The sequence below is a fragment of the Melospiza georgiana genome, chromosome 15 (assembly GCF_028018845.1).
Source record: "Melospiza georgiana isolate bMelGeo1 chromosome 15, bMelGeo1.pri, whole genome shotgun sequence".
Classification (NCBI taxonomy): Eukaryota; Metazoa; Chordata; class Aves; order Passeriformes; family Passerellidae; genus Melospiza; species Melospiza georgiana.
The window spans coordinates 1964516-2028228 of record NC_080444.1 but is presented as its reverse complement, the minus strand read 5'-3'; the positions used below and the strand labels follow the sequence as shown (position 1 = coordinate 2028228).

Here is a 63713-nt window from a genome sequence, read left to right as displayed (position 1 = left end):
GAGCAGTGGGCATTTCAAATGAAATAAATCCTGCTAATTATTATTGCTCTCAGCTTGGTGCAGGAGATGCTGAGAGCTCCCTGCTCTGCTCAGGGGAAGGTTTATTGCTTTCTCCAGGATGGGACCAACCTGAATCAGGATCAGATCCTGCTGCTCCTCCACCCACTGAGCAGGAATGGAAAAGCAGTGGGGAGGGAGAGGGGTGGTAAAGCCAGGGTTACCCCTAAAGCTCAGCTTTGGTGTTGGGGATGAGCTGCAGCTCTGCTCTGGAGCAGGAGCCTGGCCCAGGATCAGCATTGGGGGTGTCTGGCCCAGGATCAGCATTTGGAGTGTCCCCTGTGGGATTTGGGGAGGGGGGAAGAAGCCCACCATGGATATGGGAGGGATGGGAAAGGAACTGTCAAAGGAGAGTTCCAGGAAGAGCAGAGGGATGGAGCAGCTCTGCTGGGAGAGCTGGGGTTGTTCACCTGGGCAGGAGAAACTTTGGGATGACAATTGTGACCTTCCTGAGAGAGCTGCAGGAAGGATGGAGAGAGAGGATTTACAAGGAGGATTTACAAGGGATGGAGGGACAGGACACTGGGAATGGCTTCCCACTGCCAGAAAGGAGATTTAGATGGGATACTGGGAAGGAATTCTCCCCTGTGATGATGGGCAGGCCCTGGCACAGCTGTGGCTGCCCCTGGATCCCTGGCAGTGCCCAAGGCCAGGCTGGAGCAGCCTGGCACAGTGCAAGGTGTCCCTGCCATGGCTGGGGTGGAGTGAGAAGAGCTTTAAGGTCCTTTCCAGCCCAAACCCCTCCACGAGTCCCTGGCAGCAGCTCTGGAGCCTGGCTGGTGTCAGAGGCTCTCCAGCCCATCCCAAAGCCAGCAGCAGCAGCAGCTGAGGCTCCATGGCAGGAAGCAGCAGCATTCTGGCATTTCCTGGCGCTGGGGGAAGCAGGAGGTCCCGTTTATTGTCTGGATGTGAGCAGGGCTCCGTGTTCCACGTGCTCCTCCCAGGCAGGAAATCAGGATTATGAACAGAGTACCTCCACCTGCTCCAGGAACTGGGGGACATCACCTCACCTGCTCCTCCTTTCTGCTGCCAGCTCCCTGGGTCACTGTTTTTAATAAAAATACAATTAATAATAAGGCAATTCTCCTCTTTGCCCAGAGTCTCCTCTGCAGTTATTTGCTGGAGGTGGCTGTGCCTCAGCCCTGGCAGGTACCAAACCCCTCCTCATCCTCTGGGCAGCTCTGGGCCCTCCCAGCATCTCCTGAAATGAGGAAATGCAAAAATCACCAATTCCTGCTGGTGCTGCCTGGTTCAAAGGCTGTGGAGGCTCCTCCAGCACTGCCCAATCCAGATGTTGTGCATCACCCCAACATCTGCAGCTCATCTCCAGGGCACAGCAGCAGCCAGGGAGGCGCTGGGGGAGCTGGGAGTGCTTGGGATGAGCCCCAGGCCATCAGCTGGACCTGATTCCTCCTGAATCCAAGAGGCTCTTTAAGGTGCCCTCCAACCCACAGCATCCTGTGATTTTATAGAAAGGCTGCATAATTTATAGTTATCTTTAATTTATCCATATTCACCTTTTTTTTAGGGAATATGGCTAAATTAAAGAAAATTATAAATTATTTATATGTTATAAGTATACAGATTAATTATTATATAATAATTTATAATTTTAATTATTTATGTATTATTGAAAATTAAATTTATTTTTTCTTTATTTTAATATTATGCATAAATTAAATTAAATTTTCTTTAATTTACCCATATTCCCTTAAAAAAGGAATATGGATAAATTAAAGAAAAACATAAATTTTCTTTACAAGAAAATTGTAAAGGTGCAAAGCCTTTGCACCTCGTGTTTTATAAATATCTATTAGAAAAAGCAATGTTGATAAATTAAAGACACTATATGAACAAACCCCCATATAAAAGGAATAAAAATTATGTATTTTTACATCTGTAAAGGGAAAATTTCCAGGAAAATCACACCCTTGTTTGTCTGAAACTCAGATCCCAAATTCTACAGTGAAATTAGCTTTATTTCTTGAATTTTACTTAAAAAATGGAAATATTTAGCTGTGCCCTACAAAGAATGATTCCTACTCCTCTGACACCTCTGGTAGTTAATCAAGACTATAAAAGTGCTGACCTGAATTAAGACAAAGTGTCAGGCAATGTAATTACAGGACAATTACCCAGATCCATTATTTTTGTTCAGCAAGGAGCAGATCCCCAGAGCCAGGCACATCTCCAGGCTCTGCATTCTCCACGGATTTCACACCTTGTCTGTGAGATAAAACATTGTCCCACACCCAAATTCACATTAAAACCTCTCCCTTAGGGCTACTGGAGAAAATGGAGAAATTGGAGAATTGCAGCTCCCAGCCAAAAGCCCCACTGAGAAAATTTCAGGAGGAAAAAGAACACTGAGTGTATTTCTTAAGGTGTGGCATGGCCAGAATTATTCTTATTTTTTAAATGCAGGGGGAAAAATATTTTGGTTTGGTTTTGTTAAAAATACAGGAAATTTGCACAGTGTTTCCACTGGAAATTCAGGGTGGTTTGCTCTCAGCAGTAAAAGATCTTGCCTAGGATAAGAAATAATTTATCAGCCTGGAGACAATTTGTGAGGTGTTAATAAAGTACCAGATCAAAACCCACAAAGCACTTTGGAAGTTACCTGGTGCTCAAAGCAGGATAAAATTGGAATTCTGGAATTCTTCCCTGAGCAGTGAGGAGGAAAATATTAAAGAATGTGTTTGACACCAATATTTGATTCTAAAAATGTTCCTGGAAGTTAGAGGGGAAAGGAAGAGCCCCATCCCTGGAGTCCTGGTGCGTCCTGGGGCAATCCCAAAGCAGCAGCAGATCCCAGGAACAGCAGCTCCAACCCCTGTCACAGACACATTTTATGAAAAATCCTTTTTTTAGGATTTTTCCTCCTGAGAAGCTGGGAGGCCTCAGGAACAAAATGCAAACGTTGATTATCTGCTGCTGTGGAATGCAACAGGTGCATCTGGGATTGGTCTCATGGGGTTGTTTCTAATTAATGGCCAATCACAGCCAGCTGGCTCTGGTCAGTCACAAGATTTTATTATCATTCATTCCTTTCTATTCCTTCTGATTAAATCCTTTCTTCTATTCTTTAGTGTAGTTTTAATATATGATTTTCTTTTAATATAATATATATAATAAAACAACAAATCAGCCTTCTGAGACATGGAGTCAATTCTCATCTCTCCCCTCATCCTGAAACCCCTGTGAACAGCACCCCGAACCGCACACACAAACACACTGCAGGGCTCTTACCATAAAAATGAAGGTATTTATTCAAGAAGTACAAATTTGATGGTACCAGCCATCTTTGAAAGCCATTCCCATGAGGCAGAGAGGACACAGAGCCCAGTCCTTGCTCAGAGCACACGGGAGCAAAGTGTCACCAAGTGCCACCAGGTGTCACCAAGTGCCACCGGCGCAGTCCCGGCCGCCGTTGCTCAAATCCACCTCTTTTGAAACATTCCCTGGACTTGAGAGGCACAAATAGGGGTTTTAAGCCAAGACCAGTTTGTTGTTTTCATAAAGCCACCAGCTCCAGTTCCTTTTGTTTTCCATTGCCTTGAGTTGTCCCCGGCCTTTGGAGCGGGTTCCGATTTCCCGACGGAAACAAAAAGGGACCTGGGAGCGAGCAGGTGCAGGAATTTCTGGAGCTCAGGATGAACGAGAGGTTTTAAGGCAGGAGGCAGGATCTGAAGTTGTCTCTTTGCCCCATGGCTCTGGCTGAGTGGTCTTCATGTGGAAAATGTACAAATCCAGAGTTCCCCTGGAACCACCCCCTGCTCCGAGGGTCGGGACAAATCTTCCATGGAAAATCCAGCAGACACGTTGGGTTAAAGTCTCAAAGTCCACTTTAAGGAGCCTTTTGGTTAAAATAATCTCATTTTCCAGCTGCCTGCCTGCTGTAGGCTCAGTGAAGGAGAGCTCCGAGTCCATCCCCACGGGTGGGATTCGGGAGAGGAGAGGCACCCACAGCAATCCCAAACAACTCCTGGGAAGGGAAATCCTGGAGCAGATTTGTGCATCCAAACCACCACAAGTGTTTGTGGCTGCAGAGGGAACAGCAGGACATTCATCATCTGGGCAGGAAACACAAATGTGGATGCTGGGAATTCCATCCCTGAGGCTTCCCAGGGAATCTGCAAGGCAGCCTCACATCCAGGGGGGGTTGGAGCTGGGTTTGCTTCTTTCCAGTGTGGACAAAGCTCATCCCCACAGCCAAGGCAGGGTTTGTTAAAAACACCTTTCTCAAGCACCTCTAATCCCACTCCAGAAAAGTCCAAGCTGTCCCAGAGCTTCCAGCCACAATCCAGGAGGGATTTGATTACAGGGAAGGGCAAAAAAAAAATTAAAAATTAAAAAAAGCCCCTTTTTCTAACAGAGACTACTTTCATTTCAAAGTAACAGGATCTGAGCAGCACAGGGAAAAAGCCAAAAAAAAAGAAAAATTCCTTTTTTTTTTTTTAAATGTAAACATTCTCTGCATAAGGTGCAGGGTCTCAGATGTCTGTACAGGAACATGGAAAAGTTTGGAAAAGAGAGAGCTCCAGAGCCAGAAATGCCCCTTCCATTCTGAAGCATCACAGACATGGAGAAACGTTCAGCATTCACTTTGTCAACACCTACACAGCAAAAATGCTTCCAGAACTCCATGGCTAAAAGCATCCCACCATTGTAACAAAGAGTATTTTTGTAGTTTTAATACTTTCCAAAAAAAAAAAAAAAAAAGATTTTACATTATTTACTAGCAATGGATATATATGCAGAAGCACATCACACTACAGCAATATTTTATCAAGTTATCATTGACCTTCACCAAACATTATGCACATTGCTCCAAAGATTCCCTCTTTCCTTCCCAAACTTTCTGTGGAAGGCAAAGAAAAGCTGGGCTTGGTTCGGTTGCTCCTGGGCTGAGGTTTTTTGGTGTTGTTACACCCCAAATTTAAGGTGTCTATTAAAAACCCAACTCACCACACCACCAATTCATTTCCCAAACTCCTCCCTAGCAAAACTTTCAGAAAATGGATCCCAAGCTGTGTTTTGTGTGGGGAACCCCAAAAACACATTTGGGGGGCTCTGAAGGAGCAGCTGTCACTGGGGTGGGGAAGAAGACCCTGAGCATCCTTCCGCGGTGCCCCACATGGAGCTGCAGCACACCTGGGCCTTTTTGGGGCTCCCTGGCCCGGCAGGCTCAGGGGTTTGTGCCTCTCTGCCCTTCAAGCTCGTCAGGAGTGTGACTTTCACTGGGTCCTCACTTCTGGCTCGGGCAGAAGTGACAAGAAAGAGTAGAAAAATCTGAGCTGTGTCAAACAGAGCTGTCACTGACAGGGTGAAAAAGGCTCTCCTGGCATCAGCTCCCAGCCAGAGCTGAGCAGGAATGGCACAGAGGGCTGAGAGGGGGGATTAAAAACCCCAAATTGACTCCTCCTCGCTTGTGTGGTGTGCGTTAAAATCCTGTCCCAGCATTTACACCCCAGGGCCTGAGTGGGGACAGCACCCAGGGGCCAAAAACAGCCAGGACACGCTGCCAGCACCCTCCTGCTGCAACCCAGGGCTCTCCATCATTTCCTGGGATTCTCCATCCTCTCCTGAGATTTTCCATTCTCTCCTGGAGTTCTCCATCCCCTCCTGGAGTTCTCAATCCCCTCCTGAGATTTTCCATCCTCTCCTGGAGTTCTCCATCCCCTCCTGGGGTTCTCCATCCTCCCCTTGGGTTCTCCACCTTCTCCAGGAGTTCTCCATCCTCTCCTGGGATTCTCCATCCTCCCCTGGGGTTCTCAAACCTCTCCTGTGGTTCTCAATCCTCTCCAGAGGTTCCCCATCCTCTCCTGTGATTCTCCATCCTCTCCCCAGCAGCCCTCACAGTAGAGCCCCTGCTCAGTGCCACTTCAGCCACTCAATAAATTTCCCCCTCTGCCCCAAAACTCACCCCACACTCTCAGCCTTCTCCCCTGCACTGGAATCTGCACCAAAGCCCAACTTTTAGGGCAAACTCAATCATTTGAGACACAGATGTTCTCTGTTGTGTCACAATTTCCAGTTCTATCGGTGGCCCTGTCAGCCATGTGCCTTTAGAGCTTGTTGCTGATATTTTTAACAGATATTTTGAGATTTTGAAGTTCTTTCCTAATAGAAATCCTGTAAAATTGTGTTTCTGCAGGGTGTGTGCTCAGTAGTGCTGCCACTTTATACAGAGAGGGTCAAATTCTTCACTGTCACCTCTAAAAGCATTTCACCATTGAATTCTTTCAGGTTTTGATATGTGATTAAGGAGGGGGAGGCTGTTAAAGAGAATTTTCATGAAAAAAATCTCTGTTCTACTCAGAACCCACTCACAACCCGGCCTTCAGAGCATCACCTTTCCTCCCTGTCACAAAAGCAATGAATATAAACCATGATCCTGTGGAACAGCGACACAAACTGAGCCTTTTCCAGCTCACAGGGGGCAAGGAAGGAGCAATCCCAGCCCCAACAGCTCAAAACCAGCACCTGGTGACAAATTGCCTGAATGAAAATAGAAAAAATAATATTAAAAAAAGGATTCTAGAAAAAATAAAAAATAAAAAGAAAAGTGGTGTTTTAGTGTTCACAGCTCCAGGTTTGCTCCTCCTTAATCCATCAGAATTTCCCCCCCTTTCCAGGAGGGACTGCAGGGAAATGACACCACAAAGAGCATTTATCCAGACATATAAATTATGCCTTATAAGACAAGTAGTGTCTTCCTGGCATGAGCCCATCCTTTGCCCAGAGAAAACCCAAGAGAGATTTTTTTGACTTGTTTATGTAGCAAATATTTCCCCCTCCCCTGGAATGCAAAAGATTTGGCTGCAAAAAACCTCAAGTACAGTAAAGCAAATCTGCTTTAAAAAAACTCCACAATAGAAAACTTGTTCTAGGTTAGTATTGATCAGCTCACTTTCACCTTTAAAAATAAAGGAAAAAAAAAAAAGAAGAAAAAAGAGAAAAACAAAGCAAGTCACTTTGGTGATTATGAGAACAGAGAATTCGTTTTCCTTCCTCCAGCTCTGCATTTCAGGCATCCTGGGCCAAGTGGGGCCAGTGGAGCTGTCAGGAACCCTCAGGTTTGGTACAAAATGAGGACCAAGAAAAGCTGTAGTGGGGTGGGGTGGGAAATGCAAAGAAGATGTGGCTCTGTTTCCCAACCATCAATGAAATTCTGCTTCCATCTGCTGGGATCTCCCTGGTACAAGAACTCCCTTGGAGTTTCTGAGTGCCAGAAATTCGATTTCTATGGAATTACTGAAGGAGCAGAAGTTTAAAATTGTCAAGGGAATCCCCCAGCTTCACTCAATTCACAGAGGGAAGACAGAAACCAGGAAAAAAAATAATCTGCTATTCCCATGTTAAGAGCACATTTGACTTTGGAAGAAGTGATTTCAATGATGGCTTAAACCCCAAGCAAACAGAAAAATGATGATTAAAAGAGCAGGGCCTTGATGTCCAGCAAAGGCAGGGGTGCAGAGCAGCTCCAGTGGGCACAGACTGCACCCCATGAGCCCAGTGTGGTCTGTGAGACTACAGAAGGGTTTGTCACCCGCTGCAGGGCCCCTGGTACATTCTGCAGGGCCAGCACTGCCTGGGGACACTCCCTGTGCTGCTGAGGCCACCAGGCTGTGCTGGAGAGCCCCCCCAGCTCCAGGGCTGGCTCCCAGGGACACCCCAAGAGCTGGGAGCTGTGTGCTGCTGCTGCTTCCCCAGCATCTGCAAGCCCAGAGGCTCCCAGGGGAGCGGCAATCCAGGGACAGCAGGGCCACCTGGCCCAGGTGTGCTGTGATCACAGAGCAGCACTCACCCAGCACAGCCTCTGGCATCTGAGGACAGGAGTTCAGCAGGCACAGACTCAGGTGCCCACGGGGCAGGGGCTGGGGCTGAGCCAGGGCTGGAGCAGGTGAGTTACAGTACAGAGCAGCCAGGGCGTTATTGCCTGGGGCAGTGGCTGCACTGCCACCTTGGAATGTACAACTGCTGCCTCTGAGCATCACCAGGAGCTGCCAGAGAGCAAAGCCCAGCCCAGCTGCACTGCCCAGGGCTGGCTGTGCCTCATCAGAGCCCGGGCACACCCCAGGGATCCCCGTGAGCTCCTTCCTGCAGGAACTGTGTGTGCTGCTGATATGAACTGGAAACATTGATTCCGTCTCAAGTTGGGTTTTTAAATAAAAGTGCTCTCTGTTGCTCCAGCCTCGTGGGTCAGGACACCACTGACAGTTCCAGGACCATGACATATCTGCATGAATGAAGAACAATCTCTTCCCTCCCTCTTCTCCCTCCCCTTTCTTTGCCCTGCCCCGTTGCTGTCGTGTTCAATACGAGATCGGGCAAACCCCAGAGGCCAGGTCATATTTGTACATTTTTGCAGATCTCCATCACAGATGGAATTTTTTTTTTTTTTTTGCTGGTCATTCCTTGCAACCCATCCACGAGCAGCACAACCCCAAAAAAAAAGAAGAGAGGGCAGACAAAACCAAACCCCAGAGCAGAGACGCAGCAGAGAAAAACCAAACGAGAGCAGCGCTCAGTTCTCCACCGGGGTGGGGTTTGCTAAGGGCTGGCTCACAATGACTTGCACCACGTAATCCTTTGGGATTTTCAGCTCCTCCAGTTTCATTTTGTCTGCCAGGGGTCTCCCAGAGAAGAACCAGCGCTGGCTGCCCGGCTCCACTCCCTCCACGGCGTGCAGCCGCCGCTTCATGTGGTACACGGTGTCCATGCTGCGCACCAGCAGCCGCAGGTCCTTGCCCGTGGACAGGCGCAGGCGCAGCTGGCACTCGTGCCCCGAGTTGGGAGGGGGCTCGGGGATGTCCAGAGTCTCCAGGTCACCCTTCTCCTCGATCATGTTGATGGGAGGGGCGAGGCAGTAGACGGGCAGCTGGTAGCGGTTGCCCAGTTCATCGTAACACTCGGTAAGAGCACCTTGGGGAGAGAAAGGGGACAGTGAGCGGGGATTGCTGGCACATGTCACTCTGCAGGGGTCAGGGACACTGCAGGGGTCACTCTGGGAACTGCTGGCACATCTCACACTGCACTGGTCACTCTGGGAATGAGCAGGAATTCCTGGCACATCTCACACTGCACTGGTCACTCTGGGAATGAGTGGGAATTCCTCACTGCACATTTCACACTACACTGGTCACTCTGGGAACTGCTGGCACATCTCACACTGCACTGGTCACTCTGGGAGTTGCTGGCACATCTCACACTGTAATGGTCACTCTGGGAATGAGTGGGAATTCCACACTGCACATTTCACACTGCAGGGGTCACTCTGGGAATGAGCAGGAATTCCTAGCACATCTCACACTGCAGGGGTCACTCTGGGCATTCCTGGCCCATCTCACACTGCAGGGGTCGCTCTGGGAATGAATGGGAATTCCTGGCACATCTCACACTGCAGGAGTCACTCTGTCACTCTGGGAATGAGTGGGAATTCCACACTGTACATTTCACACTGCAATGGTCACTCTGGGAATTCCTGGCATGTTTCACACTGCACTGGTCACTCTGGGAGTTGCTGGTACATCTCACACTGTAATGGTCACTCTGGGAATGAGTGGGAATTCCACACTGCACATTTCACTGGCACATCTCACACTGCAGTGGTCACTCTGTCACTCTGGGTAAGAGTGACAATTCCTCACTGCACATTTCACACTGCAGTGGTCATTCTGGGAATGAATGGGGATTGCTGGCGCATCTCACACTGCACTGGTCACTCTGGGAAGTTTTACCCTGCTCTTCAACCACCCAAGAGGTGAGGTTGGAATTCAGGCTTTAAAGGACCAGACAAAAATCATCAATGCCTGACTTTGTTTGCATGAAGACAAAAATCATCAGTGCCCCACCTTGTTTGAAACTTGGGGTATTGAGATAAAAGCACCCCCTAAAAGCCAGACACCCCAGCTAAACCAGGATAAAGTCCCCAGGCAGGCAGGAGGGATGAGGATGTGCCCCCAGGTCTCATTTCAGCAGCAGGGCCAAGGTTCAGGACACAAAAATGCCACTTGGAGCAATTCCAGCAGGCTGAGCCCGAGCTGTGAAAATTCAGGAGGGCCCTGTGAAAGGAGGATTTTGTAACCTCTCAAACATCCCCAAATTGCTGGGATGGTTCTTGCAGGCCTGGTATTTTAGTGAGCACTGCCAGGACAAACAAACACGGCCACCCAAGTCTGTGGCTCCATCAGCACCACAGAACAACACCCAGCACAGATTTTGGGTTTCCACAGCACCTCTGAGCCCACATTCAAACCCTGGTGTGATTTTTATTTCCCTAAACTCCCTTGGGGTCATCTGGATAACCTGGGTGCTCAGGAATTCTATCACATGCTGAATTACAAAATACAGGCTGAGTTTTTCACAGTGTAACTTCATTAAATAAAGGTTTTACTTTTTAAAATAGATTTCCAGTGCCACTCTAGAAAAGCACCAGCACATTTTAACAAATCAAGGCAGAGAAGGCTGAAAGCAGAGCCTGGGAAACTGAGGAAGCTGCATCCCAAAAGCAGGAATCCCCTCTCACTGTGGTTAAAGCCTCCCTCCCTGGTCTGAATTCACCTGTAGAACCAATTTCCACATTTCTGTCGCTTGCCAAATTCCCCATCCTTGTGGAGCTGGGAATGCTCGAAGAGGAGCCAAGTCCTTGAGCTACAGAATATTAAAAACCTCTTTGACTCTGTTCTGCACACAAGAGCCAAGTGCTTCCTTAGAAATTAAAGGGGTTTTTATTTGGAGTTTTTTTTCATGCTGACACTGAGTTGTCTTAAACTTTGCTGCTTGATCAGCAAAATGACCCCAATATAAAATTCTAACTCAGGGATATATGTGGTGTCACCCAGCCCAGTGTAACAGCAACATCTTCTGGAAGTCTTTTGGATAGAAATCCTCTTTTTTTTAAGGATAATTTGTGTTTGCAAAAACACACAGAGGAAATCATTCAAAAGATCAATGGTTTAAGCTTTCTGTTTGTACAGGCATCTGTGCCCAGAGATTTATCAGAGAACAAAACCAAAGGAAATAAAATGATCTAATTACATCAACTCATTACAGTGTTTTATCACTAATGAATTTCAGAGCAAACCAACGTTTATCAAAGCTGTGTTGGACCCAAACCCTTTTATGGTTCTCTGCCATTTACAGACCCAAGCCTGGAGTTCCCACACCTCAGTTTTGTTTTTCAACGCTCATTTCACTCCTCATCTATTGGCTGAATATCACAGGACTAAATTCCAGACACAGAAACAAATTTGCTGCTAAAAACAAGCCAAAATCCAAACCTCAACAGTCTTTCAATGTAGCTAAAATGTCTTTAAAATCCATTTCTTTTAAAAGAATTCATCAGCTTTAGAAGAGCTCCTCAAAGAGTTAATTTTAAATAACATGGGGAGCTTGCTGAGGAATTCCTTCATCATTTATCTGGCTGCCCAGCTGAACTAACATGGGTCAAAGCTGATGCTATAAACACTGGATTCCTTAATCATCATCAGATAAGCAATATTAAAACAAATCCTCTCAAACAGCAGCTAACTTGGAGGTCTGCAGCTATAAAAATAAATAAATAGAAAGAGACACAGCAGAGGAAAACTCTTGCCAATAAAACCCCACAGGCCCATCCCAGACTGAGAAATGGTTTTTACCAAACTGTTAATGTAAGAACAGGTTATTAATGTAAGAACAGGTTATAAACCTCACCAGTAATCCCAGTCTCCCATTCATCCTGGTGGAAATGTCCCCTGTCCCAATCCCCAAACATTCCAACATGGCTTTTTTAACTGAAAATCACAGGAAATAAAATACACCAAGTAGAGAACATGTCCTAAAATTGATGTTCCAACTGAAAATCACAAAAAAATCAAATATCCCAACTAGAGAAAACATCATTGCTGTTATAACTGAAAATCACAGGAAATCAAATATCCCAACTAGAAAGCACATCCTAACATTGCTATTGTAACTGAAAATCACAAGAAACCAAATACCCCAACTAGAGGACACATCCTAGCATTGCTGTTCTAACTGAAAATCATAACAAATCAAATATCCCAACCAGTGAACACATCCTAACATTGCTGTTCTAACTGAAAATCACAGGAAATCAAATATTCCAACTGGGCTTTTCTAACTGAAAAATCAAATTTCTGATCCTTCCTGCAGGTTACAGCAGCTTGGACCACATTTAGCTGGAAGGGGCACTAAAAGATCATAAAGTTTTCATGAGAGAGTGGAAAACAAGAGAGAAATAAATATTTTTTAGGTTTTTCTGTCCCTTAGGCAGCAGGGTCCTTCCAGCACAGGGATGCTCAGAGCTGCACGGAACAACAACCCCACATCCCAGCTGAGCCTCATTTCCCTTCCCTTCCCCAAACCAGAGAGGTTCAGATGCCAAAGCCTCGAGGATTGGAGTTTTCCCTGCTGGACCATCCCAAGAAACCTCTGGAAGGGGCAGGATCTGGGAGGAAGGCAGCAGGAAGGAAGGAAGGGTGGCAGACAATGCAAAAAAAACAACAGCAGATGGGATTATTTTAATATTTCAGAGCTAACGGGGGCTTGGAGGGTGAGGGATTCTGGAAGGATCCAAGGCAAGAGCTTCTTGTTGGTTGTTGTCCAGGTAGGAGACAGCTTGAGAATTTCAGAGGGAAAAAAATAAGCAGATGTGATCATCAAGCATAAGGGAACGGGAACATTTTGAAATTAATTGCTTTGCCAGCTACAAAAACTTTGTTTTATGAAGATTATGAGGATATTGCACTGGATTTGGAAGGGAAAACACGAAAAAAGACTGGTTAAAATGCTGCTTCCATCCCTAGGCAGTTCAGAGTTTGGATTCACTTATCCTCCTGCAGGACCAACAATTTAAGAGCTCTCAATGACAGGAAGGGCAACTTTTGCAGGAGTTATTAAATCAAGCAAATATGGTCACACTCACCTGAAAATATGAAAAGTTTTAATGCATTTGAAATGGCATTTTGGCAGTTCCTTAAGGTGCACACCATTCTCTTCAGAAAAAGCAGGAAAATTCTTGTTTTCTCTTCTAAAGTGCTTTCTACTTTAGGTTTTAGAGCAATGTTGAGGAGCATTGCTCAGAAACACCCAAAACTTAAGAACTGAGCAGATTTCCATTTTATTTTCCCCCTTCTCTCAGCCAGATTTGCTGCAGGAAGAGAAATTAAGACAACACAACCCAAAATGTAGCAGCGCAGTGAGACTCAGCTAATTTAAGGAGACTGTCTGTGTATAACACATTTGCCCAAGGAACAGCTGGTTCAGTTGTTTTTGCGACTGAAAATCTCCATTCCAAAGCCAAGCTGAGCCTGGATTGCTGAATAAATTGGGGAAAGCAGAGCTCTCACCTGTGGAGTATTGATTTGGACCCAATATAAATCACTGATGCCTGAAATTCAGAAGGAAAACAAAGAAGTCCCTGGGTCTTACAGCAGAGCAGTGATGAGGCAGAAAAGCTGAATTATCTCTTCATTGTTATTAGCTGCTGATTCCAGGTCTGAGCTGGGAAATACAAGATTTTATAAGGAAAATAATCCCAGTGCTGGCATCAGGAGGACGTGGGAGAGGTGGAGCAGGGCTGGGACAGCAGCACACACGCAGTGCTGTGCTCCACTCACCTGCAGGCAGCCCAAACTGGGAGGAATTCACACCACAAAGCTCCTCCTGACTTAATCCCAACAGAAACTGCTCAGCTCATCCCTGGAAGTGTCCAAAGCTGCTGGTACCAGAGTGGCTTTCCCCTTTTCCAGAGGGAAATTTGTGGGAATGCTTGTGCAAGTCAGTGCCTTGCACGGTGTGGAGAAAACAATAAAGAACTAATGGTGATGGCGAAACACTTGATAATAAACCATCCATATAAATCCCCTCCTGTGCTCCTTCCACATTCAATTTCTGCAGATTTGAACTGGCAGAAAGCTCCAGGACAAAGGTGCAGTTTGGATCCTGAGGCAGGGCACGAGTGCTCTGTTCCCATCCCCATCCTGCCTCTGCAGCTCCTGCAGGAATGGCTTTGCACATAGTGAGTGCTAAGCATTTAATAATTCTCATTTCAAATCCACTGAAAAGCAGCTCTTCCATTATGGGAACATTATTGGTCTGGCTCCATTCCATGCTGGAGAAGAATTCCCAGAGGCAGCAGGAGATCCCAGGGCTCCGGGAGCTGCTTGGAGAGCAGGAGCAGCTCATTCCCACTTGTGAATTGAAATTCCCACACACAGGAATTGAAATTGGAAAAAGGAGGAAATAAGGGGACTCTGACACCCTTCCCAACCTCGAGGATCCTACCCAGCTGCTTTTCCTGCAGTCACAGAATGGTTGGGGTTAGAGGGGATCTCTGGAGATCACCCATTCCAGCCCTTCCCAGGCAGGGTCACCTGGAGCAGGTGACACAGGGACACGTCCAGGTGGGTCTGGGATGTCCCCAGAGAGGGAATTCCACAACCTCCCTGGGCAGCTGCTCCAGGGCTCTGCCACTCTCCACAGAATGAAGCTTTCCTCATGCTGTAATACCAAAATAATCCTTTTAAAGAGCAATTCCCAGCTGGAGAATGCAACCAAAGGTCCCTCAGGTGTATCCAAGCCTTCCTGCCCCAAACTAAGCACAGGGCAGGCTCCTCACTGAACAGCTTGTCCTGAGAAATTGTGGCTGCCCCATCCCTGGAAGTGTCCAGGGCCAGGCTGGAAAAACCCAGGACAGTGAGGGTGTCCCTGCTATGGCAGGGGGTGGCACTGGATGAGCTTTAATGTGCCCACAAACTCAAATTTTGGGCAAAGCCTGCTGCACGTGTGCCATGTGCATCGCTGGGCTTGCTGATCCTCTCACAGCACAGCACCAGCATCACTTCACTCATTAGCACTAATTAACCAGGCTGAAGGTGAAAGATAATTAACAGAATCTTCTGAAGCAGAGGAATTTCTGCCCTAGCTAAATGAGGCACTTCTGTTCAGGTTTCAGCCCCAGCTGTGCCTCCCTCACTGTGCCTGATGTGCTGGAGAGGGGAGAGCAGAGGGACAGGGATGGAAAGGGTGCTCAGGGAACCAAATCCCCCAAAATTCCTCTTGGAAATCCACACTAATGCCAACAGCAGCAGTGTAATCCTGCAGAGGAGCTGGGATCTGTCACCTCACCTCCCTCACCTGATGGAGACCGGGGAAGAAGGGACCTACACCAGAAAGCTCCACATTTCCCAGCAGTGCAACTTCCACAAACAACCTCATCCTTCCCTAAAACAGCTCTACCAGAGCTCACATTCCTCCAGGCTGTGCACTTCACTGGCTTTGATAAATAAAGTAATTATGCACTAATGCTCAGTACTTGTCATGTTAACAACACCATATGTACTGCTACTTCCATATCCCTGTAAAACTTGGATCTAACACTGCATGGAAGGAACAGCTTCCAAGAGATATTCCATCAGGGTTCAAAGATGACAAGTCATTTTACTAATGAAGTATTCATCTACTACTCTGCTTTGCATGTCATGAAAATAAATGCCTGTCTAGACAGGCTTCTTAGATAAAAATTTAAAAATAAAATGGTTGGTAAAAGAGCTTCTCTGTGTACCCTCTTCATTTACATTTGCTGTTCTGCATTATCCAGCTTCTTCAAGGGGCTGGAGGGTTTTGGAGGAGAAGAATAAAGCAGAATATCCTCACCACCTGTGGCTGCACTGCTGCCCTGGCAGTGTTTGAAGTCCCCAGGTCACCTGCTCAGGGTGAGGCTGAACTCAGATTTACACAGGTTGTCACTGCCTTGGTTACCATTGATTTTTTCAGTCTGCTGTTCCTGTAAATCCAGAGTGAACAGCTGGCACTCAGCATCCCAAATCCCAGAACTGCTATGGTTCAAATGGAAACCAAATGGGAGGCTCACATTATTCACATGGCAATAAGTTCCTTTTTCTTGCCAACCACTGACACTGACAGATTGTGTCCCTGGAAGTCTACAAAGGGCCAGAACCAGGAATTCCTTGGGCGCTCCAGGGATGGGGATCCAACCCTCCCTGGGCAGTTCCAGTGCCTGAGCCCCCTTTCCATGGGGAAATTCCTGCTGTGCCCACCCTGAGCCTGCCCTGGCCCAGCCTGAGCTGTTCCCTCTCCTCCTGTCCCTGTTCCCTGGAGCAGAAACCAAACTCCCCCAGCTCCAACCTCATTGCAGGGAATTGCAGAGAGGAGGAGGCACAGACTGACCAGGACTTGTTGGGATGTTCAATCAGCAACTGCTCAGCACAGCACTGGAGCTGCTCCACCTCCTGTGCACTCCAGGCAGGGAGTTCAGCCTCTAAACAATCCCCTGCTCAAAATGAGATTTCAGAGAGTTTAATCTGAGCTCCAAATGGATTTGGAGGGAAATTCAGGCTGACAGAGCACTTGTTAAAGCTCCAGGTAAAGCAGCAGCAGCGACAACCCCTCAGATTGAACACCCAACAAATGTTGGCTCTGATGGAGTGTGGGGTGGTCTCCCAGAGGGGGAAAACTCCTCAAACTGAAAAACTCTTCCCCACCTATGTGCAACAGGGAGAGAAGGCAAATGATGTCTTCAGTTTGAGCTTTCCTATTTTCCAGACTCGGTACTGTGTTAGTTATAACTCTGCACTCCATATAAAGTGTCAGCAGTTCTGCTCCCAGCTCAGTCCCACAGAACAATCCTTTCCCAGCCCCACAACCAAGGACACCGCTGCAGCTTCAGCCCCAGAAGTGCAAACAACAGGGAATGGAGGGGAGCAACCTGGGAGGGTGGGACTGCATCACCTGGAGCTGGGATTGGACACCCCAGCATGGAAATGGACCCAAACTTATCAGAGTGTGAGAACTCGTGCCCAGGATCCATCTGGGGTGGAGCCACGGCCGGGCTCTGCCACTGCCCAAGGTGGATCCTGTGAAGGGCTTTTCATAAATCCCAAATTTATTCTTTAACTCTGCTCCAGGCAGCCTCTGAAGGCATTTCTGAAAAGTGCTGCACAGTCATCCTCCCCACACCAGCAAAGACAAACTGAAACCAAAGGCAGGAAACAGAGAGGCGAGGGCTGCAGGGGAAGAGACTCCAGAAGAGCCCAAGAACTCTGTTGACAAAGCTCCTCAAAAAACTTTTCAAAACACAAGAGCAGAAGATATTTAAGGAAAACAACTGCAGGATGGAGCCATAAGGTGAATCCTTTAATAAGGGTGTCACAATAATCCTTTACTCCTCTAACACTGGCCAGCCTCTGAAGGCAGCACAAGCCCAGAATGACCCAGACAAGGACCAAGGTTTGCTCTGCACCTCTGCTCCTCCTGCTGCCACCTCCCTGCAGCCCCTGCAGCCCTTTCAGGCCCTGCACTCCCCCATTTCCACGCTCAGTCTCCACGGATCAGCAGCAAAAATGTGCAAGGGAGGTCACGCAGCCTGACAGGATCCCACAGCAGTGCCCACAGCCGAAAATAAAACTCCAGCACAAGGCTGGCTCAGGCTGTGGGGGTGGAGGGGATTAAAGGAGGTTACAGAAGATCTGAGAGTTCTTCATTTGCTCCTCACCTCCATGGTGCTGTTCTTTCAGAGCAGAGGCCCTTCTTTAAAATAAAATCAAATAAATAAAAAAATAAAATAAAATAAATTAAAAAAAAATTTAAAATAAAATAAAAAATTAAAAATAAATTAAATTAAAATGAATAAAAATTTAAATAAAGTAAAACTAAAATAAAAATAAAATAAATAAAATTAAAATTAAAAATAACATAACATAACACATAAAATAAAATAATAAAAATAAATAAAATAAAATAAAAATAAAATAAAATTACATTAAAATAAAATAAATTTAAACAAAATTTTAAAAATATAAATATAAATATAATAAAAGTAAAATAAAAATAAAATAAATAAAAATAACATTAAAAATAACATAACATAACATAACATAAAATAATAAAAATACATGAAATTAAATAAAAATAAAATTAAAAATTAAATAAAAAATAAAATTAAAAATAACAAAACATAAAATAACATATAAAATAAAATTTAAAATAAAATAAAAATAAATTGAAATAAAATAAAAAAAAAAATATAATTTAAAATAACACAAAATAAAAAATAAAATAAAATAAAATAAAATAAAATAAAATAAAATAAAATAAAATAAAATAAAATAAAATAAAATAAAATAAAATTAGTGTCCCTTATTTAAAATAAAAAACAAGAGAAAATGATTGATTAAGCACAAAGGTGGAAGAGTGAATGTTGGTGCTGCCTCATGCCCTGGATGTGCCCCGAGCAGATGGTGAGAGCCCAAAAAGGTTAAAAATCCAAGGCCTTGCTGTACCTGTGACCTTCCATCAAAACCTTCCTTGATCACTCAGGAATTATTAAAAGCACCTCAGAGGTTTCTTTGTTCCTGTGCAGCTTCAAGGAATCCAAACACAGGTGGGAACTCAGAGTTCATTTTGCTGCAGGTTTTCTTTGCAAAAGAGCTACAAACCAAGCATTGCTTGCTCTGGGCTGGGCTCAGCAAAAAAAAATGAAAGTTTTTTTCTCAGTGATGACTTTCTCAATGTTAACTGTCAGCAAAAAGCAGCTCCCAGCTCTAGGTGCATAAAATCCTTTGAAATTCAGATTTTTCCAGAGGTCAAGCTGTTTGTAACAAACCCAGTGAATGACTCCAAGTTATCAGCTGGGTATTTATTGAAGGAGGTTGTGGAATATTTAAAAATACTGAAAAACCTCATGAGCGCTGCCCATGTTCCCTGTGACACCTCAGGCAGGATTTCCTCACCATTACCTGCCCCTAAAAGGTTCAAGGGAGAAACTTTCTGGGGCTCACACACTTCTGCCTTGGTTTTGGAGAAAATTCGAAGAATAATAGAAAATAAATTATTATTATTATTATTATTATTAGTAGTAGTAGTAGTAGTAGTATTATTAGTATTACTACTACTACTAAAATTCCTGAAGCCAAAGCAGCAGAAGATGCCAAAGGTTTTGGCCACAATCAAGTGGAGCTGATGGAGGAGGAGTGGGATGAGCCAGAAGCCAGAAGCAGGTGGGACACCCAAGAAATTGATATTTTAGCAATGTGCCAAACACCTTCTTGCAGGGTTTGATGCCATAAATTGAGTGTTTTCCCCTCAAGTGCTGAATGCACAACCCAGCGCTGCCAAAACAGCTCATTCATGGGGGCTCATCAAATTCATTACAGAAATAATATCCCCCTCGCTGCTCCTGCCTCCAAACTTTCATTTGTTGAGATAATTATGTTTTTACCGGGCTTTGGTATGGTCAAACAGACTCAGAGCCTCACAGAGAGGAACTTTCCCACATTAAAGACAATTTTTGAGGGCTGCAGGCTGATGTGAGGGAGGCACCACAGTGAGAGGTAACCTGGATTTTATTCCACCTTCCCCATGTATAAATTGAGTTTTCCTAGCAATTAAAGTATCAAAATAAGTTACTAAAATATCAAAATAAAATACCCTTAGGTCTGGCTGACCCCCCCATTTACCAGCCTGAGGGCACCAATCCCTCCAGGAACACCAAATCCACTGCAAACCACAATTCTAGAAGGCAGCAGAGATCACCAGGGAAGGCTCTCACTGCAATCTTCAGGGGAAAAACCCATTTCAAACTTCATTTCCCACTCATATTTTAAACAGTTCATCTTTCTTTTTCTCATTCCCCAAGCAGACAGCAAGGCAGATGAAGCTGATGCTCAGCCCCTCCACTGCAAGCAGCCAATAATGGAGGAAATGTCCACACCTGGGGAATATTTAATAAAGCACCATGTCCTGAATATTACTGGGGAATATTTAATAAAGCAGGCATCATGTCCTGAGCACCATCAGATAGCACAGCACTGCTTTTCACCTGCAGCAGACACTCCTGTCTGGAACATCTGCAGCACCATGACCAACAAGCAGTTTCCCCCATGAGGAATTGGAGACCTTCTTTTGGCACAAATCTGGATTTATTTTGAGCATCTTGTGGCCAATTTGGGTTTGTTGATTTGTTTGTTGTTTAGGGTTTTTTTTGGTGTTGTTTTTCTTTTTTTTGTGTTTGGTTTGGTTTTTTGTGGTGTTTTTTGGTTTTTTTTGGTTTTTTTTTTTTCCCTTAAAGGAATTAGCTGCAATTTTCTGGTCACACATTAATGGTTAAAAAAACCCCTAAAACATCATTTCTGAAAAGTGCTGCACAGTCATCCTCCCCACAGCAGAAAGACAAACTGAAACCAAAGGCAGGAAACAGAGAGGCAAGGACTGCAGAGGAAGAGACTCAGAAGAGCCCAAGAATTCTGTTGACAAAGCTGCTCAAAAAACCTTTCAAAACACAGCAGAAGTTAAAGATATTTAAGGAAATTTAAGGATATTTAAGGAAAACAACAGTAGGATGGAGCCCTAAGTGGGGTTTTTATTTGAAGGGTTTTGAGAGTTTCTAACCTGCACTTAGATATATAAATAAATATTCCAGCCAGCCACAATTGCTTTACATCCTGAGGGTTTGATTCATTTTCCTTCCACTTGAAGAAAACATTGGGAATTCAGCATCCCTCAGAAAGGATGTTGTGATCTATTTTAGAAATATTAATCACTGCAGAAATGATGGAAAGCAGCATCTCCATTGGAGGAGGCTGTGAGGAAAGTGATTCATTTTCAAGGTCAGGAGGAATTTGGAGACACAACAACAAAGCACATCCTTCACTAGAACCACGGCCATTCCCAAGGGGAAAATGCCATTTTCCCAGGTGTGATGGACACAGAAAATGCCAAAAATCAGCAAAATAAGGGGCAGCAGAGGAGGAGGAGCTGCCACTGTGCCCTGAGCAGGCTGAGGGAGGCTGGAGCAGGGAAATCCCAAACCCAGCACTCAGCCTGCAGCTGAGGATCCCTCCTGTGGATGGAAAATCAACTCCTGTGCCTGGGCACTGAAAGAGGCAGAGACTGGGGGATTGCTCCTCAAAGGAGGCACTTTGTGAGCAGCCAGAGCTGCTCCAGGAAAGGGGTTTGGGGATGAGCTGGGATCCCACACTCCAAAAAAATGGGTTTTGGGGATGAGCTGGTCTCCCCAACTCTGAGAAATGGATTTTGGGATGAGCTGGGAACTGGGATTTTGGAATGAGCTGGGAATTGGATTTTGGAATGAGCTGGGAATTGGATTTTGGGACGAGCTGGGAATTGGATTTTGGGACGAGCTGGGATCCTCTACTCTGGGAAATGGATTTTGGGATGAGCTGCAGTCTGGATTTTGAGATGAGCTGGGTTCCCCAACTCTGGGAATGGGATTTTGGGATGAGCTGGGCTGCCCCACTCTGGCAATTGGATTTTGGGATGAGCTGGGCTCCCACACCCCAAAAAAATGGGATTTGAGGATGAGCTGGGCTCCCCAACTCTGGGAATTGGATTTTGGGATGAGTAGGGCTGCTCCACTCTGGAAATGGATTTTAGGATGAGCTGGGAATTGGATTTTGGGGTGATCTGGGCTCCCCAACTCTGGGAAATGGATTTTGGGATAAGTTGGGCTGCCCCACTCTGGGAATTGGATTTTGGGGTGATCTGGCTCACCCCTGGCCCTGCCCTGTGCTGCTGACAGGGCTGGAACCCCCAAAATTGGGATGCAGCTCCCAGCCCTTCCCAGAGGATGGCTGGGTGCTGGGAGGCAGGAGGGATTCAAGATTTATGAAATTCCCAAGGCATTCACTCCCCATTTCAGCCTCCCAGCCTACAGAGGGGACCTGACGTCAAGAACCCTTAAAAATAGACGTGGATGTGTAGAAGGAAAAGCAAAATAAAATCACTCTCCTAACGCACACACAGCCTCAGTGCCAGCAGCAGCTTGTCTGCTTCCTCACAAGACAGCAGCAATTTTGGGTTTTAATCCCTTGCCTTTTGGGGTTTTTTTTTAAACTGAAGTAAAAACAAACCAGAAAAAGCTTCCCTGGAACTAATAACTGCTGTCTCCTGAGCAGAGTTTAGTCAAAAAAAACCCCAAAGCAACAAACCAAGAGGCTCAGCTGTGAATTTTATGATGTTCACTACAGATTTTAGAGTTTGCTTAACTTTCATGGGCTGCATTTTCCTCTCGGTGCTACTGCTGATCATATTGACAGGCAGGCTTTGATAGTCAGACCTCCCAAAGCTTTCATAACTCTGCTGGAATCTAAAATTAGACAGCCACAGTCACCAAAATATCATTTTAAAGGGGCATTAGAGAAGCCTGAGCGAGTATTTGGTATCCTCACAGAAAAAACACATTGTCCACCAATGTTTGACATGTTTGGAGAGAATATAATTCATCAAAAATGTGATTTTGAATGATAATTAAAAAGCCTCCTCAGACAAGCAAGCAATTCCTGCAGCTTTTATTCCCAGCAATGGATAGAGAAATTTTCAAGGACAAGAGGAAGAAAAACCACAAGGAGCTGGTGGTTTTAAGGGCAGCAGTTCACAGGGGATTCAATTTAAATGCTAAAGGTTCCGCAGCAAAATTCACTGTACAGACTGACTCCATCACAAATTCATCAGTACAGAGGTAACTCCAACATTGCCACCACACAAAAAGCTCTGCAGAAGGACAGAGTTCCACTTCTGAGCTCTTTAATTTACAGGAACCCTCCATGGAATGGGCAGTGTTAAAAGCCCCCTACACTTTAGAGCATTTTGTGGCAGATATTTCTGAGTTGCTGTGCACATTTCAATCCCAATGCTTGGCTTGCTGGGCTGTGAGCACACACTGACAGCTCAGCTTGCCATCACCATAAAATAAAATAAATGGACTCAATAAATGGAGATTTTCATCAACATCAATAAAAAAGGGAGTTTTCAACATAGCAAAGGGCAATTTTTTACATTGACTACAAGTGATAAATGTTAAAAACACCCACAACCCAAAGCTGCTGGTGGAGTGGCTTTAAGGGAAAAATTTATTTCATTGTATTTTTTCTGGTAACTTTTTATTGTATTTTTTGGTAAATTTTATGTATTTATATTATTTATGTATTTATATTATATTATATTATATTATATTATATTATATTATATCATATTATAGTATATTATAGTATATTATAGTATATTATATTACAGTATATTATAGTACAGTATATTATAGTATAGTATATTAGTAAATTTTATGTGTTTATATTATTTATAAAATGCAGGTTACCTATTAAAGGTAACCGGCATTTCACTACAACCTCCCCCTGTATAAACTGAGTGAGTTTTTCTGCCATCTCCAATTTATATTTTAGTGACCAAGCAAAACAATGCAAGGGCTGCTAAGATGCAATTTCTGAGATATTTAACCCCAATATCCTGGGAACTCTGCTGCAGCTCATGAAGTGTCCAGCCTGGGATTTAAAAACTCCACTTAACCCCTGCCAGATTACAATTAATATTAATGACTTGCAGGCCAAGTTCAGCCCAACATTAAGATTATTTTAAAACACTACATGCTCCAAGATTTCCTGTTTGATAGCTGAGAAGTAGGGAAAACTCTTCTGCATGAAACTGAAATGGACTCATTAATAAAATATGGAGGATGTGCTACTTTAAGACAGGAGGAGGAGAAAAAAGAAGTAGAAATTGGTGATAACGTTATTTCTATTTTTAAACCCATCCCACAGAGTCACCCAAGATAGATGAGAAGTGCTAAGCCCATCCCACAAGCTTATTTATTTATTTAATACTTCTTACACGCTATTTTTAACAGCAGAAGCCAGGAAAGGCATCCATTAGAAAAATTACACTGAGAGAGTCTTCCTCACAGCAGAGGAGTGACACATCTGCCTGAAAACAGCCTCACAAGAGGTTTTTTTATTTTTATTTCCCCTCCCTTTCCTGTAGGATCAGAATCCTGTAGGATCAGAATCCTGTAGGATTCTGGCATAAAAAAGCGATTTTATTTTTGCAGCATCGGCTCAGGCCGAGTCTCTGGGTGCAAAATCTGGATTTTCAGTCCTTCCTCGCTGCCCAGCCTCCTCCTCTCCCTCCTCTCCTTCCTGAAAGGTTTTATTTTCTCAGGAACCCCTGGTTTGAACACAAGGACAGTTAGATGTGGGTGTGGGGCTTGGGTAGGGTTTTTATTTTTAAAAGCCTCTTGTTGTACATATAGATAATAAATGAAACACCACAGCCCCTGGCATTGCAGCATTTTACAAGAAAAAAATAGTGAGAAATCTTTCTCTTTTTTTCCCATAGATTTAAATTAATTTATCCAACAAATGTTGGGTTTTCTTGGGGAAATATTTAGATTTATACCAGCAATACAGACGGGCATCTCCAGGGATGGGGATCCAAACCTCCCTGGGCAGTTCCAGTGCCTGAGCCCCCTTTCCATGGGGAAATTCCTGCTGTGCCCACCCTGAGCCTGCCCTGGCCCAGCCTGCAGCTTAATTTTCATCCAGACTTTGTTACAGAAGACAGAGCCTGGGCAGGTAAAGAGATCTAGAAGAAAAAACCCAAAAACCAAAAAAAAACCACCCCCAAACAAACAAAATAAGACAAGAAACAACAAAACAAACAAAAAACTACAAAAAACCAACTAAAAACCCTAAAAATCCCAACCCCAAAACAAAACAAAAAATCTCAACAAACAAAAAAAAAACCAACAACAAAAATACCCCAAAACAAAACAAAGAACAACCTAAAAAACCCCAAAAAACAACAAAAACAACAACAAAAAACCCAAAAAAACCTCCACCAAAACAAAAACAAAAACCCACACCCAAAAAAGGGCTAAAAGATGAATTTCAGCAGTGCCAGTGGTGCCCTGCAGAGCCCAGCAGCTCCATGGGGAATGTGAGGGGGAACCTCCACAGGATCCTGCTGCAGACATCACAGCTGAATTTCTTCACAGTTATTTCCCCCATTCCCCAATTTTTCCCAAAATAATGAGAGGATTTGATCCATAATCTCCTCAGCCATGGCATTGCCAATGGAATATTTGGATTTCTAGAAGCAGCAGCTTTCTCTGGACTGGGGAGGTCACACTTTGCCAACAGCTGATGCCCAAACGTGTCAGGAAGCTGAATAAAAATAAATAATGCAATTCTGTGGGTAGAAAAATCCCCAGTAAGCTCCACATCCTGGGTAAAAATTCTGAATATTCTCTGTGTTTGGAATTCAGCCCCAAGCTAGGCCTGCCTTGGGCAGCAGAGCCCCTGGTACAGCTTTGATTTCTGAGTTATTTCTCTGATACTCTGAATATTCTGCATGTGGGCCTTAAAAAGCAGATTAGCAGTGGGCAGGACTCAAAGCAAACTGCTGGAAAAACAGATTTAAGAGCTCACATCCATTTGTTCTCCAAATCTGGGAGCCTTGTACTGCCCATGAGCCGTCCTCCCCTGTTTTCCTGAGCCACACCAGGCACTGCCCTGTGCCCCCAAAGCCACCCTGAGCCTTCCAGGCAGGATTAAACCGCTTCAACTTCGGCTTTCTCCAGCTCCTCCCTCCCAGCCGCCAGCTGCTGTGCCACTCTAACACGAGGCAGCACAGCCCCGTGTGCCAAACACCTTCTTTGCAGGGTTTGATGCCATAAATTGAGTGTTTTCCCCTCAAGTGCTGAATGCACAACCCGGCGCTGCCAAAACAGCTCATTCATGGGGGCTCATCAAATTCATTACAGAAATAATATCCCCCTCGCTGCTCCTGCCTCCAAACTTTCATTTGTTGAGATAATTATGTTTTTACCGGGCTTTGGTATGGTCAAACAGACTCAGAGCCTCACAGAGAGGAACTTTCTCACATTAAAGAATTTTTGAGGGCTGCAGGCTGATGTGAGGGAGGCACCACAGTGAGAGGTAACCTGGATTTTATTCCACCTTCCCCATGTATAAATTAAATTTTCCTGGCACCTACAATTGTTATTTTAGCAACTAAAAACAATGCAGCAACTCCCTTAGGTCTGCAAAAATGCAATTTCCGAGTTATTATTTCCATTTATCCGAATGGCGACTTGATCAGGAACTTCTTGCCTGCCCCTCTCACTGTATTTCTGTTAGGAATACAGGCAAGTGATTTATTCCAGAATTGTGGAGTAAGGGAAATATTACTTGGAAAAAAAAATCCCACCCAGCAAGATTCAGAATAACAAAACAAAGTGGAAAGTACCCAAAATAAGACCTTGCAGTTTATCTCACACAGGATCTAACAGCAGATTGCCAGCCCCAAATTTTGGGGAAATTTTTTCAGGCTCTTCAGAAGAGAAAGTTTAAAAAAACCCCATCAGTTCAAGTGCCAAAGAAACTCATAAAATCAGGAGGGAAAAATAATCTACTTCCTTACAAAGAGAAGCTGGGGAAAAAGTTATGAAAATGGTGCCTTGGAGCATCCAGGTGTTCCAAGAGATTACAGAAAGTCCCAAGTGCTGCCTGGAAAGACCAGACCCAAGCTGAGTATTCCCATGGACCACATCACCCGTTCCACTGCAGCAACTACCAAAAAAACCAGATTTTTTTTTTGGTCCTTCTATATATTAACACCATTTTGCTTGGAAACTGTGAACAGGAGCATACTCACAATAAAACCCAGATATTTTAAACCTTTCCACCACTGATTTTTGGGGTAAAACCACCAGGATTTTAACCTGTCACCCTCTGGAGAAGCCACGTCCTGTGAGCTGCACCTACCATGGGGTAGTGTTATGTTTGCACCATCAATGATTGCTTGTGCCAGTTCGTGGTCGTTGCTCTCAAAGGCGTGGGCAGCAGCCTTGAGGGCATCCCAAATCTCCTTCCTGCCCTCAAAGGCCGGGGCTGTGTCCCAAAATTCATCCCTCTTACTGCGCAGCTGCCCGTCCGTCATGGGGTAATCGCTCTTCCATTTGGGCTTCTCCTTCTTTAGGGGCTGGTTACGACCAAGAGCCACTGTGGGGACAAAGCAAAAAGGAAATCATCAAAATAACACCACAAAATTCCCTTTGGTTGCTTTGTTTAGGGTTTTACCTTTTCTATTTTTCACATTCTGTGCTGCTTTAGTGTGTGGGTCTGGGCTCACATCAGGGGATGCTGAGCTCTGTGCACAGAGCAGGGAGACAAAACAATTCCTGCTCCAGCTGGGCACCAAGGACAAATGACCCAAATCTCAGCCCAGGAGCACAAACCCCGTGGGCTGGAGAGAGAAAAACAAGCAGGGTGGGACTGCCTGGGCTAAAGCTGGAATGGGACAATGAACTGCAAGGTGCAAATGGAGCAGAACTGATCCCAGGGACAGAGCCCGTGCCCGGCCGTGCATTTTGGGGCCGTTTTGGTTCATCTTGGGTTCATTTTTTGACCATTTTGGTTCATCTTGGGTGCAGCCCTGGCTGGGCTCTTGTGCTGCCCAAGGTGCATCCATGGAGGAGATCCTTTCCATAAATCCCTGCTTTATTCTTTAGCTCTGTCTGGTCACTGTTCCAGCTCAGCCTTCCCAAGGCATCCCCAGAGCTGAATTTTCAAGCCTGGTCCTTTTTGTTCATCCCCTCCCAGGTGATGCAGTGAGAGGGGTGTTATTCATATCCTGCTCACAGTTCAGATCTTCATTTCTTGAGATATTTATGTTTTTACCAGTCTTGCATGGTCAAAACCAGACTCAGAGTCTCCTCAATTTCCCCAAGAGTTCAAAGGACTGTGGAGCTCAGGAGAAGGGAGGTGATATGGATGTGGGCCATGCAATTGTTATTTGCTACTTTTAATTAGGAGCTGACTTTGTTTCTGTGCAAATGCATCCTCCTGCTTGCTGATTTCCCCTGGAAATCCAGGAATCCATCAAGGTTTAAAGAGCATTTTACTCCTTCTCAATAAACACAACCCCATTTGTTTCCCTTGAACTACAGCTATTTTGGTGTGATAGCCACTTTGAGGTTATCACACAGGTATAAATTTGACAGATTAAAACTCCCTGCTCTCATCCCCATCAGTGCCTGTTGCTGCAGCAGGAGATTCCAAGTTCACAGAGGTTTTAAGGAGACCAAAACCCCCAACAGGAGGTTAAGCCTTTATTCAATCTGACCCCATAAGAGCAAAGAATGATCAGCTTCCTTTGCTGGCTCAGGCTGACAGACACGTCCATGAACCTGAAGTGTAAATCGTGGAAAAGAGGAGTTTGAAAAGGATTCCTGCTGGTGAGCTGACAGTGCCAGCTGTGCAGAGGAATGAGCTTTCTGTGGATTAAAAACATGGGAGAATGGGCTGGGTTGGAAGGAACCCTAAAGATCATTTAATTCCACCCCTGCCATGGCAGGGACACTTCCCACCACCCCAGGGTGCTCCAACCCTGCCCAAACTGCCCTTGGACACTGCCAGGGATGGGGCCACAGCCAAGAATTTCTTCCCAATATCCACCTAAACCTATTCCCTGTCAGTGTGAAGCCATTCCCAGTGTCCTGTCCCTCCATCCCTTGGAAATCCTCTCTCTCCATCTTTTCCTTTGTCTGCATCTGCAGCTCCCTCAGACAATTGTGTCACCCCAAAGCCTCTCCTCTGCAGCTGAACAATCCCAGCAGAGCTGCTCCATCCCTCCCACCCTGCTGGCCTCCTACATTTGCACAGAAACAAAGTCAGCTCCTAATTAAAAGTAGCAAATGACAATTGCATGGCCCACATCCACCGACTCCAGCCGCTCCTCGTGTCCCACGCACAACACAACAATAATAAACTCTTAAATCCTTTCAAGTGACCACAAGCATTTATTGCTTTTTGTTTCCAGGGGATTGCTTCCATGGGACTGCTTCCATTTGCTTTTCAAAGCAGCGCTGACCATTTAGCAGACTGCAGAGCTGCAAGCCCCAGTGTTTACAAAACACCGAGTTTCCTGGCACAGCCCAGCCTTTCCCAGTCCAAGGCTCAGCTGAGCAAGCCTGGAAGATGATGCTGGGGCAGCCTCAAGCAATGGGCCTGTGCATTAAACTCTGTACATGCTAAAATTCTAAAAACATGTGGGAAAACACCCCAACGAGGAATTGTTTCCTTATTAAGGATTAGCGGCCAGAGCATGACATTTTCAGCCAGACAGAACAGGACACACTGCAAGAAATTTGGGTCAGTGGATATCTTTTTTTTTCCATTCCACTTTAGCTCACATCTGTTTGCATCCACTCAATGGATGCTGATTTGTCCCACAGGGCCCTCTCCTTGTCCCCAACCATCAATTATGGAAGCAGGTTAAAGGCACTTCCCTCAGCCCACTGCAAATCCAGCAGCCCACTCCTCTCCCTGCTCCCCACTCTGCCCCAGACTGCACCCAGATTTATTAAAAATTGATTTATCCTCACTCCAGCCGAGGCTCAGATCCTCACAGCCTCCAATAACTCCTCCCTGGAGATCCCATCCTTCCCACACAGACAGCAGTGATCATAAACCCAGTGATAAATTCTTTTTTTTTCTGAGTTGGAAGGAAGGGTGGTGGAAGAAAGGGACTCTCCAAATGGCTCCAAAGCCAAATCCACTCTAGCAAGCCATCCATCCCAGGACTGAGCCTTTAAACACAATCTGGCTTCAGCACAAGCCAGTATTTAAAAAGATCTTTGGTGTGTTTATCATTTAATAGAAGTGCTTCAAGGATCCCCAAAAAGCTTTATGCCTTCCCTGAAGAAATATTCATTATTTAGCTCTGTGGATAGATGGGGCAGAATGGATGAGAGAAACTTATGCCATGTAAAAAAATAATGTGCAAAAACGCCCAAATATTTCCCTTTCCAGCCCATGTTTTAGTCACTAAAGCAAAACATGTGAATTTCCACAACCAAACTTTCGGACCACATCAAAGCACTTTCCCTTTTCTGTTAACAAGGCTGATAAAGAAACAAACATCAACAGTCTGAACCACTTAAAAGTATTTACAGTGTCAGTTTTCTGTTCCTCACTTTGGAAGGAAATTAGAGCTCAGAAGGAAACCCTGACTTCATTTCAGACCATTCCCATCACAGGCACCAGCAGCTTGCAGCATCCAGAAAAGAAAGCAGCATCCACATTAATTTTTCATCTTACATCACTTCAACACGAGTAAGAAATTATTAATACCCTGCTGGAAAGCAGGAATTGTTTTCCAAATGCCAAGAAGAAGGCACGTTCTCTCTGAAGCAAAGCTCCAGGTCACCCTCTCAGCAGAGGCCAATGGCTGATATTTTTGGCAAGGGATTTATTTAGAATGGAATATGGAAATCAGCACTGGTCTACTTTTCAAAAAGTGAAATATCAGCAGCCACACTCCAAAATGAGCTAGTCTGTTGTTCCAACAGCTCAGGTGTGCAGGTGGGGCTGTGCATCCCAAAGAGGGTAAGAAATGCACAGAGTTTAGGGTGGAAAAGCCCTCCCAGCCCGTTGAGTCCCCACCTTGTCCCCAGCCCAAGTGCCACCTCCAGGAATTCCCTGGGGCTGGGGATCCAAACCTCCCTTCAGATCTGCTTGGAAAGGTGGTGATGGATCAAAGACTGGACACAAACTCTTGGAAAGGTGGTGATGGATCCAAGACTGGACACAAACTCTTCTGAACATTCTTTTCCAATCCTAATAATTCTGTTTAATGCCTCAAAGTACCCCAAACCAGTGGCACACGTGGGCTGTTCCTGCAGGATTTAGCAGCATTCCCTATTTGCCCTTGCTACCCTGGATCAGGATTGCTCCTGTCAGCCCCACTGAACTCCTACAAAGTCTTATTTTTTCAGAAGGAAAAAATGTATTTCTCCAATCCTCGCAGACTGTTTTATCACCTGAATTGTAAATTTATTTCCCTTCCCCGCAGCTTCCCATCAAAGCAATGAATCTGGAAGGTTATCTCTGCTCCTTATGCAGATAAACCCAGATATTTAAATCAGTTTCTTAACAGGATGTCAAGAAATGTCTCTGTGGCAGTTCTTTGGAGCAGCTGGTGTGTTTGTTATGTTGCTATCACTGTGGATATCACTGTGGGTATCACTGGTGCCTCTTCTGAGGGGGACCAGATGAGCAGGAGCAGCTGCTACCACAGGATTCGTGTATTAAAAGCCAATATCCAGCTACACAATCCATAATTCCTAATTTATACCACCCGAATTACAGCACTCCATCATCAAACTGGGAATATTTCAGCCCCAGAGGGTTTTGTGTCAAATCAAACATGGCCAGGCTGAGCCAGGGACAGCTCAGAGCTCTGGAGAAGGGCAGAACTTCTCTCAAATTTCTCTCTGCTTCAGGTGGGACCGGGATCTTCCTCCTCCCCACTCTCTGACCTGCCAGGTAACTCTGGATAAGGTTACCTGAAACAGCCCTGAAGCAGCTGAGCTCAAATCTTAATTATCTGTGCAAACACCTCTGCTGCCATCAGCATTATGTGAGTTTTCCCTCCCACCCCATCCTTCAAACATCTTGCACCTATTTCTAAAACTAAAATTAGGACCAAATTTGGCTGTTCCATCCCTGCAAGTGCTCCACAGCGAATTTCCTCCCTTCCCTTGGAAACACAAGCATATGTTGCTTGCAGCATTAGTCTTTTCCAGCTCTTGTAAAAAGCAGAGGAGCCACCTGGATTGGATGTGTTCCACTTCAGGGGATCTCCAGGTTCGTCAGCAGCTGCAGTCACAGGAACAGGGCCTGGCTGTGCTCCCCAGCCCCTGCAGATCTGGGGCAGGACGGACACACAGCCAGAGAGCACCAGGGAGGGACAGCCCAACAGTGGGACACGAGTCAAGAGCAGATGTAGGCAAACATTCCCAGATCAAAATGGTGAAATGTTGCAATAGGAGAATCTGGCAAGATTCATTTTATATATAAAATGTAATAATAAATATATTATTTATATCATCATTTATTTTATAGTATTTATTTTAGATTATTTATATGATTATAATATTTTATATATATAATGAATATGTTATTTATAATATTGTTTATTATTATATCTTATATATAAAATAAATCTGGTAAGATTTTACATATAAAATATAATAATCAATATATTATTTATAAGATTGTTTATTATTATTACATTTTATATATAACCTAAATCTGGCAAGATTTATTTTATATATAAAATTTAATAATCAATATATTATTTATAAGATTGTTTGTTTTGTATCATTTATTTTATATTATTTATATAATGATATTTTATATATAAAATGAATATATTATTTATAATATTGTTTATTTTATATTATTATTTATTTTATATTATTTATTATAATAAATAATAAATAAAAGAAAATGTAGTATTTTCTTGTTTGTCCTTTTGCCTTGATTAAGAAAATATCCAAGAGATGAAGCCAACTGCTTAAGTGGTGAGAGACGACAAAGGTTTCCCCAGCCCCAGCAGGACAGGGGATGTCTCCCCAGGAGAAACCTCGATAGTGACCTGAAGGCAGCCAGGAGAAGCTGAGGAAATGTTTTACAACTTGAACCAATGATCAAAACTATTTTCTTTACCAGATTGCTTCCCTGTTGAGGCTCAGCTGCTAACAAAGTATTTTTCTATCAGGAATGAAATGCAAATAACAGTTTGCTACCCAGAAAGTTTCTTTCAGGAATAGTCCCAAGGGCTCCTCTCCCCACAATCACCCAGCACTTCTCTACTTAATCAAATGAGTCCCATTTGAAACCCATTTTGCTCCAATTTCCTCATGAGGTACCTTGTAATTTGGTATCACTATCACACAGTTCATCCTAAACATTTTCTTTGTGTTGTTCTCCAGTGTAATCCTGAATTACAATGGTGCTGGAAGAGCCAGGACAAAGGAAAAGTGCAAAAACCCAGGGAAAACAGAGAGGGAGAAAGGGAAAATTCATTGCACTTAAGCAGCAGACAATTTGAATTACATTAAGCAACACAGGCTTACACAATTTAAATTACATTAAATAGCACAGGCTTGCCCAACAACAGCAAAATGGCAGAATTTTATCTGTTTATTGCTGATTTTCAGCAATTTTCTTTTTAAGGTGGTCACATTCTTCCAAGGCAAGAAGAGGATTTTGGAACAGAAGTGGCACTGGACAGTGGCAAAACTTAGAAGTGAAATATTAGGACAATTAAGCTTCCTAACAAGGAAAGGAATTAATATTTTCAGGGAGCCTGTGTGAACTTTCCAAATAAATACAGATAGATGGAAAGATAATGCCTGAAACTAAGTCAAGTTTTATGGTTTTTTAGGAGGGTAAAATGAACGCTACTTCCCTGGTAGAAATTCAGGTTATATCTTGAAATAGTTGTGTACTAAAACACCGGGCTGCAGACTCAAAGCAATATTACAAAAGTGTAGGCACAGGTATTAATTCTGAGCCAAAGATATTAATTCTGAGCCAAGTAACAAACTGTGAAGCTTTTCAGGGCAGCAAACCCAGCAGAGACACATCAGCACACAGAAATAAACCCTCCAGCCAAGCCCTGAGCAATTTCCCCTTTCCCTCACCTGAAAGGAGGTGAAGAAAGGAAGAAAATAAATGCAAAATAATCAGATGGAGAAGGGAAGGAGCAGCAGCAGTAAAGGCAGACACCATGTGCTGCTGCTCAGTGATGGATGTGCTGCCTCTGGGGACAAGGGGGACAATCCATCACTGGTGCCACCCAGTGCCCCCAGCCTGGCACACAGTGCTGGGCAGGGAATCCTTCCCTGCTCCTCCTCAGTTCTTACTCAACACCAAAAACTGCCCAGAAGAGGCTGCAGGGAATAAAATGCAAGTTCCTCTGGTAATTCCAGGCAGCTCTGGACAGCTTATCCCTGCCTTTGTCTGCACATTAAACCTTCCCCGAGTCAATCCAGAGGCTTCTCAGCATGAGAGGATGAGGGTGTATGGATGAGCTGGACAAGGAGAAAAACTGACTCTAATTAGCAGCTATTCCACTGCATTTTCCATTTTTCCCATCATTTTCAGCAGAAACTGCAGAAGAAATCAGGAGATTTCCAGGCAGCTCATCACTCATCACCCCTCAAAGGAGCCAGCAGTGTTGCAGCAAGAAATAAAAGCTTCAGCTTTGGAAATCTGAATCTTTGCTTGCTCTGTGATATTGCAGAGATGCCAGCTCATCCCAGCCCAGGCAGGACCTGCTCAGGTGGCCACAGCCCTGGGATGTCCTGAACAGAACTAAAACCAGGGCAGTGCATTTTATCTGACCTGAGGGGGCATCCTCAGCCCAGAGCCAGCTGGCAAGGGGGAATTTAGACTGGATATTGGGAATAAATGTTTCCCTGGGAGGTGCTGGGGCTGCCCCTGGATCCCTGGCAGTGCCCAAGGCCAGGCTGGATGGGCCTGGAGCACCCTGGGACAGTGGAAGGTGTCCCTGCCCTGAACAAGATGATTTTTAAGGTCCCTTCCAACCCAAACCATCCTTTGCTTCCATGATTATTATTTCCAAAAGCTCTGTGGGCACTCCTGAGTCCTGCCTGCCCACCCAGCCTCCTGCTGGGTGCACAAACAGAGGATTCCCAATCACCTTGGTTCTCAATTCTCAATCATCTTGATTCTCAATTCTCAATCACCTTGATTCTCAATTCTCAATCAATCAATCATCTTGATTCTCAATTATCAATCTCATTCTCAATCATCTTGATTCTCAATTCTCAATCACCTTGGTTCTCAATTCTCAATCACCTTGATTCTCAATTCTCAATCCCCTTGATTCTCAATTCTCAATCAATCAATCAATCATCTTGATTCTCAATTCTCAATCCCATTCTCAATCATCTTGATTAAGCTCATGGCACAGCAGCTCCTGTGGACAGAGACAAATGTCTGAGGGAGAGAACACCTTTGTGGAGTCCCCAGATCCTCAGGGCTGGGCAGGGTGAGGAAGGCAGGCTGCCAGGCAGGGCACAGCCCAGGGGATGCCCATCTGCCTCTGGAGCCCCAAACCCAGCTTGCCTGAGCTCAGGTCCAACAGCAGGAGCTGTAAAACCCGGCTCAGAGTCAGCCCCATCCCGGCAGGGAAGTTCAGTGAGGTGAAACAGCTCCAGGGGACAGACATTATCAACACAATTACCTGTCAGCACTGTTTACTCTGGAATTTAAACCGCTCCTATCTCTGGCAGATGAATGTTTTCAGCTGGATACAGCAGAGGATAAAGATTTCCCCATCCCCAACCCACAGAGTGCAACACCAGGAGCTTCAATCTGCACCATCTACAGTGCACAACTGGGCCACCGTTTTTAAAAGCTGTGACAAGAACCATTAAGGAAGCTGTCAGCAATGTGAAAAATATTCTGTGTGAGGCAGGCTGCACAGGGCACACGTTTGTTGTGACTTCAGCAGTGTGTGGCTTAAACTGCAGCTCAATTGCAGCTGAGCTTGGCACCAGGGCAGCCCCACACACACCCAAAACAGGAGCAGCTCAGAGCTCTGGGAATGCACTGGGAAGCTGCACAGAGCTTATCTGCAAAAAAAAAAAAAACAACAAAAAAAACCACAAAACCACCAAAAAAACCCCAAAAAACAAAAAAAAAAAAAAAAAAAAAAAAAAAAGAAACAAAAAACAAAAAAACAAACAAACAAAAAAAAAAACAAAAACAAAAAACAAAAAAAAACCCCACCCTAGAGCTTAAATGTATCTCAGCATAAGGAAGAATGCAACTCGGCAACTTCACCTTTAAAGCACTAAAAGCCTTTTATGTCTCCTGTCCCTTCAGTTCCCAGGGAAACTTTAGACACATCAGATAAAAGTGCAAATTCCTGCCTGGACAACCTGTGCTGGTGCCTGCTGGGACAGGGCACTGCCCACTGCTCCAGGCTCATGGGCAGCATGGACTGAACACCAGGGAATGTCCAGTTCTGCAAAGGAACAGCTCAGGCTCACAAATTCCCTCCCTCCTTCAGACTGTTCTCCCTCTGACCTCTGCACAACAAGCATGAAGTGCTAAAAGAGTGATTTAAAGTTCACTGGGGCAGACACCACAGAACCACTGAGGTTGGAAAAGCTCTCCAAGATCACCAGGCTGTGCCCAATGCCCACCTTGTCACCAGCCCAGAGCCCTGAGTGCCACCTCCAGCCCTTCCTTGGGCACCTCCAGGGAAAAGGAGCAGCACCAAAACTCTCCCAGTGCCAAGTGCCTCCCCACACACTGACAGTGGCACAGGACTGCTAAAAACAGTATGTACTTTATTTACAATAATTCTCCAGTACCTATCACCTATGTTAGACAGTCTGTCTCTACTCTAAACCAATCCAGAAGTGTCACCATCACAGCAGAAGATGGAGGGGAAGAAGGAGAAGAAGGAGGAGAAAAAGGAGGAGAAGAAGACGATGACCACATGGCCAGATTCCTCCATCTTGCCTCCTGAACGCCCATTCTAAATCCCCAAAATTCCACTTTTTCACCCTGACAAATTCACTGTCATTCTACTCAAGCTCTCGTGGCTCGTAACTCTTCTCCCAGCTGAGTTCTGGGTTCTCGGAGCAAGGCCAAGGCGGGGTTTGGCTCAGCAGGTTTAAGCCAAAGCCTGGCTTCTCTCAGGGCTGAGCCAGGGCAGTGGTGTGGCCAGGGCTGGCCTCTGTCTCACAGCCACAGCCCGGCCACACGAGGCCACCAGGAATTCTGAGCTGGGCAAGTGACACAGGACCATCTGCTGGACATCTGGGCTGTGTTTAACACACCACCAGTGCTTCCAACATCAGCAACATTTTCAAGGGGAAAAAAAATAATAACCAAAGGCAGCCTTATCTTTCACCCTGCCAGAATGACAAAAAAAATCTGGCTGAGGATTTCTTCAAACCCTGATGAGGTGTGATGGTGCTGGAAGCAGCCAGGACACCCTGCTCAGCAGGACCTTGTGCAGAGGGTGTTTAAATGTGGGGGATGAACCTTCTGGAGACCCTCTGGATGGTGCCACCAGTGAATTGCATTTACTACAATAAACCCAAAGTTCATTAAGCCATTGGATGGTTTGGGTTTGAAGGGATCTCATCCAGTGCCAGCCTTTGCCATGGGCAAGGAGAGTTTCTACCACCCCAGACTGCTCCAAGCCCCAACCTGGGCATTTCCAGGGATGGGGGGCAGCCACAGCTTCTCTGGGAAAGCCATTCCAGGGCCTCCTCACCCTCAGAGGGAAGAATTCCTCCCCAGTATCCATCTCTGTCAGTGTGAACCCATTCCCCTTCTCCTGTCACTCCGGGCTGTTGCAGAATTCCCTCTCCATCTTTCTCAGGTTTTTCCCTCAGGTAAAACTGCACAGCACAGCCAAAATTTGGCTTTGCTGCATGAAACCCTCCCAGCACACCCTGAAATCTGGGTAATTCAAGGTATAATGCTCAGGACAGATGGCCAACTCCATTTCCCAAGGATTTTTTGGCTGAACATGCCATGCTTGCCACGTCACTGCTGCCAGCACAAATTCCAGCAGGTAATGACCAAAAAAAAGCCTCCAAGTTGGTGGCTGTTTTTACAATGACCAATGATTAAATTAGCTTAGTTAAAGGATCTAACACCATGTCTTGAATTTATTCCAGTGTCACAGTTATTGGCAGGGATAAAGTTTCACATGAGCCAATTAACTAAATGCACTATTACTGTATCTCAGCTGCTTAAGCTCATCAGTTAATTAAGAGCTCAGTGTAAGCTGAAAATAGGAATCTTACCTGACACACATCCCAAACATACATTATCTTAATGATTTCATTTTACACTCCCATGTAATGTTCCTCAGGTGCCTGAGGAAAACTGAAAGGTGATTGCTTGGTTTCAAGAAAAGTGAAAGTCACACAAACATTGACAGATTTCATCTAAGAAATTAGATTTCTCAGAACAATACTTGCTGCTTTATTCAGCCCTATTTTAGAGGGTACTTTTCCATAGTAAAGTTAATATTTCACATTCAATTTTGAAACTCAACTCCTCTCTGTTCTCCTGGGCAGTCACCCCCCAGGAAACTCCAGCACCCATGCTGGATAGAGCTCAGAATTTAGTGTAGAACACATGAGCAACCTCATAAGGAATTCCTACCCTCCAACTACACATCTTGTTAAGAAATCCACATTTATCCCCGAGTTAGAGGCAAGTAATAACAGATAAGGACATCAGTGGATTGCTCAGATAATTAGAAAGCAATCTAAGCTAAAATGAAAAACGTGCAAGCCTTTGTTGCAACTTGTATAAATACCTGGATGTCTTGTACATCCAGGGGGGGGGGAAAAAAAACCCCAAACCAACCCAAACCTGCAAATGGGAGTGTAAAAACTAAAACTCCCTCCTTTCAAGGCCTTTTTATCCCCCTGTAAAGGGAAAAACCAGCCCTGTTAGAGCCTCAAGGATTATTGATGCAATCAGAGAATGGTTTGGGCTGGAAGGGACCTTGAGGGACATCCCCTGCCATGGGCAAGGACACTGCCACTGTCCCAGGGGCTTGATCCAGCCTGGCCTTGGGCACTGCCAGGGATCCAGGGGCAGCCACAGCTGCTCTGGGCACCCTGTGCCAGTCACTTCAATCCTAAGTATTTAAAATCCCCCAAAATTAGAAACTTGATCAAGGCCTCCTCCTCCTCGCAGCAATGCACAGAGAGCACCTTGTGAGCTGGAAGGACCTTGGAGGAGGCACAGGAACCTGCCCTCTTCACTTCAATTGCTGAAATGAAGCGAGATTAAAGCAGCCAGAGCCTTTCCACCTTTAGCAAATTAATCTGATCTCTTTCAGAAGTCCCTGAGCACACCAGGCTTTAGCTCTATTAATGGCCTGAGTGGTGCTTGCTCAGTGTTTCCTACGGACACACAGCCCTTGAGGAACTTCCTTTCAAAGGCAGGGATCACAGAATTTGATTGAAAATGCATTTAATTCTCCACAGCTCAGGGCAGGCTGCACACTGGCAGCCCAGGGATGGTGCTGGCAATGCTCTCTGTTGTTCCAGAGCCAGCAAAAGCTGAGGCAGGGCTCGGCCATGGGCTGTGCTTGTCTTTTCTAAAAAGCTCCTCACCATAGTGCTCCAGGAGCTCATTTCTCCTGTGGCATCACTGCGAAGCAAGAGCAGAGCTCTTTGTCAGGACAGATGCACTTTTCCTACTTTTCCCCATTATTTAAGGTATAATTGATGTAATAACAGGTTAAATAAGTTGCTGGACCCTAAAGTGACTGCAAGAAAAATTCCGAGTTAAGCAGAACTCTCCATTATTACACAGATCCTCTTCTCATCCCTGCTGCCCTTTCTGCAAGGGAAAATAGCTTCAAATTAAGGACGAGAAGTTTGACTGGCAATGAGAATGCATTATTAAAAAGAGATTCTTATTTCAGGCATCTGAAAACAGGAGCCCACCTCTCCCACAGCTCCTCAAGGCAGGTGGGATCATTTGGTTTAGGGAAAGGAACTCCTGAAAGCGTTGCAGAAATCAAACCCCAATACCCAAAGCTGATTTCACTGCAGTAGTGCAAAGGATTCCTAAGAATGGCTGCATGCAAGTCCATGACAAACTCACTAATTACTGTGCTCTAATGAGCAAGCCATGCCCAGGAAGTGCTGATTCCACAGCTCTGAACAAAGGCATCTCAAAGCCCAGAGCAGCAGAACTGGGGCCACTTTCAGACCTGAGGATGAGCAGGAGAAAAATGCATTAAAACCTGAGCAGCATCCACACAGCCCCTGTTATTAGCATCAAAACTGCCTTTAACAAACATCAATCCCTGAAATATCTTGGTAGAAAAATGCTCTGTGAGAAAAAGGGCTCCTAATTTATTAACCTTCAACAGAAACCAGCAAAAGTTGGAAAGTTTCAAAACACAAGAAAAGAAACGGTGCAGATCCCTGAAGCTGAATTGCATGGCAAGAGTCCCCTCAGCTGGAAAAAATGCCCTGATTAATTCATAATAACCAAAGCAGACGTGTGAAAGAAGGAAGGGTGAAGGCAGTGAGCAGAGAGAAATGCACTTTATCAATGGCAGATGAACCCAGCCTGGAAATTTGGCAGGCAGAGCAATCAGATAGCGACAGAACCCTTGAGCAGGCAAACCTGGAAAGAGTTTCAAGGCAAGATTAGATCAGTTGGTAGAATTTCTAAGGCAGAATATTCTGTTTGACACAGCACGGAAGCAGAGATACAGAAGCCTTTGCCATCTTGGACTTTGCACAACTTTAAGCTGAATTGTCACTACTTAACACTTAATAAAATGGATTTTTTAGTTAATAAAATGGATTTTGAACAGGCTCAATGATCAGATCAGCAGCTCAGCATCCCTCTGGACAGAGCTGCCAAGAGATGTTAAAGCAGGACACTGGCAGCAACCAGAACACTTCCTCCCCCACCTCAAAAATATCTGCAATATTTTCCTAACTAATGTGAGCTCAATGCAAATTATTAACTCTTGGTAATAAGTTTCCCAGCACAATAAGATAAAATGCTAATGTGGTTCCTGCAGCACACCAATCATCAGGAAAAACATGATCAGAGTCTGAAAGAACAGCAGGGGCATTCCTAAGATAAAACACTGTATTTGGGATGGATAAAGCAGGAAAAAAAAATTATAAAGGAACCTGTTGATTTCCCAAAGCAATATTGTGAAGAGGCTGTGGTAAGCATCAATTCCAATAAGTTTAAATTAAAAATTCTGGGGGAAATTTGCTCCCTGAGAACTGATCATGACTGATCCTGGGATGGAGGAAGGCTGGGAATGGGGAGTGTTTGCAGCCATCCCACTCCTATCATGCTGATGATAAAAAAGAGAATTTTGGGTTCCTGTTTAAGGGGGTGATTGTGTTTTCCCCACTGCTGAGCACTCCAATACTCCAAAACCCAGCAGATTATTTCAATTTTCAAGCTAAAATTTCAATTTTCAAGCTGCCAGAGTGATAATTTAATCAAAAGCCACGACTTCTCCTCCTCAACTTTAACCTAATTCCTACAACACCAATATTCAGGAGAACTGGAAAGGGCACAAAATGACACCAATATTTAGGAGAAAGGGCACAAATATTTAGAAAGGGCACAAATATTTAGAAAGGGCACAAAACTTCCCAGGGAGGCAGAGCACACACAGCCCTTGAGATTCACCTCTAACAACAGCTGTGATGGTTTCTAAAGGTTTGTGTTATTTAGGAGAATAAAAGCCCCAAATCCAAGTGTTTTCAGAGGTCTACAGAAAATAATCTCTGTCCACACTCAATTAGAAAGTCTCCATTCTGAGGCAGAGCTCAAGAACTGAAAGCTTATTTACAACTAAGGGATTTTCATTCTGGTGCTGCCTTGTAACACCAAACCACAACAATCTGACAATGCTGCTGCTCCTTTTTTATTCCCAGCTGCCAGACTAAAATCTTGTATTCCCTGCTCTATTTTCCAGGAGTTTCAGATAAAGCCAAACCCATGCCTGGAGGATTTTTGGAGCTATTTTAGTGCTGTATTAAAAGGAGAGCCCTGGATACAAACAAGGAATGTGATTTGTTGGGATGCACGAAGGCAGCAAAAAATGGGATTTTGCTGTAACATCCACGTGGGGCCATCCCATCTGTGAGTGACTGGAAGTGTGTGACTTCAGTCAAGCAATAATCATGTGGTTTTCTGTTGAAACTCGAGCTTTTTTGGCACCAGAACTACTTTTAGATCTGGATAAACACACAATGGAGAACTGTGGATGTGAAAAACACACAAAAGAGTGAGAACTCATCTCAAATGAGCATTTCAACCTGTCTCAGGATAATATCCAATATTGATCAGCACTTCACAGAAGGTATTTTTGTTCTAAAAGCGCTCATATTTATAGCAACCCATGTGCTTTTAACGAACTTATGTGGGCACAGAGCAGAAAAAAATCACAAAAAAAAAAAAAAAAAAAATCAGTCTGCTACGTGCTTCACCGAGCCAAGTCATCAACATGCAACTCATGAGTGAAATCTAACCCTCAAAAAAATAAAGTTTAAATAGCTCAGTGACAGCTTTCCTCTCCTTCAGCCCTCCCAGTGCTCCTGCTCAGCTGGGAGCTGCGATTTCCCAGTTTCCAGAGCAGGTTTGGTCACTCCAGGCACGGGGAGGATGGGAATGCCCAGGGAAAGGGGGATTTTGGCTCAGCCTCTGCCATGGGGCAGTGGCAGATCTGGGAATGCTGCTCCTTGGAAGTGGGAAGCACTGGAGTGCTCAGCTGAGCTTGTTTGACTCTGAAAAACAGAAAAGCTCAAACCGGAGGCATCAGCAGCAGATCCTGCTCTGCTTTAGTGTGTGGGTCTGGGTTCACATCAGGGGATGCTGAGCTCTGTGCACGGAGCAGGGACACAAAACAATTCCTGCTCCAGCTGGGCACCAAGGACAAATGATCCAAATCTCAGCCCAGGAGCACAAACAAGAGAAAAAGAAGAAGGATGGGGCTCCATCCAGCTGGAATTGGACAATTAACCCCAATATGCAAACGGAGCAGAACTGATCCCAGGGAGAGACCCCGTGCCCGGCCGTGCATTTTGGGGCCATTTTGGTTCATCTTGGGTGCAGCCCTGGCTGGGCTCTGGTGCTGCCCAAGGTGCATCCATGGAGGAGATCCTTTCCATAAATCCCTGCTTTATTCTGTAGCTCTGTCTGCTCTCTGTTCCAGCTCAGCATTCTCAAGGCATCACTGCCACCAAATTTATCCCACGTGGGAATTCACCCACCCAATCTTTGGGTGACCATCATGTTTTCCAAAATGTGCTTCCCAAAACACTTCCCAACTGCTCCTTCCCCTGTCTTCTCACCCTGGGGAGGGGTAACAAGCTGGGAGCAGCCACAGCCATGCTAGGTAGGAATGGGATTTTGTACCTGCACTAAAAAACCATCTAAAATACATTTGTGCGTTCCAAGATTTGGGTGTCCCCTTCATACTCAGGGCTTGTCTCCTCTGAGGGTCAGGGAGGCAGTGCAATGCATCAGGAGCATTTAAAAGCTCAATATTCTGCATTAAAGACACTCTTTTGACACAGCCAGCCTCTGCGTGCACCTGAGAGGGAGAAAAACACACCCAGACCCACTGTGAAGGCACAAATCCAGCACGTGTGACACAGGCAGGGCTCGGTGACAGCTTCTGCAGGAAATGCTTTGTGCAGCCAGTGCAGGGGAATTAACAATTTTCCCTTAAATTCTCCAGCCAGCCTTTATCCTGCGCTTGCTGATGCTCTGCTGCAGGCTCAGGTGCTCCCAAAAAAAACCCCCAAAACAATTGGCAGAGAGGAGAAAATGGCATTTGGCAGCTGCAGGTAGCCTGTGCTGTTCTGTAGGTGCTCTTTTCCAGAGTCTGTATTTACCCAGGCAGGCAGGAATCACAGGAGATGAGAGCTCTGTGGCAGGGAAATAAAGCAACAAAGTAAATGCCACGGAGAGATTCTTCTGCTGAATCCACAGTGCCCTTCATCACAGCATGGGAGCAGAGCTGCAGCTCCATGACTGGATTTTAAAAATAGAAAGGTAACAAGCTTCCAATCCCAAAGTGCTGTGCTCTGCTTCCGATGCCATTTCAGGCCTGGGAGTGCTCTCAAAGAGCACACAGCTCCTCTGGGAGCAGGTGAAAAATGCCTCCCTCCAGAATCTGTTGTCTGAACTAAGAGAATTATTTATAGTTGCCACATTTATTATACATTATTATAAACGGGAAGCTGTTACGAGCTATAAAATGTTTATCATTTCAGGGGATGAAAAGTAATTTATTTCTAGAAAAGTGGTGGTAATTCTAGACTGAATATATATGTTTTAAGAGTAAACTTTCCCTGTTAAACATGTGCAGAGCCACCATGCTCTGTGTGACACATTTTCCCATTTTACCCTCTAATCTTTTCCCCCTGGGCACTACCTGTTCTTGCTGCAAACTACTGAAGCATTTTCCACTCCCGTTTGTGAAGTGCCTCTGCTTTCATGGTTGAGAATGTGGGGGGAAAAAACCACATGACAGATCATGCAGAAACTCCCCAAATCCCCTCCCTTCCACCTCATCAGCAGCACAAGGATGTCTTCATACACACACACAGACAGATAGACACACAGAAAATCCTCCAGCACATCTGAAATCCTCCAGAAGCAAAAAAAAAAAAAAAAAAAAAAAAAAAAAAAAAAAAAAAAAAATTCAGTGCTTCAGAGCTGTGCCCATCTCCTCCCACAAATGGCTTTCAAGCAGGGCTTTGAATTTTCCTTTTAAAATCCTCTCCACTGAGGAGAGGGGGAGATGGGCAGGGAAACGGACACTGAGAAAAGGCTGGAGGGAGGAGCTGCTAAAACTGCTCTAATCCACATCCCCAGCAGCGTTTCTGCTTTGGGAAGGACAATTTCCAAATGTTTTCCATCAGGCCTGAGAGGTCAAGTGGCTGTGGAGCAGCTCCTGCAAATTGATAGCATCCAATAATTGCTCCTGCATTTATTACGTGCAGAACCTGCAGTGCCCTTGCATTTCCCAGGGCTGGGGTGCCTCAGGATGAGACTGATGGTATTTTAAATATTTAAGGTAGTCTAAGAAGGCCTCATTCAGCATTTGAGACAGTTTTTAATCTAATCCTACAACGGGGATCAGAACAAAACCACTTCCTGCAGTTTTGCTGTGCCCCATCCTTTGTCCAGCTCTCATTGCATTAAATCTGAGTGTGCCAGGGCCAGCACAAGGCAGCAAATGCAAAATTCAGGTTCCAGCTGAACCTTAAATAAACCACAAGAGAGGATTTCCCTGCACACAGGTCCAACAGGGCAGTATCAGCTGCCATCCTGTGCTGGAGGTGTTTTCCACACTCAGTGCCACCAGCATTCCTGCTGCTTTGGGATGCAGGAGGCTTTGTATCCATCACCTTTTCTGCTGTGGATAACTCAGTCTGAAACACTGAATTACACTGCAGACACAGCCCCCATGGGAGGGGAAACCTTTTTGTTTTCTTAAAAAACAAGAAAACAAACCAAATCTAAAAAAATCCCCAACAAAACTGACAAGTTCATTTACTTCCTAAGTAGTTGCACATTTCTGTTTTGTCAACTCTAAAATGCCAGACAATACAGAAGCAGCAGATGAAACTAACTAAAAACCTCAGAGTGCAAGAAAAGTGTTTTATTCTACAGTCAGGTACTGATCCCAGCTTTGTTATTCCTCCACAGACAGCACAATTTATTTAAAAATGCATCAGACATTTATACACAATGTCTGTCTAGAAAAGAAGATGAAGATTGTTACATCACACTCTAAATTATAAGGAGGAGTTATATTCCCTTCTCAATCATGGTCATTTGCTCATGAATTTCCAAATCTTTATATTCTTTCTTTTTTAAAGGCAATCAAAGCAATTAAGGCCAACTTGACCCTTCCTTGTACCTGCAAGAAGACTCACAGGAATTTGCAACTTAACCACGAGGCAAATCTGTATTTCAGGCTTCAACTGTATTATAATTTGTGACTCATAAATTATATTATTCAACATTCACATGAAAAATAATAGCTATCACATTACTTGCTGCAATGAGAGTGCATGGCTGCTTTGTAGAGTTTATTCAAACTGGCAACTAATAATATTTTCCATTTATCAAAAGTCTCCAAAGCACAATGACTGTTCAATTTATTGTATTTAACATTCAGTGAAGGAGGATGTTGTCGTTTTCAACACTGCAATCCAAAACAGAGAAATTAAAATAAATCACTTCATCCAGAAGCCAAACAAACAATTACATGGAGGAACCAGCCAAAAAGGAAACCAAACAGCTTCGTTTGCCAGCCCTTATTAACAGCAAAAATAACACTTTATTTGGGTTTCTGAGAGCCCCCTGTTATCACCTGGAAAACAAAACCGAGTCCTGTATTTGACAAATGAAAGGTGTGACAGCAGCAGAGTGACAGCCAGGAGAGGAACACCTGGGACTGAATTATCAGGGGGTGGCAGCACCCATTCCCAGACCATAATCACCTCCAGGAGGCTGTGGGTGCCCAGTCCTCGGGAAATAAGACTTATAATAGATACTACAGATAATATAATAGGTAGATAATATAATAAAAGGCTAGTTTTATTCCAAAGCCATGATAAAACCCCTTGTGGAAATCAGACTCCTTTAGGTTGGAAAAGACCTTTAGGATCATCATTAACCCATCACTGCCACCTCTAAACCACATCCCCAAGTGCTCCATCTACACATCCTTTAAATACACCCAGGCATGGAGCAGGAAGGATTTGGAGCAAATTTCAGTGTCATGCTAAGCCTTTTTGGTTATTCCATTAAAAAAAAAAAATCCAAAATGAAAACAAACCATACAAAACACCCCCCTATTAGGACCTAACAGCAAAAGCCAGCTCTGATTTCTGAATGTTTCTGCCAGCTCTGTATTCCAGACCAGCAGGAACTACCTGAAATCCAGAGGTGCCTCTTTCAGATGGCAGTGAAAAACCATCCCAGCCTGCACCCAACAGCTCCAACCCACTGAAAAATCCCTCTGGGAGACTCTTTGTGTGCTCCAGCACAAAAGGGAGGCACCAAATGCTCTTAAGTGCTCAGTCATGAGCTGCTTGTTTAACCCCCCGTGCCAGCCAAGCAGAGCCCGGCTGTATCAGTGCAATTGTGAGCCACAAATCTCACTGCTTAATATGCAAATTCCCCTGGTCAGTCTTGCAGAGAAGCACCATGAAAGCACTTATTGTGACTTCCAATTAGCCATGTGATACGCAGCCCTGCACAGCACTCAAGGAAAATATTTAAGAAACTGTTGTCCAGTTGCTGAGAGCAGAGATGGAGCACAATATTTGCCTTTCTCTGAGTTAATGAAGCTCCAGCACTGCATCAAACTCCACGGGAGGAATTGAGAGTTGGAATAATCTCCCATTCTGGCAGCCTTATTTCCACTTGGCCCTGTTCTCACTGCTGGGCGATGGGGGCAGCAGGAAAGAAGACAAATTTCAAACAGAATCAGCATCTTTGCTCCCGAGGAAGGGTGACAAGAACTGCAGCAGGCAGGAGAGCATCGTGTCAAGGAGAGCTCAGCAGCAATCAGACAGCTGCAGCCAAAATCCCTAATCTGGAATGACTCCTGCTCCCAGCCACTGGATTCCCTGCTTTTCCCTCACCCCACACGAGTCACTGTCTCGCTGAATTCACCACGTCAGACAAAATAACATGCAGCTTCTGAGAGGGGCGAGAGCTGCCACAAGAGAATGAACAGGTTCCTCCTTTTGCTTCTCAAAAAGAAATTGAGGAGCCCTCCAGAAGGACTGGCCTGTGGGGTGGGAGCTGGCACAGCTCCGCTGGTTTTGCTCAACTGAACATACCTGATGTACAGGCACAAGGGCAGAGTTTGCCAGCAGTTCATTCCAAGCACAAAGCAATGCCAGAAGCACAAGTGAAGAGGTCACACAGCTGGGGAGTGGCTGCAGAACAGTTATTCCTCCCTGCTCCCACCGTCCTGCAGAACTCGGGCACCTCTGGCAGGGCACAGCTGGAAGGGATGCAGCGCTCAGCTCCTGAAACCTTGGGCTGTTGGGTGGGAGACAGCTGAGCTAAAGGGATGAAAACCTGTGTCTATAACCCCATTAATGATGTCCTTTAATGACTCCCCAATTAATCCACCCAGGACACCCATGACAGTTTGGTGCTGCTGGGTTTTAACACACCGAGCATCGAGGCAGCAACTTTTCCTGCCTATGCCAAACAATGTCCTGGTGAAATGAGAACTTGCTAAAAAGAGCAGTGCTAATGAAACAGCTGGTACCAATCTGCAATGCCCATTTTATTTCCAGCCCGATGGGCAGAGCAGCATCTGTTAAATTCTTGGTGAGGAACAGCCTCCTCCTGCTCCGGTCACTGCAAACAGAGCTGTGCAATAAGCTGGGCTTTTGATTAGCTCCATCTCACACATGCAGGCACACCTGAGGATCCACACCAGCTCTCCTGACACACACAGGCACATCCTGACCTTGAAAAATGCCCACAGGAAGAGACAAAAGCAGCACACGTGGCCAGGACATGCCGTCAGCTCTGCCAAGCCGCACACGAGCAACGGGAAGTGCTGGCCACGGACAAAAACACTGAGGAGAATGCAGGGATGTGACAAATCCTCCTCTCAACTCCAGTAACACAATTGAGCACGATTTTACCACTCCCCACTGCCCTGGAATAAATTGAAACCGGGATGAATCAGACTCGAGAGCTGGCTCTGCTCTCGCAAGCATCGCACACAGCCGCTGCTGGCTGATCCAGCTCTTGGGCGCCCGCAATTCTCCAGGAAACTTTTCCATTCTGGGGAAAAGACAAAGCCTCTCCAAAACAAGTCCATCACTGGCAAGCTACAATCATCATGTTCCAAAACACCTTCCCAGGATTTCGAAACGTTCTGGCCCCGCTCACCGACAGCGATCTGAAAGCAAATGTAGCGGGCGAGGTCACAACCCCCGAGCCGGAGGAAATGAGCCTCACTGGGGAACAGGAAAAAGTCATCTCTCTGCACAGGTCTGAACTCCAAACCATGGTCACTTCTGCTTCAGCTGCTTCACTGGCTGATGCCTCCAGACAGAAGCTCCCTGGAGAGAGCAAGCCAGGTTTGAGGCTTGGCAGAATTTGTAAAGCTCGGAATCAGCACGGGCTGGACTTTGGCACCTGGGGAGTCACATTTAGGGGAGATACTCAGAGCTTCCCCCAGCTTAACCTACCCCCCCTTTCCTCCTTGTGCTGAGGCAGGAACAGATCTGTAGCATTACAAAACAGGCTATTGCACACTGGAGCTGATTGTTTAAGACAGTCCTAAGAAGCTCATAATTCAAGTGAAATTTCAGCACTTCTCACTTTGGCGAGACAACCTTAAGGAACATTACCCTGAGAGCATGAATCAACACGAGCCAGCTGACACGAATTTCACATCTCTTACATCTTGAAAGCCCAGCTGCTGTTGTAATGCAGCAGGCACAATGGGTTATTTAACCCCAGAGCAGCAGAGTGCCATGCCCTGGGAGCACCAGGCAGGGACACAGAGCCTGCCCACCTCACACGCTGCTCTGGGGCGTGGAATCTGTTTTACAATATCACCCAAAGCCTGATCGTGTTCTTCTCCTATCTCATTCATTTGATATCACAGGTGAGATAAGAGCAAGGAAATTAAACCCAGCCTATTTCTGTGACATGATCTCACCTCATAACACCAAAGCACATCTCAGGACAAGCACCAGTGGAGCTTTTAATGCTATTTTTTGGTCAAGATTTTGGGCTGTGTGATGATTCCTGCTGTTCTGTTCCTTTGACTGGTCCAATCTGCTCAGCACACCTGCAGGTTTTCACTGGTTGGTAAATGTGCTCAGTACAGATGCATCTTAGGTAACACACTCCTTCTCTTTTTACTAATAGAGTAAGGAAGACTCACTACTCAAAGCTATAAAATTCCTTTCAATGACACTGATGTGATTAAATCCACAGGAGGTTGTGGAGCCTCCCTCTCTGCAGACATTCCAAACCCACCTGGATGTGTCCCTGTGTCACCTGCTCCGGATGACCCTGCCTCAGTAGGGGGGTTGGACTGGATCATCTCCAGAGGTCACTCCCCAACTACTGGAGTCCTCAACCCCAATTATTCTTGAATTCTGTGAAATCCCACACAGCTCCTAGCAGCTGGAATTCTGGTGTTTCCATGAACTCTGTATCTGGCATGAACCAGCAGATGGTTGGTTCAGATACAACTCCAAGTGCTGCGTATTTTTACATTACAGAATGACAGCAAAGGCACTGATGGAAAGAACACCCATCAGCTGGGACATCCGAAATAAAAACCAGACTGATAGATAACATTCTGTAAAACACAAGGAAAAACACAGACCTAGATCAGCAATTCTCCTCCTGAAATCTGTGGACCCTGCATGCACGAGGACTACCTATAAGTGTCCTGTTGGTAGGCTGACTTTAAATGACTATAAAACACATACAGCTCAGCTGGAGAACATCAGGGGTCCACAAACCTGAGAGGGTTGAAAAAGCAATCATTCAGGCATTTAGCTGGAGAGAAACCCGCCGGTGAAAGGCTGCTGACACTGCAGCAGCGTTTGCACGCTGGCTTTGCTGCCCAGGTCGGGCTGCGCTCGCAGGGACCACGCTGCTCCGTCCATGCATCCATCCATGCATCCATCCATCCATGCAGCATCTCCAGCCGCTCCGGTCCCACGGGCGGCTGGGGCTGGAGCCAGGCACCTCTCCCGGCTGGAAAACAACCCCGGGCCCCGCAGCACTGCCAGGATCTCAGCGAGCCGGGGAATCATTGCCCGCACACCGCAAGGAGGGGAGCCCGAGGAAAACAAACTTCGGGAGCCCCGGGCAGGGCCTTTCCCCAGCCGGGCTTTATTTCGGCAGGGGCCGCGTCCCTGAGCCCCCCGGCACTGCCCGCCGAGACAGCCCCGACACCGCTCCGGTATGGCCCGGCCCCGGAGCCCCCGGCACAGCCCCCGGTGGACACAGCCCGGTATAGCCCCGGTATAACCCCGGTACAGCCCCCGCTGCGGCCCCGGTGGGCACAGCCCAGGCCATCCCCCGGTACAGCCCCGGTACAGCCCCGCACGCCGGGGCCGCGGAGCGGGGCGGGGGCTGAGCCCCGGGGCAGCGCCCGCCGAGCGCCGCCGGCCCGGCAAACTTCGGGCGAACGAGGCAGAGAAGCCGGGGGATGGCCCGGGGCACGATCCGGGCCGGGGCCGGACGCGGCTCCCTCGCCCGCCGCAGGCCCCGGCCCGCAGCGCCCGCCCCGGGGTCCCCCCGCGGGCCCCCCGGGCCGGCCCGCAGCGCTCACCTCCGGTGCCGTCCGAGTTCTCGTTGAGGCTGCCCGAGGAGTCGTGGTGGGAGCCCACACACCCGCCCATGGGGCCCGCAGACCCGCCGCCGAGCCGCCCCCCGCCCCCCTCCCCTGCACCGAGCTCCGCCGCCGGCCGGGCAGGCGCGATGGCTCCGGAGCCGCCTCCCCGCTCCGCAACGCCGCCCCCGGGGCGCGGCCTGCGCCCGGCCCTGGCACCGCCCCGGCACCGGGACCGCCCCGGCACCCGCGCCGGGACTGGGACCGGGACTGGGGCCGGCACCGGGACCGCGACCGGCACCGAGACCGGCACCGGCACGGCCTCCGGCCCGCGGGACCGCCCTGGCATGGCACCGGCACCGGAACCGCACCGGCACCGGGACCGCACCGGCACCGCCTCTGGCCCACGGGACCGCCCCAGTACCGGCACAGGGACCGGCACCGTGACTGGGATCGCCCCGACATCGATGCCGACACCAGGACCGCCCCGGCACCGACACCGGGACCTTTTCTGGCCCGTGGGACTGCCCCGGCACCGGCACCAACACCGACCCTGGCACCAGGATCGGGACCGCCCCGACACCGACACCGACATCGGGACCGCCCCAATACCGCCCTTGGGACCAGCCCGGCACCGGCACCGGGATGCGGGGCCAGCCCCGAGCCCCCAGCCCGGGCGGGTCCCGCGGCCCTGGGTACCAGGCCGTGTTTGTTCCCTTTCCCCCGTGTTTATTCCCTGATCACTGGGTTTATTCCCCTCTCACTGTTTATTCCCCTCTCACTGTACAGCCCGCGGCTCCCCGTGCCCTGCTGTGCTCTGCCCCATCGCCGAGGTGTTCAAGGATGGAGCTCTGAGCATCTCACTCTACTGAAAGGTGTCTCTGCCCAGGGAACAAGAGGATCCATAAGGTCCCTCTCAACCCAAACCGTTCTGTGATTTTTCTCTGCACATGAAGAGAAAGGCCACACTCAGATAAATCCCTGCCCCACTACCCAGCCACCCACCCCTGTGTTATCACACTGCCAGCTTGAAATAAAAACTAAGCAAACTCAGTGCTGTTGGTCAGTCTGACTAAGCAGCCTTCAGTTCTCTGAGAAGAAAAGTTCAACTCTTGTGCTCTCAATGCCTGGCTGGGTTATCTCATTTCAGCAGCCATCCCAGCCTGGGATTGAGGAGTTACAGTTCCTGCACTATCAGATGCACTGGAGCGCCTTGGAGTAATCAGCAATAAGTCAGAGCACTGAAAAAATGGGAGCAGACAGTGCAAAAAATAAAGCCTGCTAACAGACTGTGCTCTGGGTTCCCCACATGTTCTGCAAACACGGCAGCTCCATGTTCTTGTACACAGAGCAGCACAAAACAAAACTCAAGCTGAGCATATTTTTCCTCCATAGAGATGACATTGCAAATGTGTTTTTTGGAATTAAAATAGCATAGCTGTTTGTAGAGTTTCTAGTCTCCAGAGTGAAAAGAACTGATGGACAAAGGCGTTTTTCTGCCATTAATTTCCCTACATAATCTTCATGCCCAAAGCCCAGCCAGCCTTTGGGAAGGCTCTTGTGTTGATAATTAAAATCCCAAACGGATGAGATAAGCTGAGTGCCAAATGCCGAGCACTTTGTCATCTGAGAACAAAAAGGCACAGAGCTCATCTGCTTTATTGGGTCCAAATGGGAAGGTCAGGCCTGCTAAGAAAGCCTAAAGAACAATGATTAGAGTCTGAGCACATGCCCACTAATTACAACAAAAGCAAAAACTCCTTGTCTGTGCAGACATTTAAACCAGATCAAGGAGCCCCACAGAGCTCAGTTGTTTTGCTTTCAGATTTCATCTGAGGGCCACGAAGGAGTTTGCCCATATATCCACTGTATGATCAAAGATATTGCAGAATCACAAAATCAGTTAGGTTGGAAAAGAGCTCCAAGACCTCACTCAGAGTGCCACCTGTGCCCGATGCCCACCTTGTCCCCAGCCCAGAGCACTGAGTGCCACCTCCAGGTGACACCTCCAGGGGTGGGCACTCCAAACCTCCCTGAGCATCCCATTCCTGAGATATGTCAGGCTGAGGGGGAGGGATTCAATATTATTTATTCAAAACTGTAGGGAATTTGGAAGGCAGTTGCAAATTTTCCTAGAAGTAGGTGTTGCTGTGAGTATTTTACCATCAGGGCACATACCTCTGCGGGGAATCGTGGATTGTGGGGAAGCACACTGGGGGGATATCTGGTACCCAGTGAGACCCCAAAGCTGGTGGAACCCAACGTGACTCTGTTCCAGAGCAGGGTGGCTGCAGGGCTGTGGGCTGGCGTGGGAAAGTCTGCTGGTGGAGCCTTGGAAAAACACAGCAGAGCTTGTTATTCTGCCTGTTTGGGGCTGAACTCTCGCTGGACACCTCGTTGTTCTCTCTCACATTGTATGGAGCACATATTTATCATATGTACATTTTTGTGTGCATACAAACCCTCAGGGTGGGCCAAAGCGAATATTTACACCCTGAGCCCACGGATCAGGATGTACTAACAAAGTACTGAATTAAAAACAAACATTTTTTTCTAAATGTTTGTTTATTTTGAAGGTTATTCCTCCTCAAAATCAATTTCCCTGAGCTTTGCAATCAATTTCTGCACCTCAATCTCAGCTCTGCTCCCGCACCCACTGTGGCTTGGACAAGTCAGTAACCTTGGCTGCTGTGTTTCTGTCAGTAGCTCAGTGTTGTCTGCACATCTCTTGGGGATATGGCCAGGATTAATTAATTAATTCTTGCTCTTTATGACTTGCTAACTGCCTGCAGTGTGTGGGATGGAAAACTTTGAACATCAAAAGTGACTTTTCACAATTAAAGGCTGTGACGGATGCACTGTGCCATGGAGGTACCACTGCCCTGTGTGGTTGGGATTATTTGGGGGGTCACAAACCCTACAGTGCCAACAACTGGAGGATTTTATTGTGGCACAAACCCTGCTGGGCTGTGCTGTCCTGGGAGCACCAGAGGGAGGGGGATTGTGTAAAAGTCCCTGAGGAGATCCACATGCACTGTGTTGGAACAGAGGAATGGAGCTGGGATTGCACACCTGGACAGGAGAAGCTTTGGGGTGACACAATTGTGGCCTCACAGTGCCTGAAGGGGATGCAGGAAAGATGGAGAGAGACAATTTCCAAGGGATGGATTGCCAGGACAAGGGGGAATGGTTTCACATTAACAGAGGGCAGGGATGGATGGGATATTGGGCAGAAATTGTGAGGGTGTGAGGCCCTGGCACAGGTGCCCAGAGCAGCTGTGGCTGCCCCTGGATCCCTGGCAGTGCCCAAGGCCAGGCTGGACAGGGCTGGGAGCACCTGGGACAGTGGAAGTTGTCCCTGCCATGGCAAAGGGATTGGAACTGGATGATCTTTAAAGCCCCTTCCAACCCAAGCCATTCCATGGCTCTGTGATTGTCAAGTTATTCCCTCTATAACCCTCTATAATCCTATATAATGAAATATTTTCTGCACTTGGCCAGTTTTTCTCCCAGCTGGGCTCTCTCTGTTTGCTCTCAGTGGTGGTGGTGGTGGTGGTGGTGGTGGGCTCTGCCATCACATGATGATCCAGAGTGACAAATCTCTGTTCTCTGATGATTCAGCTCTGTGTGGGAACAAGGATGAGATGCTGACAAATTGCATCAGCACCGAAACTTCTCTCTCAGGCATCCACAGTTTGGTTTTTAGCAGTACTGCTCAGGACAGCACTATCAAAGTCTCCACGTTGGAAGTGAAAGTCTTCCCAGATTTCTGCTTTTGACAGATGGGAAGGGAGACAGGGCTGATGAGGTTATCAAGCAAAGGTCCCACAGGAAGCAGGAGCAGGAAAGAACCTTGGGGTCCAACTGCTCATTTTCCTTCTCAGAGGCTCTGAAGAGATTCAGCAATTTGCTATTTTCAGATTCATTTCCCCATGGCTCTTCCTGGAAGCTGCTGAGGCTGTAGCCTCATTTCCACAGGCTGGAGGTTTCCCTGCACAGCATTTCTGTTCAAATGTGGGTTTTAGGAATGCTGGCTCCCATTCCAAACTTTCCACCAGCAGCTTTTAGGCTGATTCCAATCCCATCTGACCCATCCCTTCCCAAAGTGGCTGGTAGCAATCTCCAGCACCCAGAGGCAGCAAAGCTGTGTCAAAACGATGTGAAAGCAGGCAGGGTTTGTTCTCCTGGGATGGCCAAGGAGAGAACACTGCCCTGAGGAATTCCTGTGGCTGAGGAGCCCCAGCAGACAGGAATGAGCAGAGTGAGGGCTCTGTGTGTGCTCCAGGAGCACAAGCGCCACTCCTGGAGCCCGGGCACACACCTCTGCTGCAGGGATGCCAGCATGGGAATCTAGAGCCTCTGAAGGAATTTCCACCCTTGGATTATCGCTGGGAAGAGCAATGTTGAGTTTCTCTCCTGATCTCTGCAAAGCCCCACACCCACTGCTGGGGACTGCTTGGGTTCTTTATCTCTCTGTCAATAACAAGGAAAAGTCATGATTCCACTTGCTTTAAATGTTTCTGCAAAGCTCTGAGGTTTTGATTGCAATGGCTGGAGAAAAGGGGTCACTGAAAAGGCTAAAAATCCCTTTTAATGAGCAGCAACAGCAATGGTGGTAGGAATCTCTGGAAGGGGTGGATTCCACTGCAAGAACCAAGCTGGATGGGGCTTGGAGCAACTTGGGCTGGTGGAAGGTGTCCCTGCCCATGACAGGGGTGGAATGAGGTGATTTTTAAGGCCCCTTCCAACCCAAACCATCCCATGACTCTATGATCTATTGCTTTGTCACATCAGGCAGATTCTGCTAATCAAAATATACATTAAAACAGAAAAAAAAAAAAAAAAACAAACCCTTGGCTGCTAAAGCAACAAAAGTGAAACGCTGCTTCCCTCCTGTGGTGACCTCCCTGATTGCACAGCGAGACGCCGCAAGAAACGGCACTTTTAACCTGATTTATAAAAATGATTATCATTATTCTGCTGCAATGGCATCCAGGCAGTCGCTCACACCCCGCTGTCACTGTCACGGCCCTGGGCTGGCGTTTCCAGAGCGCAGCATCAATCCCAGCTCCTGCCCCGAGAGCCTGCTCCCTGTGCCAAGTCCTGAGCTGCTCTCTGTGGCCAGGCTCTCTCTCCCCTTTCTCCCCTCCGAGGGGATTCTGTGCATGCCTGGCTGCAGGAGTGTTCCGTGTCACTCAAGAATGGAGGGTGGCACAAAGGGAGCACACCAGGATGCTCTGTGCACATTCCCAGAGCAGCAGGAGCTGCTGCAGAGCTGGGTCACTGAGCCAGCACAGGGCACAGCCACACCTGGCCTGTGCTGGTGCCATTTCTGCCTTTCCCGTATTCATTTTGTGTTGTATAAATATTTTATTAATGTCTGGAGGCTCATTTGGGAGCTCACATCTCCACCTGGAGCTGGGTCACTGAGCCAGCACAGGGCACAGCCCCACCTGGCCTGTGCTGGTGCCATTTCTGCCTTTCCTTCTATTATTGTGTTCATTCTGTGTCATATAAATATTTTATCAATGTCTGGAGGCTCATTTGAAGCTCACATCTCCACTGAAGTGCCCAAGGCCAGGCTGGATGGAGCTCTGAGCAAGCTGGGGTAGTGGAAGGTGTCCCTGCCCATGGCAGGGGTTGGGGTTGGATGATCTTTAAGGTCCTTTCCAACCCAAACCATTCTCTCTTTCTGTGATACTGAAGTTTGTGTTTAGTTCATGGTTTGCTGTAGGAAAGGAACACATCAGGGACATCATAAAAATATCTGTGGTCATGAAAAGGGGAGAAGAAATAAGGCATAAAAATTTGGAATTCCTTTTTTTCCCCCTTATGAAAAGATGCACAATCAGTGGTAACAGGATAAGTCAGGGATGATTAAAGTACAATATTTTTTATTCTCTGAGACAACCAACAACAGAAGGAGAGAGAACAGCCTCAGGCTGGGCCAGGGCAGGCTCAGGGTGGGCACAGCAGGAATTTCCCCATGGAAAGGGGGCTCAGGCACTGGAACTGCCCAGGGAGGGTTGGATCCCCATCCCTGGAGGTGGCACTCGGTGCTCTGGGCTGGGACAAGGTGGGGATCAGGTTGGACTCCATGACCTGGGAGGGCTTTTCCAACCTGAATAATTCAGGGATTCTGAGCAGAGAGTGGAAGAAATGTGCAACACCCAAGCCACGCTTCTATTTCAGCTTTGAGCTCATGAATACCCAAAATTTCTCTGGGAGAGAAGTTTGTGAGTTGCCTTGTTCCTGGATTTTTAGCTCAGCTTCCCAAAAGTGAAGTGTTTGAAATCAAAGAGCTATTCCTAGACAGAGTATCCAGACAGCCTTCTCACTCAGGACTGGAAATTGAGTTCATCTGAGGAGAAATCAGCCAGGTTTTGGCGGGAGGAGAAGGAAGGGTGGAAAAGGAAACATTCTCCCTCCTGTCATAATGCTTTTGATAAAATTAAAGCTGCAGCAGATGGTGATGGTACAGGCTAATGTTCCCATATGGCAGGATCAATCAGGCAAGGAATATGCTGCTTTAAGAGACGTGTTAAACTGATAGATGTTAATATTCCAAATATTTTAGCTTTGGATCTTGAGCATTCTCCCAGGCTGGGGAGCTGGAAGAAGATTCCTGTGCTCAGGAAGGGTTTGCCTGGTCTGGATGTTGTGCTTTGGTGGGATATTCATTCCTCCCCTCTGTCCTCAGCTGGCTGAGCTCCTGCTCTGCTCCCTGCCTGGTGCTGAGGGCAGGGGCTCAGCCAGAGGGGAAATGGAGATGGGAAAAGGAGCAGAGACAGAAATGGAGCCAGGGAAAGGAGAAGGAACAGAAATGGAGACAGGGAAAGGAGCAGGAATGGAAATGGAGATGGGAAAAGGAGCAGAAAGGGAAATGGAGATGGGAAAAGGAGCAGGAATGGAAATGGAGCCAGGGAAAGGAGCAGAGAGTGAAACTGAGATGGGAAAAGGAGCAGGAACAGAAATAGAGAGAGGGAAAGGAGCAGGAAGGGAAATGGAGCCAAGGAAAGGAACAGGAATGGAAATGGAGACAGGGAAAGGAGCAGGAACAGAAATGGAGACAAGGAAAGGAGCAGGAATGGAAATGGAGACAGGGAAAGGAGCAGGAACAGAAATGGAGACAAGGAAAGGAGCAGGAATGGAAATGGAGACATGTCGGGAAAGGAAAAAGGACAGAAATGGAGATGGGAAAAAGAGCAGGAATGGAAATAGAGACAGGGAAAGGAAAAAGGACAGAAATGGAGATGGGAAAAAGAGCTGGAATGGAAATGGAGATAGGGAAAGGAAAAAGGACAGAAACAGAGCCAGGGAAATGAGCAGAAACAGAAATGGAGCCAGGGAAAGGAGCAAGGTCTGGCTGCAGGGCAGGGCAGGGCCACTGTCACTGCCAGGTGCTCCCTACTCCATGGTTTTGGGGACATCCAAGGAGAGGCATGGACCAAGACCTGCCACACTGTCCCTGCAGCAGTTCCTTTCCTCCTAGAGAAAACCAGAATCCTTCCCAGCTCTTAGCTCCTAACCCTGACAGGCAGTGTTCAGAGCCGAATTGTTTTGTGAATGATTCACTGAGCTTTGCATGGAAATGGGAGAAACACCCCAAAATCCCAACCTGAGCAACCCCCAGCATGGCAGGACACATTCACACAAGATGATTTCACCTGGCTGGACGTCAAAATTTTATCTCTTCTTATCACCGTTGTCTCTGAGGAGTTCATTTCACATGTGGTGTGCCTCTAATGAGTGGTGGAATTGCATCAGGGATGCTAAACCTGGATCAAAATCTGTTTGGAACTTTGGATTGTGATATTAAACATCAAACCCAATAATGGCAAGGAGAGATCCTGGCTGTGAGCGGCGTTGTTTGTCCCTCGGGCTGTGGGATAGGATCCTATTGTTGTGTTCCCAATAAACAAAGGGGCAGATTCTCCTCGTGCCTGATTAGATGGGCTTTGTGTGAGTGGAGGAAAATGAAATCTGTGTGAGACAGAGCTGGGTGTGAGGGATCCTCCTGGGCCAGCCCTGCTGGGGACGTGACCTCCAGGGCGTGTGAGGAGACAGAGCCAAGTCTGGGAATCCACGGGTTCACAGGGATAAACATCACTTTAATTTCAATTTAACACTCTGCAAAATACTCCCAGCAATTTAAACTGAAGGGATGCAGGGACTGGAGTGACTCTGGGAACCTCAAAGGGAGATAGCTCAGAAGGAGGTGGTGTTAAAGAGGGATCTCCAGTGCTCCTGCAGGAAAATATAAAATTCCTCTGGAAGGAAGCCTGGATTTGGCTTTGGAACAGCTCCCATCCCACCTGCAACATGCTGGTCAGAGAAACCCATGACAGGAAACACCTGAAGAGATGGGAAAATGGTAAAATATTGGCATTTATAACATGAGGGCATCCTATTCCTGCCCGTGGAAAAATGAAAGACTTCTTAAATCCGCGCTTCAGCCTTGCTGCTGGCTCTAAAACACCCCAAGTTTTGGGGATGGGAGCTCTGAGTGGCCATTTCTGAGGTGTCCTTTGTCCTTTGGTGCCACCAGGGTTCCATGCCAGGTCCTGGGCCTGGCTGGTGCCACAGGATCCCAGAGAAAAGCTGGTAAAGCCCTCCCAGGACATGGAGTCCACCCTGATCCCCACCCTGTCCCCAGCCCAGAGTGCCACCTCCAGGGATGGGCACTCCAACCCTTCCTGGGCAGTTCCAGTGCCTGAGCCCCCTTCCCATGGGGAAATTCCTGCTGTGCCCACCCTGAGCCTGCCCACCCTGAGCCCCCTTTCCATGGGGAAATTCCTGCTGTGCCCACCCTGAGCCCCCTTTCCATGGGGAAATTCCTGCTGTGCCCACCCTGAGCCTGCCCTGGCCCAGCCTGAGGCCGTTCCCTCTCATCCTGGATGCCCACCTGGCTGTCCCCTCCTGTCAGGAGCTGTGCAGAGCCACAAGGGCCCCCCTGAGCGTCCTTTGCTCCAGGCTGAGCCCCTTCCCAGCTCCCTCAGGGATTCTCCAGCCCCTTCCCAGCTCCTTTCCCTTCCATGGATATGCTCCAGCCCCTCCATGCCCATCTTGCCCTGAACTGGACACAGCACTCAAGGTGTGACCTCATCACTCCAGCTCTCCCCTAAAACGTTACTTTTTAATCCATAAACCCTGGAAAAATACGTGCTCTTTGTCAAAAATAATAATAGGAAGAAATAATCTCAGAACTTCCACCATCTGTCAATGTCAAAAGCATCTGCACATGTTGAAATCAGAAAAGAAACCCTCTGAGCTCAGGCAGAAGAGATGAAATCGTTTGTGTCCCCATCCTCCCAGCGAGGCTTTGTCCCTTATCTCATTTTGCATCTGTACATTTGATTTTTGCTGCTTGAGCCTGGGATTCTGCCTTTGTCCTCGGCCCACGGATCTCATCCTATTATCCAGATCAATCTGAATTCAGGAGCTGCTCTCTGTGTTGTTCCAACACCTCCCAGCTCATAAAGCTGCATTATCTCTGCTATCAGACAAATCACTTATTAATGGGCATGAACAGAACAAGCAGCTCTGGCCCCACCTGAATTGGGAGCTGCATTTTCTCCTGTCGAGGCACTGAAATTACAGAGCTTTTTTCATGTTTCTATTTTGCTCCCATGGCCCTGATTTGCTCACGAGGCTGCCATGCAATCCTGAGTGCACAGATTTTACATCCAGGATATCTCACATCTGCTTCTCCCTGTCCATCAGGCTGTTCCTCTGTCAGGGGAGGAAATCAGGTTGATTTGATGTGATTTGCTCCTGAGAAATCCATGCTGGTTATTTTATTTTTATTTCCCCTGTAATTTTACCTTCTAGGTGTTTGTACTGATTATTTCATCACTTGTCCCAGGATCTTTCCAAGAGATGGAGTTGGGCAGGCTGAGGGATCATGCCTGGGGCTTCTATTCCTCCTTTTTCAAAGCCAGGGCACTGTTTATTCCTCCTTCCACCACCTTCTCAGAGATCCTCACTAATGCCTCAGAAATTCCCTTGGATGGTTCACAAGTGCTCTGGGAAGAATTCCATAATTTCCATAAATTCCATCATTTCCATAAATTCTGCTGAATTCAGGACACCCACACATTTCCATGGGTGTATTCCAGCCTGGCTTCAGCTCCTTTCTAGCACCAGGTGAGGAAAAAGGATGGAACAAAGCAGATTTTCTCCCAAACAGAGCCCAAACAGAGCACAAGGGAGGAGAGTGCCTGTGCAAGGAGCAGGGAAAATCCCACAGATCTGCAGGGAAAATGAGGCTGGGGTTTTGCAGGAGTTATCTCTGGGACAGGGATGATTTCCTGATGTTCCCCTGAGCTCCAAACCACCCTTGTCAGGCTGCTGAGGGGGCAGAGGGCTCCAGAAGCTCCCTGAGATGTTGGTTATGGACCCAAACTGGTCTGAGGGTGATGCCTCAGGTTTGGCTTTTCTATTTTTCACATTCTGTGCTGCTTTAGTGTTTGGGTCTGGGCTCACATCAGGGGATGCTGAGCTCTGTGCACAGAGCAGGGACACAAAACAATTCCTGCTCCAGCTGGGCACCAAGGACAAATGATCCAAATCTCAGCCCAGGAGCACAAACCCTGTGGGCTGGAGAGAGAAAAACAAGCAGGGTGGGACTGCCTGGGCTAAAGCTGGAATGGGACAATGAACTGCAAGGTGCAAATGGAGCAGAACTGATCCCAGGGACAGAGCCCGTGCCCGGCCGTGCATTTTGGGGCCATTTTGGTTCATCTTGGGTGCAGCCCTGGCTGGGCTCTGGTGCTGCCCAAGGTGCATCCATGGAGGAGAGATCCTGTCAATAAATCCCTGCTTTATTCTGTAGCTCTGTCTGGTCTCTGCTCTAGTTCAGCTTTCCCAAGGCATCAAGGGGATGCCTGGGAGCCACGGGAGGATTTGGAGCTGCAGCCAAGGATTTCTGGCAGCTTGGAACTCACAGGTGAGACTTGGAAAAAGAGCTGGAGAATCCAAGCACAGAGCTGGGCTGGGACCCACTGGTTCAGGGAATGATTCCTGTTCCATGCTACAAGCTCTAAAAAAGACCAGGAATTCTCTGTATCTGTATTGAGGCTCACTTTTGATGGTTTGAACCCAGCAAACCCACACTGAAATGTGAAATGAGAGATGCTGGCTCTGCACCCTGAGCTGAGGCACTCCACATCTTAATTTGGGTGTTTAATCTGGACCACAGAGGGAACTGACTGAAAAAAACCAAAGTGTGAATTATCATTGTGCAGGCAGGAGGGGAGAGCCCGGTGTCAGCTTGCAATTTCCAAGTAGTTTATTTCATTTATTAATTATTAACTGCCACCCTGCCAGGAATACATTTACAAGGGCAAGATGAGATCAAGCTCATCCCTTTCTGAACAATTCAGCTTTTTATTAAATTTCCATCCAGGAGGAGACTTTATGCTGATGAAATTATTTGAGGCACTATTAAAAAGCTCTATAAAATCCTCGTTCAGCGCAGCAGAAAAAGGAAGGTTTATGAGATTTGTGAGAAAGCATTTATCACCTGGAAGCACACCCCAGGTAGCTCAATGCAGTTTGCTTTTAATTGAACTGCCCAAAAGTGACTGGATGTCTTTTTGTTCATACTTCAATCACCCAGAGTAATTACAGAGCAGGACTTCCATCTCATTAAGCTTCACACCACTAGAGAGAGCCAGACTAAAGTCAATGCCCGCTTGTGCAGCCTGAAATGGGAACCGCAGCTCAGATCAGGAGATTCCGGGCAAATAAAACAAAATTTGTATCCAAATCTGTGCTCAGAGCTCCTGCCTGGGGCTCAGGGCTGAGCTGCTCCACCCAACAGGCCAAGGGTGAAATCTGGATCCATCTGTGCCAGATCCTGCAAATGCTTTGGGAATTCTGCCCGTATGAGGTTCCAGCATCACCCAGTTCTTGTCCTGGGGCTCTCAAGGAGCTAAGTTTATATTTATTTATTTATGTTTATAAATTTCATTTATTTATTTATTTATTTATATTATTACAATATTTTATTTCTTTCTTTTCAATTTCAAGGTGATTTTCTGTAGTTAGAGAGCTCTCCAATACCATATTACCTATGCCGGGGAGGGGAAAACCCAAAAAACAAAAGCACCATAAAAACCCCAAAAAACAAAAGGTGATCAGAGGGCTGGAGCAGCTCTGCTGGCAGAGCTGGGGTTGTTCACTGGGACAGGAGAAGCTTTGAGGTGACACAATTGTGGCCTTGAAGTGCCTGAATGAGCTGCAGGAAACACAGAGAGAGAGGATTTGCAAGGCATGGAGGGACAGGACAAGAGGGAATGGATTCAAACTGGCAGAGAGTGGGTTTAGGTGGGATATTGGGAATAAATTCTCCCCTGGGAGGGTGGGGATGCCCTGGCACAGGTGCCCAGAGCAGCTGGGGCTGCCCCTGGATCCCTGGCAGTGCCCAAGGCCAGGCTGGACAGGTCTTGGAGCACCTGGGATAGTGGGAGATGTCCCTGCCATGGCTGGGAGTGGAATGAAATTATTTCCAAAGTCTTTAAAATAAAATGACGTAAAACAATGCCATTTCCTCCTTACTTTTCCATCCTGGTGATCTGCAGGGACTCTCAGAGCAGAAAATCTCAGCGTGTTTGCAGTAGAAAACGTGGCAGAGAGCAGTGGGGCTCCCTTGTTTAAGGAAAAACTTCCTGAAACCGTCTGAAACCAGCCTGGCAAATATTTGTGTGCAGCACCAGCACATAAACAAACAGGGCTCTGGGGCTCACACAGGCATTGAACACTCCCAGATTTCTCCCTCTTTGTGCTCTTCTTCCAAGCCCAGAAAATGATATAAAAATATACTATATGAAATATAATATACAATATACACATACATATACAATGTACTATATATACTTCACAGTATACTATAATACTATATATATACTATATACTATGCTAAATACTATATTAAAAACAGTTAAAAAGTGGTTATAAACTTAATATTTATATCATTTTAATTTATTCATTTATTATTTATTTTATTATATTTATAGATTTAATATTTATTAGGTTATATTACTTATTATTTATTTATATAAAATTTATATATTGATTATAATATAGTATTCATATTT

The 63713-nt window shown here is 46.4% G+C and overlaps 1 protein-coding gene across 1 annotated transcript; it reads right to left on the bottom strand.

Moving 5' to 3' along the window:
* Positions 1–8504: 8504 nt before the first annotated feature.
* On the bottom strand, positions 8505–50688 carry UBTD2 (ubiquitin domain containing 2). Its single transcript, XM_058035036.1, has 3 exons — positions 50614–50688; positions 26661–26897; positions 8505–8985 (listed from the first exon to the last, which is right to left on the bottom strand). Exons 1-3 carry the CDS (start codon positions 50681–50683, stop codon positions 8588–8590), a joined length of 705 nt encoding a protein of 234 aa, XP_057891019.1. The 5' UTR covers positions 50684–50688; the 3' UTR covers positions 8505–8587.
* Between the last annotated feature and the right edge of the window lie 13025 nt (positions 50689–63713).

What these genes read in the sequence shown, in the direction of transcription:
- UBTD2 (XM_058035036.1), bottom strand. Translation starts at nt 50,683, where the DNA reads ATGGGCGGGTGTGTGGGCTCCCACCACGACTCCTCGGGCAGCCTCAAC. An exon ending in GAACTCGGACGGCACCGGAG is followed by an intron (nt 26,898 to 50,613) that starts GTGAGCGCTGCG and finishes TTGTCCCCACAG; the next exon opens with TGGCTCTTGGTCGTAACCAG. An exon ending in AAACATAACACTACCCCATG is followed by an intron (nt 8,986 to 26,660) that starts GTAGGTGCAGCT and finishes TCTCTCCCCAAG; the next exon opens with GTGCTCTTACCGAGTGTTAC.